This window comes from Cryptomeria japonica, chromosome 2 (genome assembly GCF_030272615.1).
Source record: "Cryptomeria japonica chromosome 2, Sugi_1.0, whole genome shotgun sequence".
Lineage (NCBI taxonomy): Eukaryota > Viridiplantae > Streptophyta > Pinopsida > Cupressales > Cupressaceae > Cryptomeria > Cryptomeria japonica.
This window is the reverse complement of record NC_081406.1, coordinates 232,453,069-232,525,157: the sequence shown is the minus strand read 5'-3', so window position 1 is coordinate 232,525,157 and position 72,089 is coordinate 232,453,069. Positions and strand designations below refer to the sequence as shown.

The window sequence follows — 72,089 nt, the reverse complement described above, 5'->3', positions numbered from 1 at the left end:
CAACTTGCTGTCAAGGTAGAAGAGAGGAACAAAAGGAAAGGGGACTCCAATAACAGGGGTAGAGGTAGAGGTAGAGACCAAGTGAATCACTGAGGTGGTTACCAAAGCAAAGCAAATGAGCAGAGAAACCAAGGAGAAGCCAAGTTGACTAAGCATGGCAGTGAAACCAATCTCAGAGGAGGACACTCTAGAGGAAGAGGTGCACAAGGTAGTCCAAATAGGGGTAGAGGTACCGGCAGAGGTAACTCCTATTTTGCAACTATGAAGTGTTACAATTATGGACAATTGGGACACCCAGCATATAGATGCCCTAACAAGCCTACCACATCAAACAGTGGAAAGAGGGTTGTTTATGCACAAGAAGACTCTTCAAGAAGCAAGACATCGGATGTGGATCAGATTGAATTAGAAGTTGGTGAGAATCTGATGTTCAATAGGATTCTGATCAGACAACCGGTTAAGGAGGAACCCAAACATAGGAGAGCATTGTTTAGGGTGAGATACAAAGTTCTTGGTAAAGTGTGCAAGGTGATAGTTGATACAGGCTCAACTAACAACATCATCTCAGAAGAGGTAGTGAGAAAGTTGAAACTCATAAGAATACTCCACACCAATCCTTACAAGGTGACTTGGTTGAACAAAGGACAGAGTGTGCTAGTCAATGAGCAGACTTGGGTAGAGTTTTCTATTGGAGGATACAAGGATAAGATCCTTTGTGATGTGTTGCCTATGGATGCATGTCATTTATTGCTAGGAAGACCTTGGCAATTTGATAGGAAGGTGATCTATGATGGAGAGGAGAACTCCATATCATTTAAGAAGGACAGCAAGACCTTCAAGATTTAGTCTTTGACAGAGGATGAAGAGGGAACTTCAAAAACACCTAGTGTTTTAATGTCTACCGGTAAAGAGTTTTTAAACTTGCTACATGAGGAGGAGATAGTGAAGTGTGCCATCTTTGTGAAACCAAAGAAGGAAGAAGACAAGTTGTAGGAAGAAATACCCAAGGAGGTGAAGCAAATGTTGCAAGAGTATAAGGATATAGTGAGTGATGGAGCACCTGCAACACTCCCACCAAGAAGGTCTATAAGTCATCAAATAGACTTCATTCCTGGTGCATCCTTACCTAACAAGGCTGCATATAAGCTCACACCTGATCAGAATAAGGAAGTAGCAAGGCAAGTGCAGGAGTTATTGGAACAAGGATTGATTAAGAAGAGCATCAGCCCATGTGCAGTCCCGGTAGTGCTAGCATCAAAAAAAGGAGGTAAGTGGAGACTATGCACTGACTCAAGAGCAATCAATAGGATTACCATAAGGTATAGGTTTCCTATTCCTAGAATGAGGATCTAATGGATTGTTTAGGAGGGGCTATGTATTTTACCAAGCTAGACCTTAAAACTGGTTATCACCAAATAAGAATTAAGGAGGGTGATGAGTGGAAGACTGCTTTTAAAACCACAGATGGATTGTATGAATGGCTTGTGATGCCATTTGGGCTTACTGATGCTCCAAGAACCTTCATGAGGTTGATGAATGAGGTGTTGAAAGATTTCACAAGCAAATTTGTGGTAGTGTACCTAGATGACATTCTCATCTATAGCAGAACCAAAGAAGAGCACCTTGAGCATTTGAGGTTAGTTTTAGAAAGGTTGCATGAGGAGAAACTATCCATCAACCTAGAGAAGTGTGACTTCTTGAAGCAAGAGCTGGTTTACTTAGGATTTGTGGTGTCCAAAGGAACCTTGAAGATGGATCCAAGCAAAGTGGAAGCAATCTTGAATTGGCCTTCACCTAAAATAGGGACTAAAGTTAGAAGTTTCCATGGATTAGCTCAATTCTATAGGAAATTTGTGAGGAATTTCAGTGGTATATGTGCACCAGTCCTTGATACCATTAAAGGAGGACTTAAAACTAAGTTTGAATAGACTGAGCAAGCAGACAAAGAATTTCAATTATTGAAGCAGGAAGTAGCCACAAAACCCATCCTTATCCTACCTATGTTTTATAAGCTATTCACTTTGGAGTGTGATGCAAGTGGAATTGTAGTAGGTGGTGTGTTGAGTCAAGAGGGAAGACCTGTGGCATTTTTCAGTGAGAAGCTTAATGAAGCAAAGAAGAAGTACTCAGCTTATGACCTAGAGTTGTATGCCTTAGTGCAGTCTCTTAAAAAATGGAGGCATTACCTACTTCCAAAAGAATTTGTAGTGTTCACAAACAATCAGGCATTGAGTTACAAAAACACTCAAGAGAAGCTAAGTAATAGGCATGTGAAATGGATGGAATACCTCCAATCCTTCACCTTCACCATTAAGCATAAGAAGGGGCAACTTAATAGGGTGGCAGATGCATTGAGCGGGAAGCTGTTGATAGTTCAAGAATTACAGTTGCAAAGAATAGGCATAGAAGGTTTCAAAGACCTCTATGAAGGAGATGAAGACTTCTCAACAGCTTACAAGGTTTGCAAAGAGTTTGAGAACCATTTCCATGGTGAGTATGCAGATTACACTCTCCAAAATGGTCTCTTGTTCAAGGGTAACCAGTTGTGTGTACCTAGAGGATCCATGAGGGAAAACCTCATCCAAGAAAAACATAATGGCAGTTTGAGTGGACACTTTGGGATTAATAAGACCCTACATTTAGTACAGAGGTACTACTATTGGCCAAAGTTTCCAAGGGATGTGAAAAGATATGTAGAACAATTTGGAGTATGCCAAAGAGCCAAAGGTGGATCAAGCAATGCTGGTTTATATCAACCATTACCGGTCCCTAACAGACCTTGGGAATGTCTAAGCATGGACTTTGTAGTAGGACTTCCCAAGACTAAAATAGGTATGGACAGCATCTATGTGGTAGTAGATAGATTTTCCAAAATGAGTCATTTTATCCCATGTAAGACCACACCTGATGCAAGCTATGTTGTACATCTCTTCTTCAAAGAGATTGTTAGGATTCATGGACTCCCTTTAAGCATTGTTTTAGATGGGGACAGCAAGTTCATGGGTCATTTTTGGCAAACATTATGGAAGAGAATAGGAACTAACTTGTCATTTAGCTCAGCTTACCATCCACAAATAGATGGTCAAACTAAAGTCATCAATAGGGTGCTAGGTAACTTGTTGAGGTGTTTAACTAAGGAGTATGGCCAAACATGGGACCTAATCATTTCTCAAGCAGAGTATGCATATAATGACAGTGTGAATAGATCCACTGGTAGAAGTCCTTTTGAGGTTGTCTGTGGCAGACATCCAAGAGGAGTATGTGAGTTGAGAGACCTTGGTAGTTTGGAAATGACGAGGTGGGCAAGAAGAAGACTTCACTCAAACCATCAAGGAAGATCAAGAACAAGTTAAGAAGGCCATCCTTGAATCCACTCAAAAACTGAAAGCCAAAGTGGATGAGAAAAGGAGAGAAGTTCAGTTTAAGGTGGGTGACTATGTGATGGTACATTTGAGCAAAGCTAGGATGCAAGGTGGGGAATCCTACCAAACTATAGATGAGAAGGGTAGGACCTTGTAGAATCCTGTCGCAATATGGTAAGAATACCTACAAGTTGACCTACCTTCAAATTAGCTATATCACCAGTCTTTAATGTAGTTGACCTAATCATGTACAAGGGTGAGATAGCAAGGCAGACTGAGAACCAAGCCAAGGTACTGCAGGACCTTGATGTTAATGTCTTACCATAGGTGAAGAAGCCTAAAGTAAAGGAGATCATGGAATCAAGGGTGAAGAAGTCAACTAGACATCAGGTCTACATGGAGCACTCAGTGAAATGGGCAGATCAACCAATATCTGAAGCTACATGGGTGGAGGAGAGCAGGTTCAAGGCACTTGGAATATACCCGACTCTCATCTCTTCTTCTATTTCTTAAGTTGTGTGTAGAGGGGGAGTATGGTGCAGGAGCACCCTTCCAAACCCTTTCTCTTTCTTTTTTTTTTGGTGTTATGCTTCTTATGAAGCCATTGTACATAAAATAATGAGCCATGTGCTCATAGGTCCTAATTAGGGTCCTAGTGGAGATCTTAGGGGTCATGAATCAAGATTATGATTTTCTTGAAAATGGAGGGTATGTGTCTCCCTAGAGGTGTTTAGGGGTCCTTCACATCATGGTGGTGTCCTTAGGTTGGCCCATTGTGGGTCTAGGAGTCATAAAAAGCAACATTGGGGAAAGTTGCTCAAAAGTTGCAAAAGTTGCATGACAACTTTTAAAAGTTGTCAAGCAACTTTTCCACCATGATGTCAAGTTCTTTAGGTTAGTGTGGAAAACCCTAGTTTTGGCACATAGACCGAGGTATAGGTAGTATAAGTACTTGCAAACCCTAAATGAAAGGGTTGGATGTCAGACTTTGTATGGCCCTAGCAAATAGATCAGACTGAGACTGTAAAACTGTTACCAATCAATTTGAATGAAGAAAACAAGCAAGTTAATGGATTGAGAAATGTCTGAATCTATGTGGTTTGTCTTTCATGTTGTAAAAATTTCATTTCAAGCAATTAGTTTAGCTTTTTACTTGCAGATTGTGTGAGTTTGTAAATAGTTTGCAAACTATCTTCTTACTGTCCAATTTTGGATAGGATTGTGTAAATGAAGTCTTAACTCCATTCCCCGTTGTGGAACCACCATGAAACCATGGAGAATGGATGTGAAAACTCTGTTCTATAGTCCCAAGCAATCAGGGCCCTTGAAAATGCAGGAAGGCCAAGCAAGGACCTACTCCTAGGTGAGACTGGACAGTGCCCGGTTAGGAGAGGTTAGATTGCAGAGGTCTTGGAGAGCAAGGTTGGATAGAGAAGAGTACATCCTTTGGAGGAAGTGCAGAGGAGTGTTTGAAGCCTCATTGGTGTGAAGGAGGAGCCTACACCAATCAAAACAAGGTGGCTAACACACAAAACCTTCACTGTGAACCAGGCAGACTACAAAACCCTCATAAAACCCTTGTAAAACCCCAAAATTCACCCTAGGCACTGTATGGCCACTTGGAGGCCCAAACCTAGAAATTCCTTGAGCCCTTTCCAATTTAATGATAGTCCATTTTTGGAGTTAGGGTTGTTTGTGCATCATTTGTGAGAGGGAGCCCTAGAAGAACCGGTTAGGAGGCCTAATTGGTCCTAATCCTTGTAGCTGTTTTTGAAGGCAAAAACCCAAATTTGTGAAATCGATAAGGGGTTAGAATCTTGAAACCTCTTGGGGGCTCATAAATGGGTGGAAAACCTTAAAATAGACCTGAAACAACCTTGCTAAGACCTTGGAAGGTGTGGAACAAGATTAGCTCTTATTAAGCCATAGTAAGGGATTTTGAGTCTCATGAGTAGGTGAGACCTTAGGAGCAGCATAGCAACTCATTGGTGGGTGGATTGGGAAAGATCAGGGGATTCCTCAAGAAAAGGAAGTCCTAGAGAGCTAGGGTGTGAGGAGAACACTATGAGATCCAAGGAAAGGATCCAAGAGCATAGACTAGGCTAGTCTATCCCAAACCCCATCCCATCACCCCCCCTCTCTCTCTCTCTCCCTCTCCCTCCTTCCCTCTCTCTCCTCTCCTCCCCCTCCCCATCCCTCCTCTCTCTCCTCTCCCTCCCTCCCCCCTACTCTCCCTCTCCCTTCCTCCATACCCCTTTTCTCTCCCACCCTCCCCTCTCTTCTCTCCCTCTATCACTCCCTCTACCTCTCTCCCTATCTCTACCTTCCCTCCCCCCTCTCTCTCTCCCTCTCTCTCCCTCTCCCTCCTTCCCTCTATCTCTCTTCCTCTCCCTACCCCCTCTCTATCTCCCTCCCTCCTCCCTACTCTCCCTCTCCCTTCCTCCATGCCCCTTCTTCTCTCCCACCCTCCCCCCTCTTCTCTCCTTCTCTCCCTCCCTCTACCTCTCTCCTTCTCTCTACCTTCCCTCCCCCTCTCTCTCTCCCTCTCTCTCCCTCTCCCACCTTCCCTCTCTCTCTCTCTTCCTCTCCCTCCCCCCTCTCTCTCCCTCTCCCTCTCCCTCCTTCCCTCTCTCTCTCTCTCTTCCTTCCCCTCCCCCTCCCTCCCCCCTCTCCTCTCTCTCCCTCCCCCTACTCTCCCTCTCCCTTCCTCCATACCCCTTCTTCTCTCTCACCCTCCCCCCTCTTCTCTCCCTCTCTCCCTCCCTCTACCTCTCTCCCTCTCTCTCTCTCTCCTCTCTCTCTCTCTCTCTCTCTCTCTCTCTCTCTCTCTCCTCTCTCTCTCTCTCTCTCTCTCTCTCTCTCTCTTCCTCTCCCTCCCCACCTCTCTCTCCCTCCCCCCCCTTCCTCCATACCTCTTCTTCTCTCCCACCATCCCCCCTCTTCTCTCCCTCTCTCCCTCCCTCTACCTCTCTCCTCTCTCTACCTTCCCTCCTCCCTCTCTCTCTCCTCTCCCTCTCTCTCCCTCTCCCTCTTTCCCTCTCTCTCTCTTCCTCTCCCTCCCCCCCCTCTCTCTCCCTCCCTCCCCCCTACTCTCCCTCTCCCTTCCTCCATACCCCTTCTTCTCTCCCACCCTTCCTCCTCTTCTCTCCCTCTCTCCCTCCCTCTACCTCTCTCCCTCTCTCTACCTTCCCTCCCCCTCTCTCTCTCTCTCTCTCCCTCTCTCTCCTTCCCTCTTTCCCTCCCTCCCACCTACTCTCCCTCTCCCTTCCTCTATACCTTTTCTTCTCTCCCACCCTCCCCCCCTCTTCTCTCCCTCTCTCCCTCCCTCCTTCCCTTCCGCCCCCTCCCTCTCTCCCTCCCCCCTACTCTCCCCTCTCTCTCTCCTCTCTCTCTCTCTCTCTCTCCTCCCTCCTCCCTTTTCATTCACATTTTTTCTACTACCAATAGCACGTATGGGGTATTGAAACTATTAGTTCACTACCCTGCCATAACTTTTTTAAAGGCGTAGGAGCATGTATGTGGGTACTTATTACTTGTAAGCATGTATGGGGTACTGAGCCCATTATTCGCTACCCTACAATAACATTTTTTAGACTTAGGAGCGTGTATGTACTACTTATTAGTACAGAATGGGAAAAAAAGAATACCGTTGGAATTGCCAACATTTTATGGACTAACAATGCATAGGCAGTTATTAATGTAACACATATGTGGTACATAGACATAGTTTTAGTTTCCCAAGAGCCTCAATGGCCTCAAAAGAAGTTTTTGAGGTCATTGAAGGCCCCACTGGAACTGTGTCTACACTTCTATCACTGTTTTATACATAGAAGTAAGTGAATTTTTTGTTTATGCATGATTTCAAATGATTGAATTGTTGTTCTTATTAGTTTTGTCAATAGTATTGTGATTGTTTAATAGTTTGATTCCAAAAAAATAGTGATAAGATGCATATTTATGGTTATTTGTTTGTTTATGAACTTTTGTTTACATATATATGTAATATGATTCTGTTTGGGACAATCGATATCAACCATGGGAAAGAATAAGCGAGGAACGATGGAACAACGAGAGGCTCAAAAGGAGAGACAAAGGCAATGTATGAAGAAATTGTGTGACATAAGAACAATGGGAGAAGAAGATATGTCATCCTCAACATCTCAATTTGATTTACCAAACAAACATAATGCACCTAATGCAATTGAAGAAGAGACATTTGATTTACCATATGAACCTAATGCAATTGAAGAAGATACTGTATTGAATAATCAATTAAATGATGAACATACACCTTCTTTATTTGATGAATTGAATGTACATAATACACCGATGTTAACACCTCCTAGAATCATTCGTAGAAAACCGAAGTATCTAATTGACATTGATGAAAATATATTGAAGCCAATGCCCAATAAAATGAATGAACGAACTTGTAGGAGAATGGTTAAAAGAATATGGCAAAACTATTTTAAAAACTTAAATCAACCACAAGATGTCAATTAATTGTTCAAATGATTAAAAATTTGAATTTTAGAGAGAGAATGAAAATTCTAGGACTAAGATCATCTGAAAGTAACAGTGAAAGAACTATTGTGAGAAAACTATTTGATGCATATCAAGCTATTGGTTCAAAATCATGTACTAAAGATTCTAATGCTACTCAATGTGTCATTACATCAACCATAATGAGCAAGAAAATAAAAAAAGATCGTTTGATAAGCAAAACAAGTAAGTCATTAAATATTAGTAGAACAACATTAAGTAAAGCATTCTTTGGTAGACTACCATGCAAAGACAAGGTTGTTGTTGATGCATTAAGAACATTAATTAAAAAAATTTGGCATTACAACACAAGAGTTTTGCCCAACCAAAGAGATGTTGTTAGAAGGCGAATTGATCTACAAATCATGAGCCACGTGCCAAACACTATCTGGATATGACTCAAACTAAATTTTATGAAAGATTCCTTCAAAAGTTTCCTCAAATAAGAATTTCTCAAAGATTTTTTGAAATGGTAAAAACCTTTTTATATTAATATTAATCATGTACGCACCACGTGTTGTTGTAGGATGCATATTGAATTTCCCATGCACTATGATATTTTTCATCATATTTGTTCTACTTTGCACACTAACGATGTTTTGCAGGAATGTAATATACAAGCACCTCCTAAGTCAGTAAGAGAATTTATTTCAGTTGTGCTATGTAATAGACATGATGGTTTCATTTATTATAAGATGCCTTGTTTGGAAGGTTCTTGTTCTATATGTGGTGGTTTGCAATGTTTACCAAGATGCGTACATTTGGAGAGCACACATGAAATTGGTACGAAACTATTTTCTTTCAAAAAATACAAGACAATCACATATGGAGTTAAAGATGGAAAAGATTTGAAGAGATGTGAGCTAGTGAAAAATGATATATGTGTAGCTGAATTTATGAAAATGTTTCAAGAGAAACTAGTTTATGAGTACATAATGCATACACATAGAGATCGATGGTTAGATGAGCAATTCAAGTTATGTAAGGACACATTTCCTCTTGCCACCATTGTCTCTATCACTGATTTCGCTGAAAATTATACACTACAACCTCAAAATGAAGTGCAATACATGTATTATCACTCTACACAAGTTTCTATTTTTGTACACATAGCATTCATGCATGCAGATGATAGCACAGAGGAGGATAGAAAGGTTGTAAGAGACTATCACTTCTACATAAGTGATGATCATACTCATTCATCGGAGTTTGTTCCTATTGATTCATATCAAATTCCCAAAGCACTACAATTGAGCCAGATGGAGGCATCAGTGGATTTTGACCATGTATCCGACCTAGTGGATTCAGGTGATTTTTTGAGTTAATTTTTTTGCAAGTATTCTTTTTGGTTCATTTTGTTGTACATCATACTTTATTTTTGGTATTAATTAACACTTTACAAAATGCAAGTCATGTGTATGCAGTTGTTGCAGAAGAGAACAATGAAGAAGGAACAAATTACTATTTGTATCATTGTGTTGAGCCAAAAAGAAAATTGACAACCACAATCATTGACAAAGAGGGTATTGAGTACCCAATAGGGTCTATTGTCATGATAGGAACATGGCTTTGAAGATACACTATCAAGAATTATGATGTTTGGTTTTTCGAGGACTTTGAAACACACAGACATATTCTTCATTTCTCTAATCTTGTTGTTGCAAGAAATATTCATTTGATGAAGTGTCGTGGTAGACCTCATAACAAGATTTTATGGAAAGTTCATGAATCTGACTACGAGGCAATACTTGACACAATATGGGTTAGAGCCGATCTTGAAGGCTCACTTGATTGATTCTACGGTTTAGAGTAGAATGATTTTGAGAAGTTTGTATAAATCATCGACAAATTATTCTATATTCATTTTTTATATATATAAATGCCCATGAGCTGATTTTTACATGTTTAGGGGCATAATTTTGTATATTTAAATGGCAATGAGCTGATTTGTACATATGTACATGCCAAATTTTGTATATTAAAATGGCGATGAGTTGAATCACACATATTGTAATGCCAAATTTTGTATAAAAGCCCATGAGATGATTTGTCTATTAAAATGACGATGAGTTGAATCACACATATTGTAATACCAAATTTTGTATTAAATCCCATGAGATGATTTGTAAGACATTTTTTTGTATAATCAAATAGCCAAGAGCTATTTTGACCATATTTAGAGGCAAATTTTTGAATAATATGTGACTATTTTGTGTGTCAATGTTTTTGTGACTATGTTTTGAGTATATGTGATGTGTCCCTGGTCAATCATGAGCATTCTTAATTCTTGTATAATCATGGAGAATTATTTGAGTCATTATCGGGTCATAGGGGTCATACATTGAGACTAGATACAATTTGAGCAAAAATTGTCATTGTTGTCAAAAAAATTGTCAAAAAAGTTATCAAAAAACTTCTACATTATGTCGGTAGGGTATGACTCTTGACATTTTGGTGCTTTGGGATGCAGGATAGGGGCATGCCTAGCGTAAACCTACCCACCTGGATGAGCTCATGACGTTGGTTTGTAAACACGATGAACCGAATCAATTCTAGCCAATCTTGCAACTTTGTATTGCATGCAACTAACGGTTTTTGCAGCAGGCGAAAAAATGCTACCAATTGAAAATGGCTCCGAGTCGTCAAAAACTGAGATAGGCCATTGTAGAGAAGCCTCACATGACCCCATGGGTTCAAATGGATTGACAATATGTGTCCTGGATTTGAAGAAACAGTCCGTCAAATTTTGACAATCTTTTGGACTCAGGGCACTTGAGAGATCGCCCCGGTACAATATGACTCTCGACGTTTTGATGCTTTGGGATGCACGATAGGGTCATGCCTAGCGTAAACATGCCCACCTGGATGCGCTCGTGACGTCGGTTTGTGCACACAATGAACTGAATCAATTTTATCCAATCTTGTAACTTTGCATTGCATGCAACAGACAGTTTTTGCAGCAGGCAAAAAAGTGCTACCAATTGAAAATGGCTCTGAGTCGTCAAAAACCGAGATAGTCCATTGTAGAGGAGCCTCACGCAACCCCATGGGTTCAAACAAATTGACCATATGTGTCTTGGATTTCAAGAAACAGTCCGTCAAATTTTGACAATTTTTTGGACTCAGGGCACTTCAGAGATCGCACCGGTACGGTATGACTCTCGACGTTCTGATGCTTTGGGATGCATGATAGGGGCATGCCTAGCGTAAACCTATCCATTCAGATGTGCTCATGGCATCCTTTTGTGCACATGACAAACTGAATCAATTCTAGCCAATCTTGCAACTTTGCATTGCATGCAATTGACGATTTTTGCAAAAGGAAAAAAAATGCTACCAATTGAAAATGGCTCCGAGTCATCAAAAACTAAGATAGGAAATTGTAGAGGAGCCTCATGTGACCCCACGAGTTCAAACGGATTGACCATATGTGCCCTAGATTTCAAGAAACAGTCCATCAAATTTTGACCTTTTTTTGGACTCAGGGCACTTGAAAGATCGCACCTGTACGGTATGACTCTCGATGTTCCAATGCTTTGGGATACACAACAAAGGCATGCCTAGCATAAACCTCTCCACCTAGATGTGCTCGTGACGTCGATTTGTGCACACAACGAACCGAATCAATTCTAGCCAATCTTGCAACTTTGCATTGCATGCAACTAACGGTTTTTGCAGCAAGCAAAAAAATGCTACCAATTGAAAATGGCTCCGAGTCATTAAAAACCGAGATAGGCCATTGTAGAGGAGCCTCACATGACCCCACAATTTCAAACGGATCAACCATATGTGTCCTAGATTTCAAGAAACAGTCCATCAAAATTTGACAATTTTTTGGACTCAAGGCACTTGAGAGATCACACCGGTACGATATGACTCTCGATGTTTTGGTGTTTTGGGATGCACAGCAAGGGCATGCCTCACGTAAACCTGCCCACCTAGACGCACTTGTGGTGTTGGTTTGTGCACATGACGAACCAAATCAATTCTAGCCAATCTTGTAACTTTGCATTGCATGCAACTGACGATTTTTGCAGCAGGCAAAAAAATGCTACCAATTGAAAATGGCTCTGATTCCTCAAAAACCTAGATAGGCCATTGTAGAGGAGCCTCATGCAACCCCATGGGTTCAAACAGATTGACCATATGTGTCATGGATTTCAAGAAACAGTCTATCAAATTTTGACAATTTTTTGGACTCAAGGCACTTGAGATATCGCACCAGTATGGTATGACTCTCGACGTTCTGGTGCTTTGGGATGCACGACAGGGGCATGCCTAGCATAAACCTTTCCACCCAGACATGCTTGTGACGTTGGTTGGTGCACGTGATGAACAAAATTCGACCATTGCGAGCGTGAGGGTGCTCTCGCACCAAACACATATTGTTGTTTATATTCATATTGTTGATTTTTGTTGTTTATATTCATATTGTTGATTACATATGTAAATATTCATTTAAATTTATAAAAGGGAAGCCACCAAATACAGCGAATACATAATAATGAACTGAATACAAGGAGTTTTGTAGGGTTAATTAAATATTTTAGAAATTTTATCAAATCATATTCCACGATTGCAATATTTTATATCATATATTTTTGTTGTTTATATTCATATTGTTGATTGCATAGGCAAATGATCAATTAAATTTATAAAAGGACAACCACAAAATACAACGAATACAAAATAATGAACTCAATACACATTTATTGGATCGAATATCGATATTTATATATATATATATATATAAAAGGCATGTCTGCCAAGTCAATACAAGTATTACAAAAATGTGGCATATGCCATGTCCAAATCGATATACAATAAAAATGTAGAATATATCTACATGTATTGGTAATTCTATGACCAAAAATAACACTATATGATCCTAAACTTGTGGTGGATCATCCAAATCAAGCCTCTTCGATGTAGTACGCGGCTCTGTAGATGGCTACAAAATCACAATTCAAAAGCCAAGTTAGAATTCTTTTGTAGAAAATAGTTCACAATTAACAATATAACTATGCATTTAACTATAATTCATTTGCAATTGAAATGCAGATCACCTCATCGGTTGATCTAGGAGCTAATGTCTTCGCTCTCCTCTCCTTGTCACTCTTAGGAGTTTTCTTGAAGACATACTTAAATGGATCCACGTTATGGCCATACCGCAAAGGGGACTATTGTAGATTAAATGTACAATTAATAAAATGTACTAACATAAATATATCAAAAACACTTAAAAGATATAATATAGAGAACAATGATGTACCTGTGCCTGAGATGCTTCTCCAATGGACTGAGGATGGCTCACCATCAATGTAGAAACTGTCACTATTACCTATACAAAAAATGTTCAAATATTAAATACAATTAATATAATGATAAGTATTGAAGGTTAAAAACAATTAATTTTACATATCAAACAAAAGTGTACCGGATCCTGAGATGCTTCTCCAGTGCACGGAGGAGGGTTCGCCATTGATGAAATAGGTATGGATATTTCCTGTATGAAAAAATTATAAGATTATAATATATCACAAGTTCACATGTATGCGTGCATATAATCATGAAATCAAGAAGATAAAGTAGAGATGCATACCTCTGCCCTCTCTTGATCCACGGGCAAATCAGGTGCATTCAACAAATCCACATAGCTCAATGGTCGTTGTACATGTAAAATAGACAAAAAACACTAATCGATCTACAAACCCCAACTAATACTTGATTTCAACATTTTCAAACAATTGTATAGCTAAAAATATGTTCAATTACCTTCTTCCCACGTTTTGGCGTCTTCGAGGAATTCTTTTTCTTAGGATGAGCCCTAGACGCGGAGGGGGTACCCTAAAAAAATAAAATTAACATGAGATATTAGTACAGATAATAAATTAAACATAATTTTAAAAATATAAAATGAAATGACTTGCTTATTCCATCAAAACAATACATAAAATGGGTTATACAAAATATGATATTGTATAGCCTTGTAGGACAAAATCGATTGCTGAGAGAGTGATGTCATCAATCTGGGACATTTTGTCCCCTTTCAACACCTACAAACCAAAAATTGGACCAAGCATTAAAGATAGTTTGTATATCTTGTTTTTTTTTTAATTCAAAGTTTACTATTCTATTTTAACATGTTACAAAATTTATACATCAGGCAGTGAAGTTGCAGCTATAGGAACTAGGGGAGGAGTATGGGATACCGTTGCTGCATCCTGAAATTCATATTATTTGTCTCAATTTAAATCGATGTATAAAATGAAAATTCATTTATGTAATTACAAATTTAAAGTGACTGATAAATAAAATTCTATGAGTTCAAATCAACACACATGTGTCTGTCGCTCATGGGAAAGCACCATGTCCATCAACTCATCTGTCAGTGCGAAATCCTCAGTCATGCAGGCCTGACATCTACTCCTACAAATCATGCACAGATGAGATGAGGATCCATCTACACCGGCTGCATCATCTATCCTTGAGCATATCCCCGAGCAACTAACACACATATGTTGGATGGGCTCTCTGTCACCACCTAATGGCTCATCATCCAATACAATAGGGTGTGCTAATGACGTCCCATGTTGGATGATGGCACCAATCAACGTTGTGGCTGCCTGAAGAGTCTGTAGCTCCATCGACTCTTTCAACTCTACTGGGATAGCCTAATGCACCTTGGGTTTGGGTGCTAGGGGGCAGCAACTCTCTGTGAGTAATCGCCTATGGGCTCCAGGTCTATCTTGGGTAGAGCCACCACATCTACCATGGAACTCTCTCATGTCAAAATAGTTTGGGGTGCACATTGAGCACAAACTCACAATATACTTTTCTCAAAAAATATAATGGCACCTCATAATTATTACAAGGTGGATCATCAAAGACCATCCACCACCTCTGCCAAAAAAGATTCTTCATCTACACAGTGGTACACCAATGTATGGGAAACCTCTTTGCATTAAGAGGTAATGACTGACTAGTTTTCGGATCAACAAAAAGGGCACATATTTGTTGTTTAGTAATTTTATTTTTTTTAACTCCATCGTATGATAGCCCATCGGCATAGAATTGACAACACCTATCCCTAAAGCTTCTCCATTTGGTAATTTGTGTGGAAACAACTATGGCACCACTGGATAATATTTCTAGGCTAGTGGTGAGGGATTGATGATGCTCAAGTTTAGGTGTTTTCAATTTAACAATCAGTTTATTGATTTTAGACGTATTTTGTCCTAACTGAGTAATTAATTGCTCCTATGTTTTGGGTGTGCGGTCAAAAGGAGGAATTGGGGGTTGTTCTTGTGGGTTTTCAGGAGGTGCATTTGGTTGTTCTTGTTGTGGATTAGAAGAATCTGGTTTTTGAAACAAAAAATGAAAAAACCTAATCAAAATTAATAAAATTAAATTCAAAATGTAAAAAAAATTGAACAAACGGGAAAGAAAGACAAAAATAAACAAAAACTAACCTTGATCCATAGCCTAGAGGAGAAATTTAGCACCCTATTCATGGTTTAGGAGAGGAAATGAAAAAAAAAGGAAGTAAAAATGCGCTATTCACGGGTAAATGAGACCCAGTTTTTTTTTTTTAACTTTTTTTAATAGGCACCGCGTACGCGGTTATCTTTGGATTATTAGTGCGTACGCACTTATTTTACTATGAGTAGTGTGTACACGCTCATTTTCCTAAAAGCAGCGCGTACGCGCTACCTTCTCTAGGCTCGGGAATAACAAACCTAAGCGTGTACGCAGTGAATTAAAATTTTAGAACTGTGTACGCGCTGCTTGTTTTTCCATATTTTTTTTGGGCGGTGTCCACTTTTCTAACCACCATCTTTGTGCACTCACCCCCAACTGCGATTTCTCAACAAACCCAGGATAAGAAGGTAATCTCGTTTTCTCGTATTCGTGTTGAGGTGGATTTGAATAACCCTTTGCCAGATTCTATGGAGATTTGTTTAGGTTCATCATCTTGGGTTCAATAGCTAGATTATGAACCCCTTCCATTTAGATGCCATGTCTGTCATGAATATGGGTATCTTTAGCCTCACTATCCTCGTGTTAATAAACCTGTTGCAGGTAATACTTCCTCTAAAACTCCGCAGGTTTCGGGGGATAAGGGAGACAAAGGAAAAGTTCCTGTATCGGAGGGGGTTTTTGGAGGGGATGGATTTGAGTTGGTTAAGTCATGCACTAAAGGACGAGGGAAAAAGAAGTCCCTTAAGCATAAGAAAAATGAGGAGGAGTTCAATCATTTTGAGGTTTTGGAAATCGAGGAAGGTGTTCCCACTGATATGTTTTCTAGAGAAGCGGGTTTCGATGCCTTGACAGGGGTTCATTGTGATGTCCCAACATCTCAGAGGCCTTAGGCACATCAGGTTATTACTTCAAATCAGGAGGAGCAAAATCCAATGAATTTTGAGATCATGCAGGAGGATATTTTTGTGGCAGACTTGGCCATGAAGGCTATGAGATTTGCCAAGAGTAGGGGTCCTTCTTAGGCTTTGGGTTTGTTTCAGTAGCCTCACAAGAAGAGTTCTTTGGATATTTCCAAGTGGGACCGAAAACATAATCAGGAGAAGTTGCATGCAACCGGAGATTTGTTGGTGGAGTCAAGGTTGGTGAGGCCTATTGACTCTCACTTTTCACAATCCTTGAAATGATTATTCTCTCTTGGAATGTGCGAGGATTCAATAGCCCCTCTCAGAAAAAATATATTCGGGATTTGGTTGGTTTTCATCTTCCAAATATATTTTGTGTTCAAGAGACCAATCTTTCAGTTGATTTCATGTTTCAGTGTGCTCAGGTGGTGTGGCCCAATGGCCAATGTCAGTGTATTGATTCCTTGGGGTGCTTAGGTGGACTGACTCTTCTTTGGGACCCAAGAAAGATTGCTCCTCTTGGTGGATCTCTAGTCAGTCTTCTATTTCTCTAGTTGCCTCTAGTCTACAATCAAATGAAGTTATTCTAGTTACTATGTTTATGATTCTATTGATATCCAAGGTAAAGCTCAACTCTGGTCCCATCTTAGGTATGTCTAGTCTTGTGCCCCTTATCTTCCTTGGATCCTTGCTAGAGACTTTAACTCTATTCTTAGTCTGGTTGAAAAGGAGGGGCTTGCTAGATTGGGCCCTTCTTCTATTCTCTTTCAGGAGAATGTTGATTTTCTTGGCTTATTTGATATCTAGCCTTCTAATTGGGTGTTTACTTGGAATAATTGGAAATATGGGGAGGAGGCTATTTTAGAGAGATTGGATATATTTTTGGTATCTTGTTTTTGGATTGGTGATAGGGTGCTTTCCTCTTCATAAATTATGGACTGGCAGGGTTCTGATCATTGGCCTATTAAGTTTTCTACTAGTTTTGTTAGTGGCTCTAAGAATCCTCCTTTTAAGTTTCAGCTCATGTGGCTCAAGGATGAGTCTCTTCATGACCTCATGGTTCAGTGGTGGCATGAGGGGAGAACAGTCTATGGAACAGCTATGTATACTTTTGTTAAGAATTTACAGTTTGTGAAATACCATCTTAAAATATGTAATAGGAGGTGTTTTGGCAATCTTTCTCGTAGGAAAAGAGAAGCTCAAGTGTGCCTTAATTTCATAACTTGACAAATCTGAGACCTTGGTTTTACTATTGAGTTGGGTATGGCAAAGTATCAAGCTTTGAAGGACTTGGAGGAGTGGGAGATTAGGGAGGAGATCTTCTAGAAATAGAAGGCTAGGGTTGACTGGCTTTAGGAAGGTGATCATAATACTGCCTTTTTTCACAAGTCTATTCAGGCTCATCAGCAGAGGAGTGTTATTTCTTCCCTAATTAATTCTTAGAGCATCCATCTTACTTGTCTTCAGGCAATGTCTCGTGAAACCTTTCAGTATTATTCTTCCCTTTTCTTTGATGATGTGCCCCTAACTCTGGTGGAGGAAACTTTGATTCTTTCTTGTATTCCTTTAGTGGTTACTGACATGATGAATGAGTCTCTTATCCACCAGGTGTCTTTATCAAAATTAGAGAAAGTTTTTTTGGGGATTGCTATAGGTAAAGATCCTAGACCTGATGGCTTTCCTATTGAATTCTTTCAAGAATTTTGGGACATCATAAAGTTGGATCTGTTGGCAGTTGTCCAAGAGTCTCATGATAGTAATTAGATGCTTTGGGCTATGAATTCTACTTTCTTAGTTCTTATCCCTAAAAAGGATGGTGCTTCTTAGCTTGATTTTTTTCATCCTATTGCTTTATGCAATGTCGTTTATAATATCATCACCAAATTTATTGCAGAAGGGCTCAATATATGGCTTCCTTCTTTTATTTCTAATGAATAGGGAGGTTTTATGGCTAGGCGGCAAATTCTGGATGGGGTTGTTATTGCTTTTGAAGTCCTTCACTCCATGTCTGTGTCTAAGGAGAAAGATATGTTTATCAAACTTGGTATGGCAAAAGCTTATGATAGGGTGAAATGGAGCTTCTTGTGCAAGGTTATTCTAGCCTTTGGTTTCAACTCGGAGTGGACCAGCTGGGTTATAAGCTATGTGACCTTTAAAATCTTTTTTTGTTCTTATTAATGGGGATCCATCTCAATTATTTGGAGCTTCTAGAGGTTTGCGGAAAGGTGACCCTCTTTCACCATACCTTTTTATCATCATGGCTAAGGGCCTTGAACGTTTCCCAAGGTTTGATTTGGGGGTGGGATCGGGGTGTTGGTCTTCCCAAGCTTTCACACCTCTAGTTTGTGGATGCCACAACTCTTATTTGACTAGCCCGTATTCAAGAGGCTGAGTCTATTAGAAACTTATTGGATATTTATTTAGTTGTGTCGGGGAAGTGAGAAAATGACTATAAGTCTTCTATATCCTTTTTTAATACTCCTATTCCTATTCAACGAAGAATAGTGATGTAGAGTGGATTGACTCTTAATCTATTTGTGCTACCTTGTCTAGGTATCTCTTCCAAGCTACACAAGAACCATCCAATGATTCTACACCTCACACCCTCCAAGGGTCTACAATACTTACCCTTTGTGACCTTCCCAAGGTCCTTAGGCTAGGATAAGAACTTGTTGTTTTGTGAGTTCCATTTTCTTGGTTAGGAGACCTTGTTTTCCCACTCCCTTTCATACTCAACCTGAGAGTTCAACCCCTCTACCACAGGATCTTCATTCCTCACACTACACACATAAGGATGGGTGATTTTGGATGGATTTCCAACCCTACTCCTTTCTCAAGTGCTTTAGACATTTACTAGTTTGGTGTTTTATCCACACACTGCACTTTTAGGCCTAATAGGAGACCTAATTCTAGTAGCCTTGTCAGTGAGGAATTCTTCATTTATCTGCTAAACTTCATTAACAACCTTATGAACTCTTTTACACTCTAGACAACCTTTTGGGGTTCACATACAATATCTCAAAGCCAGAGGTGGGTATTGTCATTAACATATCTAACCCTTACCAGTTGAATTAGGCCTAATTGCCCCTTTCTAGGCCTAAAAGGTAGGGATTGGTCAAAACTCCTTCACCGGTCTGATTTCCCTTGTGAACTAATCTTGATTTAATGTCTGTACCTCCATATTTAATTTCAAACTAATCATTCTTCACCTCCACCCACTGGATCCACCCAATTAAGGCCGCTATCCATGATTCCTAATGCTTGCCAACTCAACCTGCCAAGCTTAGGGTATGGTGGAAAATATTTGATTTGGATTCCCCTATCTCAAAACAAAAAATAAAACATAGTATACAATGCAACCCAACATTCCACAAGGTTTCAGAGTGGGCATCCACCTTGGAACGCTAGGTTGGAGCCATTTTTCTCTCAAAACCCTAGTTTTTAGGGCTCTTAAACCTGCCTACAACAAAATAAAGTTTATTCACAAACTACAACACTTCAAGACTCAAAATAAAAAACAAAATGAAGTTAATACACCATTATAACAATCCATGACCCTATTTTGGATGTGTCAATCCATACAGGCCATACAAACCTGTAAAGAACGGGCAGTAACTCAGAAAAACACACCAAATGGGAAAGCAAATTAGTTTATTTCCTTCAAATCTTCAATAATCAATTATCATCAATCTTTCCATGCTTTATACTAGCCTTGGATTAGTTACACACACTCACAACTGCTTGTGTCAACCAACTAGCCATTGATGTATGAAAATGTTGCAAAGTTGCTATGAGCAACTTTTGCAACTTTGGCAATTTGTTGCATAGGCGAGCAACTTTGCTCAAACCCAAACTCGGTCACCTTCAAATGACTCATATGACCTTAACAACCTAAAAACAACATCAACCAACCTACATTAACCTAAAAACAACTTATCCTATTAAATGCTCTACCTGGTTCCCTTAAGAGCTCACATGCCAACATTGGCCAAACAAAGACTCTTAGGGCCCTTACAATCATTTGAGCACACACCCAATGGCCTCTTGGCCTTATTAAAAAACTAAAAACATGATTCCAACATCCTGGAAACAAAGTTAACAAAAATTGTTAAGTGCCCCTACACCAAATAGCTACTATCCTAAGGTTTTAGATTAAATCTCTCCCTTTCATCTATTTGGGGATTCCTTTGGTGGTTGGTCATCAGCCTAGACCCTTTTGGTAGGATCTTATGGATAAGTTTCACCGGAAGGTCAATCATTGGACTCACCATTGGCTTTCTACTATGGCTCATGTTTCACTTCTTCAATTTGTGATTCAGGCTCTTCCTGTTTATGGGGGTTTTGTGTAGGCTACTCCAATGTATTTCCTCAAGGAATTTGATGCTCTATCTTGTTAATTCCTCTGGGGAGGTAATTTACAGTCTTCAAAGTGGAGTTTGGTGAAGTGGGATTCTTTTTGTCGACCTAAGTATGAGGATGGCCTTGGTCTTTGCTTTGCAGTTTTGCACAACAAGGTTCTAGCTGCTAAGTTATACTAGTGGTGGTGTATGAATCAGCATCAGGTGTGGGCTCGTATCCTTACCTATAAGTACTTGGGTCCCATTCACAGCTGGGATGTTCCTTGTTGCCAGTTGGAGAGTAGGGGTTCTCTGATATGGCATACTCTGAAGACTGGGGCTCAACTTATTAAGAATGGGCTCTTTTGGATTTGTAATAAAGGATCTGAGGCTCTTTCTGGGTTGGACTCTTGGGATGGAAATCCCCCCATTCTTTCTGTGTATCCTCATCTTCAACCTCTTTATGATATCTTTGTGGTTGCTGGTTGGACTACGGTTGGACATTACAAGACTATTCAACATTTTGGGTTGGCCATTGGTTATAGATGGAAGCGTCATGATGAGTGGCTACCTGGCAGCTCTAAAGATGCTTGGAAAGAGTTAGCTAAAATTTTATCCTCACGTGATTCTAATTCTTTATCCGATTCAGATATTTTAGCTTGTGGTAGTGATTCTTCGGGGAAATATTATTTTGCTATAGGTTATAAGCAGTTTATTTGTCAAATTTATGTTGGGGAGGAGGTTCCTTGGTGAAACCATGTGTGGAATAATTTTTGCTGGCCCAAATGTAACTTTTTTCTATGGTTGGTGGTTTAGAAAAGGTGTCTTACTTGGGACAATTTGTGTAAGAGAGGTGTGCCTTTTATGTGTGTTATGTGATGTAATAGTGAGGAGACACTCTCCCATCTTTTCTTTCATTGATCTTTTTCTCAGTGGATTTGGCACTCCTGGTGGGACTATTGGAAATACAATTGTTGGCATGCTTCTTCCCTTGCCGAATTTTGGAAGCGTTGGGGCCAAGCTCTAGTTCAAACCCCTTTTCTTAATTTTTTTTGGTCTTTAGGGCCCTCTTTTATTATTTGGCACATTTGGGTCGAGAGGAATCATCGGATTTTTCAGGATGCTTGGTTAGCTATTCAGCATGTATGGTGGAAAATTATCCATTCTCTTCGAGAGACTGTTATGGCTAAATGTGATTTGTCTGAAGGCATTGCTTCTAGGGAGATTGATATATGTAACGATTTTAATCTTCCTCTTTAGAGGGATATTCAGGATTATGGTATGTAGAGGACTAGATAGCTCTTTAGAAATCGATGTCGTCACCCTCTGTGGAAGATCTCTAGAGTTGGTAACTGGAGCCCCCCTCCTCCTAGTATCCTCAAGGTCAACACAGATGGGTCGTCAAGAGGCAATCCTAGTCATGTTGGTATTTATGGTGTGGCACGAGATAGTTTGAGGAAAGTTCAATTTCTTTTTTCTATATATAAGGGTTTTCATACGGACAATTATATGGAGGCTCTGGCTATCTTGGTTTCTTTAGAGTTGTTGTTCTCTTGGTTGGAAACACATTGTGTTTGAGTCTAATTCCCAAGTTGTGGTGACTTTATTGAATCAGCATAGCTGTGATGGTCTTAGTTGGTATCTTTAGATGATTATCTGTCAGATTCTCTTGCTTTGTGAGTTTTTTGTGTCTGTCACCTTCCGACATATTCCCAGGGAATGGAATAGGGTGGCTGACTGTTTGGCCAAGTGGGCCAATGAGTTTGGGGAGGTTTGGTCTATTGAAGATAGGGGACAACTCTCTCCTGAGATATCCCAGGAGTTGGATCAGCTTGTTAGTCATGATAGGTCTATGATGTAGTTGTTCTGTGTTGGGCCGTTTGCCCTCTTTTGTTGTTGTTCTTTCTTTGATTTCATTTAATTTTTACCCCTCTTTTATTGTCTATTAGAAGGAAATGGAAAACAGCAGAAAAGAGGAAATGGATGTAGCAATGAATGAATATGGGAAATCACCAAAAGTGGGAAACAAAGAGGTTGTAATTGATATGATGAAATTTGAGAATACTAAGTATGATGAGTTGATTGGTGCAGGTGGATAAGCTCTCCTACTAAAAGAGAAGGTAAAGAAGACAACATAATTGTTTGTAGGAGAAGATTGTGTGGTAGTTGTTGTAGATGAAGATGTTGTAGTGATAGAGTTTGAGGAGGTTGAAACAAATAAAGAGGATAAAGAGGGATTATTGTCAATATAAGAAGAATTTCTTGGAAATATTACTAATGGAGATGAGAAGATGAGCATTGTAGCAAGGGATGAGAAGATGATAATTATAATTGATGGTGATGAGGGAAAATTTTCAGAAATGAAAGAAGACATAAAGTTTATTATATTTTGTGATGAAATTAATTTTACTTAAATTTAAATATTGAGGGTTGACGTCTGTCAAGAAGAGAATATGAAATATTTAAATCTCTCTAGAGTTGAAGGTATGTAGTTTTATGAAAATATTATAGTTTTTTATGTCGATGATGTGAGACTTTCATGGATGGGGATAGATAATGGTGGGTTGTATCAAACGAAGGAGGAGATGAGAGAATAAATTCTTTGTAAGAGGAGTATGGTTCATGGTGAATGCAAGTTTAGGAAAGAAAATCAGACGAATGTGCAAACTTGGTGGAGGATGGCCAGTATACAACAAAGATGTTGGAAGAAGAAAAAGAAATAAAGATAAATCGTGGTATGTATTCCCACATAGGAGTATGCTCCAAGTTGTTTTAACTTGAAAGGATAGTATTACTACTCAACTTAATTTGTGAGCTATATTTCAAAAACTTCTTACCTAGTGTGTCTGATGTAGGTGCATATGAGCTCACTAGTAATCCTACATCACCAAAAAAAAATCTATTCATGTTAATGTTTGGAATTTTTGGTATAGGTAGTAGCTTCAAGAGTATATTTTTTAGTGTTCAAGGATTAAATATTAATTTTATTAAGACTTGGCTTTCATTTTTTAAATCAATGGCAAACATGGTGTTTATTGTGATTTTAAAAGTATTATATTAAATAATTTGAAGGTTTCAAAGGTTAAAGGGATTAATTGGCATATTATTATGTAAAAATTAATTAATTTACTCAATTTCTATTCTTTAGTAATATTTCATAAGGAAAGTTTTCATTTGCATTCCATTCTTGTTTTATTATTTCATTTTAGGTGCCTAAAATGGAGGGAAAAGCCAATGATTTTAGAAATAAATTAAAAACAAGTTTCAATTACCAAATAACATGAATTGGTTATTTTTTAATTCATTTTTCAAATGGATTTACAACATCAATTCATTTTATATAGTTTATCAAGCTTGTGTGTCACATTAGGAAGCATTTGCTGAAGAATTTTAATCACATACATAGTAAGTTTAAAAGACAATTGTAGAAAAATGAAAGGGTAGATTTGGGTACCTTTTTTTTATTCCTCTCAAGGGTTCTAATATCTATCAAATGAATCCTTAAATGGTTTTAAGAAGTAGCAATTAGAAAGAGAAAGGTTGGTCAAAGAACTTGTAGGTTGTTTCACATAATTGCATAGAAAAAAGTGTAGACAAATAGCTTACCAAGAGGAAAAATATAAAAGAAGATAAAGAAGAATTTTTTGGGTCTTTTTGTGGTGTTTAAGGTAGCCATGAGAGTTGTAGGATGAGTAAAAATATCAAGTTTTAAAAGAGGAGTGAAGCCAAGAAAGTGTGAAGGCTTGAAGATTTGAAGAGTTTTAGGCATGAAGTTCCTAGAAACTTTGTAAAAAATTTAATTTTTTCTCTTGTTGAAATCCTCCATATATATAATTTTTCTTGAAGAATTTTGCAATAAAGATATATTTTAAGATTTGTTTCAAATTTGTTAATATGGATTGGATAATATGTTAAGGATGCAATATTGGGGAGTTTGATAAGACCCCCCAATCTTGACTTCTCAATTTGCAACATATTTCATATTATCTTTCTCATTTTTTTAGAATTTTATATTAACATGGCATATCATCATCATAATATATTATTTAATAATGCATAACGCTAGTCTTAGAGAAAATAATAAGTTTATATTTGCATGTGAAGTTACTTTGATAGTATGCATCCTTCATCCATTTATATTTTTATAATCATATCATCATTCATCCATCTTCTTTCCACCAAAGTCATATCAATTTAGTTGGGTTATACATCGGTGTGTGATAATCATCATTAGTCATGTACAACCATGCAATCTAGATTCTGATCATCCAATCATCTTAACAACATCGATTAGTATGTTAATTTTTCATCCATCATCAAATCTATATCCATGGTATGGACATGTTCACAACATAATTTTTCTCAAATATTATTTTATCCATCATGACACGCCTTTTTATCATCATTTGTCTTTTCAAGAAACCTCTTGGGCTCCATTTTTGCCAATAGTTGTCCTAAGGGATCACAACTCACTTCCATCATTATCCTTGAGTGACTAGAGCAATATACCATCAAAGATCCATTCCATCCTACTAAATATTCTTCTTTGACAGATTTCCATTTAGTCATTACATTGTATTAAAGAGGGAGAAAATATAGACACCTTAATATGTTTCTAGCATACTTTTGTTTTAATCAATCAAATACATCACATATATAAATCTACTTTACCTTATTTTTTCATATAATTAATTATTTTATTATTTTATTAGTTCCATTTCCATCTCACCTCATATTATTACATAATTTTATTATTATTTATAATTATTTTCTACTTAACACATGGCTAAAATAATTTAATAGTATTATTATTTAATCTTAACTATATTATCTCCAATTAGAAAAATCAGCGACACCTAACAACACTTATCCTAATAGTTTGAATATTCTCTCTATTGAAACTCCAAGAACAAAATAGTCATAAGTTCACTTGTCCCTTGTGTCTCTCATAGTTGTAACAACTTGAACTAATTTTAGTAAATGCATTCTGGCCTTTCACATTCCAACAAATTATATCTCAACCTTTCATTATATCCTTAATCCTAGGGAAATCTTATTATTCATTCTCTATCATTGACATCCATTGCATCTCAACCATCAATTGTCTCTCCTAGAAAAAATATAAATTGAGACACACTCTTAATCATTTAATCATCACATGTTGAGCTAATACATGTTGTCAAAATAGAATCCTTCACACAAAGAGAATCCTCAATCTGACTATCATAAAAGAAAATCAAATTCCATTGGAGCTTCTATGGTAACATGGTGTTGTTGCATTATTTTGGACTTCATTGGGGGCTCTACTTGATATTTTGTTTGATTTGAATAGAAACTTTTATTCTTGTTTGTTTCCATTCTACATTTCAAATTATAGCATTACACAATTAGCCGATAAATAATTTTAGAAATCAAAAGCAAAAACATATGGCCATCGAATACTCCACACTCTTAGAAGAAAGGCACTTTGACATTTTCCATACTCACATACCTTTCGTTCTCATTTGTTGAAAGATATTCAACTTCTAACTATAATATATTAACAAAATTAGAATAAAATAACATATTATCTATCCAAACCTCACAGTACATTTTCTATTATAATTATTAACTGATTAAAAATCAAAATACAACATATTTTTAATTTTCATTTAATTAACAATTATCAAACATGCATCATGATGTCTCAGTAGACGTCGCCATAATAGGAGTCTATTTTCACTGGCGAAGGCAAGGAAATGGTTCCATAGAGATAGATACCAGGTGGAGTAAAGCTGCATTGACTAAGGCAAAGGTGTGATTTATCAACGAATGATAATCATTACTCTACTTCGCCTTCAATGGAATGTGCTTTCGTCCCGACCACGGCACGTCTACTCTATCCTATTCACCCAAAACAAACAAAAGAGAAAGTTCAGACTTGGGTCATTCATTGCTTCACTCCTATTATACTTCGATCCAATCTGATTTTCTACATTGAATAACGTTTCGCCCAAGATACATCATAGTGAGTAGTTGGCATCTACCATTCTTCCATTGTGGGAGAAACAAGATCATTTATGTTCTAATTGCCATTCTTTTATCTTTGAATAGGAGTTAATTTTGACTGAAGGTTTGATAGATTAATCATCAACAGATCCACATAACTTGTGAGTTCAGTAAGCTGCATGTGACGATGTATAATTGGATAATGAAGAATGTTGCTCGATAAGCTTTGTAAGGACACAAGCATTTCAAGAGGATGTGAAAGTGCCAGCTAACAACTTTATTTAAGGAACTGGTTTTCTGTTTGAATGCATTGTTGTCAACGGTTCCTATCTATATCATACGAAATATTTCTGGCATCACAGAAAAACAACAAAATTTTGAAAACGATTTATATATACATGTCGAGTGACATGAAAGATGAGGCTAAACTTGTATAATGTTTTTAATGGTTTACGTACAAGAAAGGAAAAACTGTAACTGTCTTGAAAAACAAATAAATCGCACAGAGAATTAAAATAGTTTTAAATAAAATGTCAAGCTTGAAAGTTCAGACTACGTTCACGAGCTCAAAAGTGATTTCTATGAAGATAAAATTCTCAAAACGTAAAAAAGTCTTTTATTAAATTATATAATTTAATATTTAAGAATAATCAACAATTTTGTAATTTAAATTTCTTAATTAAAGAATCAAATAAAATTATATAATGATTTTCAAATAACAATAAATATCATTAAAGTTTAAAGAGTAATAATTCAAGGAGGGTTTTAATAAACCCACCACCTCCAAAAATTAAAAGAAATAATGAAATAAATAAAACGTTACATATCAAGAAGAAACAAACCAAATTATTATGAAGGAGTTGAAGAAACTATGAACATTGAGTAGAAGAAAAGGATGTTCAACTAGTGACTTTCTAAGTGTGATTGAAATCAAAGGTTCATTTAGCTTAACAATCCATGATAGCATTACATTCTCTAGGGATTTGAATAAAGGAGATAGGCTCAAAATTTTGTGAAAAATGAATTTTTTCAACATAAGAAACCAACCACCAAGAAGACTCTTGAAACATTTCATTATCTAAAAGGAAGACCAAAAACATAGAATCCATCTCACAAATTATCTTTTTCCAACCCAACTCACAATATTTTTTAAGAGCCATAATTAGTGCCCAAATCTCCATCTAATTATTGATTTTGATCCCCATAATAGAAGAAAGAAATAAACTAACCAGATCAACACTATCCAATCTAACTTAGCCTATTCCTACAAAACTTGGTTTGCCACAAAAAAAAAACTACCAATAATAATTTTGAAAAAACTCAAAGGATAAGGAGAGCATTTACCATCTATATTTACCTTATTAGAATATTTGATCATATAACTAGGAGTAGATTTAATAAAATGACCCAAATCAAGTTTCCTCATAATATTACTATTGTATGGTGTTCATCATTCATCCATAGACACTAGCCCCTAAAGTTTCTCTTATTGAAGATAAGATCTTCTCTCAAACGTAGCTAATAAGTCTCTAAAGACCTTAGAAGACTTAGAAATTACTTTCAAACCAAATTTATCAAAGATATAAGATAGGATGAATATCCTAGATCACCAAAAGAATATAATAAAAAGAAAGTGGACATATTAAAATAACTCAAAAGTCAAATAGAGAAATGCCATGAACAAGAGGTTTTCTAGATGTGTCAAAACTATCTCCAAATAACCACAAAAAATGAAATTGAAAGAAGAGATGAGTGATACACTCATCATTGATACTACAAAGGACACGTTTGGAAAAAAATTATAATATTCTCTTTCTTATTGTAGCATCGTAAATTGTACAACCTTATTTAGGGTTGTCCAATTTCACATACAGGGTTAGCACCCGCCTTAGTGTGTTACATTTTGCATTTTAGAAATCTTTTAATCATTTGATTAATTAATTTAATTAAATCTAAGGTCCTCTCTTATCATTCCACACATTATAAAATTGGGCCCTTAACCCTAAGTGTGGCCCTTTTTATTTCATCTTCTTTAATTAATAAATTGAATTAAATCTTAATAAAGGCCTATTTTGACCTTCAAGGCTCATTTTCGCATATCTAAACATCTTGGATTGATGCATCAAGATGGATTTGACTTTGTAATTACGATATTTTGCATCCTTATAAATTTTTAAAACAATTGGTTGGACTAGTGTGATGCCACAACATTAGTCCTGACTTTTTCTCCCCAAATTTTGAGATCTTAATTTGGTGGTATTATAATGTTCAAATCCCAATTTGTGTGAAATTTTGTAGTGTTCAAGGATAAAATATTATTTTTATCAAGACTTGTCTTCCATTTTTAAAATAAGAGCAAACATGGTGTTTAATGTGATTTTAAAAGTATTAATAAATAATTTGAAGGTTTCAAAGGTTGAAGGGATTAAATGGCATATTATAAGGTGAAAATGAATTAATTTACTCAATTTGGATTCTTAAGGAAGTGTTCATAAGTAAAGTGTCCATTGGCATTCCATTCATGTTTTATTATTTCATTTTAGGTGCCTAAAATGGAGGGAAAAGCTAGTGATAACTTAGAAACTAATTAAAAACACTTCAATTTAAAATAATATTAAAATACCCCAAAAGTCAAATAGATAAATGCCACAAACAAGAGGTTTTCTAGATGTGTCAAAACTATCTCCAAATGGATTTGACTTTGTAATTATGATATTTTTCATCCTTGGAAATTTTCAAAACAATTGGTTGGACTAGTGTGATGCCACAACATCAGTCCTGACTTTTTCTCCCCAAATTTTGAGATCTTATTTTGGTGGTATTATAATGTTCAACTCCCAATTTGTGTGAAATTTTATCAATTCTAGGTCGGCCTATGATCAAAATTAAAGTTAGGTCTTCATATATATAACATTTTCTTTCCTCTTTTGAAGGATCTCCTTTCACTAGCAATTGAAGGAACCTCTTATGAAGTGAAAGTGATTTTTTTATGTGGAGCCTATAATCAGCAATTTCATCATTCATCAAGTATTCATCAACATTTTTCAACATCCATTGAAGCTTAGGAGACGTTGAATAATAATAAGGAGATCACCGATTGTCGATTGGCTTGTGCCTCTCCCTTAGGGTTTGGTATGATTTCAACTTATTTTCATATCTTTATGTGATTTTTTAGATCTACATGTCATTCATTTTCAGATTTGCATTATTTCTTTAGATCCATATTGCATTTGTGATTTGAAGCATTTACAATATGTTCATTGAGGGTTTTTACTCCAAACATAGGGTAGAACTCTAGTTTTGCATTTTAGTTCGTTAGGATCTTGCAAACTCATGATTATAGGGCACACACACTTTTCAATACTTTATTGGCTATTTGTGGATGTGTAAATCACCAAAACAAGGGGTTTGACCAAAGCAAAACCCTATATAGTCGCCTACACACCATTTTTTAGATTGCAGGAGTAGGTACAGGCTTTCAAAAAAGTTGCGAACTTTTGGGAAGTCAGAATCAACAGGCACATATCTAGATCCAGAAGTAAGACCAGACCTCTGGGACTGGAACACCCAACGCTCTGGTCCTGGACCAAAGCATTGAGTGCCCTGGTCCTCTACATTCAATGACAAATTTTGATAGTTCAAACTTCTATGACTTCAATTTGTAGATTCCAAGTTCTCATCTAAGTTTTGTAACATGTACTAGAGTGCCCAATGCCCTGGTCCTACTCAATTAGGCCTAATTTCCAATACCAAGTGCACATCAAAATTCCATGGTTAGATTTGTAGTTTGTGTCTTAGTTTAATCTATGTATCTTTTTGTTATTATAGTTAATATAGTGGCCTTCATACATCTCACTAGCTTAGCCTACCATTACTCTACATTTGACTCATTTCCCTTTCATAGCAATAAAGGAATAGAAACCCTAAAATTATTCCTTGACTCTCTTTCATAAGAGGGAGTCAAAGTGAATCACTTCCTTAGGCTCTTTCGTATTCCATTATGTGAACAGGAGTGGGATTAGGTCTTGGTCTACCCAATTCTATTTTCACCATCACTCTTATGTCCCAAGTAGGACATTTATTTTGAAAAATTAACGAAAGAATCAAATTACATGTAAGCTATCACAATTTATTTTAAAATTTGTTCCATCAAGAGATGACACTATACTTAGTTTTTCATAGTTTAATATTGTATTCACATGAGAGACTAAATAAAATCCATTTATATAATATGCCCCGGCAATAGAATTAGCCTCATCTAAAGAAAAACACGATCACTTTGCAAAAATATATGATAGTTTTTTGAGATTCTAGATTTTCTCTTCAAGGTTAGTAACTGTAATTCTTCCACAAATATATGCTATATTCTCCCAACTATAATGAAGCCTAAAATTGTAATTATTTTGACAGATTGGCATGCACAAAATAGTATACTAAAAGGAAGAATGTGAGAAAATAATTGGGGAATAGGAATCCCATTATTCTAATGAATGAAGAGCATTATTACTAGAGTTTAAAATAAAAAAAGGGTCCCACTTAACAAGTAAAGAATAATTATTTAGAAATTTCTAAATCATAGAGCTCTTCCTTAAAAAAACCATTGAACGATCCAATGAGAAACTCACATTGTAAACATTAAAAATCATTTACTAGTAAATATGATTAGGATTACCAAATGAAAAAGGAATAACAAGATAATCCAAGAAAATCTATCATATATAAATCTATAAATAAGACTATTTTTTTGTTGAATGGGAAAACATGTATTAAGAAATAAATATATAACTTTTCTTCATTAATCTAATGACCAAATGACACCAAAAACACATATAAAGGACTCCTAAAATCGACAGCTTCCTAGCTTTTATAATTCCTCATTAAGGTCATATCATTCAAAAATTGAATATGAGTAAAATAATCATGATCCCTAATGATAATTCAACCCTAAATATTCCAATTAATCTCTAGTGAATACTTCCATCACCTTGTCACAATCCTTTAGTAGCTAAAAAGAAGATGGGATTCCATTAATAAAAATGGAAAAGGAATGGTACACCACAATACTAATGCTACACTCAAGTCATCCTAAAAAACAAGAAGAAAATAAATCATTTATGAGAGACAACCATGTTAGACATTATTATAAATCTTGGACATGTCTAACTTAATTAACATGTGTTTCTCCTTAGAACAACTCATGGATTTTTTTAAGAAATAACAATACTATCAAGAATATAATGCCCTTTCACAAATTCCCCCAATTTAAATGATATCAAATAATCCAAAATCTATTTTAAAAAATCAACAATTAGTTTCATGATGATCTTGTAAAATGCATTGCACATAGCGATAAGATAAAATTGATCAAAAAAGTTTTTCTCCAATTTCTTTGGAATCAAATCCATTAAAGTATAATTAGTTACTCTAAGTGTATACTCAATAATTTGAGATTCATGGACAACATCCAACATATAATCCTCCAAGATGTCCCAAAATCCTTCAAAAGAAAGTCAATATGGAAACCATTATGGCCACGATACTTATCTTTATTCATATGAAAAATAATATTTTATATTCCTACAAGAGTGATGGGCCCCATAAGAAAAACATTCATTCATGATGCAACCAAAGATAATTGTCTCCTCCTTCACCATTATATAACAATTTTCTTCAATAAAGAATGTAAATGAAAAATATTTTTCCTATCAATTTATTGAAATGAAAGTACCTAAAATTACTAAAAGTAAATAATAAATGAAATAATATTCCTCCCTAATTGAAATCACTATTGCATTAAAAAAATAGAGGGCAAACTTTAGAGGATTTTCTCCACAATCCTCTATTCTTCCATGGCTTCAACATTAGTCCTCAACTTGTTTATCAAACTAGAGACTCTTGTACGAAAATCTAAAATTGACTCACTATCTTTCATTTGGATAGTCTCAAAATCTCTTCAAAGCATCTTTAGATTCATCAATATGAATTTTATTAGTCCCCTTGTTTGGAAGATTTCTCAAGCTTCCTTTGCGTAGTTAGCTATTGTTGTTCTTTGAAAGATTATATCTGTGAAGGCTGCCTCTATCAAACTGAGGGCTTTTGCGTATTTTATGCTCGTCTCCTTCAATTGAGTCTTCGAGTTATTTGTGAGGGCTACATACTAAGTTGGGTCAGTCATATCTATGAACCCCTTGACCACAAACTCTCACAAATCATTTGTAACCATAATAATCTTCATTTTATTTTCTCAAAAATCATAGATTTGTCCATTAAATGATGATGGTTGCTGCAACTTTTACTATCTTCTGCAACCATGTTCCCAACTCAATAAATATTCAACACCCACAAAACAAATGCCCAAATCACTTAAGACTTGGGGCTTTCTAGCTTTAATACCCATTCAATGGAAATAAACTCCCAAAAGAAACAAAGACTAATCCCTGATACCAATTGATGGAAATAAACTCCCCCAACCAAAAAAACAGAGACTAAACTCTGATACCAAATGTAGGATTAAATTCTAAAACATGGAAAACAATTTATCTGCAGTGATCTAGAGCTGCTTGGAACTCCCTACTCATGCACTCGTCTAGAGCTATAGACTGAATTCTTCTTTTGTTTGGACCTATTTGTTGCTCTACTACACACTCTTCACAAACACAGCTGCTGTTGCAACATTCCTCTACTCAAATCAGAACCATTGTTCACAAAACATTCTCCCAACTATCCGTTGCATTCAACCTTCTTCCTATTTGCCTCATTCAATCCTTCACAAAATTTTCCACTTAAGTTCAAAATTCAAACTCACCTACTTTCAATTATTTCACTACCGAACATTAAACTGCTGTTGCTGTGCATGCGGAGCAAGAGGGATCAGGATCCCAAGGAAATCTCCAACAGACTGTTCCTGACAGGTCGGTGGCTGACGGGAGTACTTAAAGGCAATAAAATTCTAATATATCTTTATCATATGGGTATCGGCCCAGTCATGTAAATATTAATGCATCTGAAATGGGAATGAATTCAATGATGTAAATACCAATGCATCTTTGTTTTATAAAACAAATTAAGTTTTTTGTATGAATATAAAGAAAAAGCAAAAAACGTAAGCTCTTAAAACACTGCTGATTGCCATTTCAAATTTGAGTAAACAGCATTACAGGATCCTGTTTTTCGTCTCTACAATCTTCAAAAGCAATCTCAGGGTGACAAGAGTAACATCTTACTATAAGAGTCAGCTTGCCTCTCGACCCTTCTATTAGTACGCTCAATCTAATTACCAATTGTTTTTTACAGCTCATTGGAAGGGGTGGATCATAACGCTTCGGTAAGTGGCCTGATTACTTTCGCTTCGAGAAATGTAAATACGAATAATAAAAGTTTCATTTGATTTCTAAGGGAGCCATGCAAGATAGCTTTATTGAAAAACTGATGGCTTCCTTTGGTTGAAAACTTCTTGTATTGAACTGTATAATAATAAATTTCATTACATTCGTACCATCTTACGTTCAGAATAAACTTTTTCTGTGTATCTTTAATAAGGTTTTCAGATGAGACAAGGTATTATAAGTCAATATATATTCCTGTAAGAAAACAAGCTTTTAGGAGTGAATTAATTTGAAAGAATCTGATGTCATGTCATTGAGAAAATATTATAGTAGCCAAATCATTTAGAAAGCTTGAACGGAACGAGATGGTTTGGCTAAAACAAACAAGTGTGTGCAACACTAGTGCCCTGAAATCAGGAAAGACCTAACTTTTGCACCCCACATAGGACGGAAAATAGGGAAGCCATACTTGAAACTTTTTATTATCAAATAGCATTGAAAATGCTGACTTTCACATCTTGTGCAGCTCTCTCCATGTCTGTCTCGCTGGAATCCAATAAACCAACATACAAGACAAAGAACAGCACATCCTACACGGATCTCAATGAATGTAAGCCTCACACATTCTAAAGCTGCCTAATCTTTGCCGTGTAAAGAGAAACAGATCCAAGTATATAAAATGACAGATATGCTTGTTTCTTTCTTTGACATTTATATATAGTTTGATACATCATCTCGTTTCCTTAGCCTGTTTCCCATTTGTAGAACCCCAAGTTATTTTTAAATTATATTTCAAACATCATTATTGCGTGTGTTTAAATTGATCTCAAAATCTATGAGTGCGCTGCTAGGTACTGCAAGAGGGTCCTACAAATAAAAGTCAATTTGGGGACCCATGATTAGCTTAATATCTTTTCTTCCTAGCTTTCCAACTTGCCACCACTTGGTCAAGTGCTTTGACTAAGGAAAAGGCAATGCTTCATCAAAGCAACATGATGATAAAGGTAGGTACCTGGCCTAGAAGGAATGTATGTTCATCCTATGCCGCCACTTATCCAAATGCACAAAAAACAAAACTGAATTTCTAACGCTGGATCACAAAAAGGAGATTTGAGAATTGTAGTAACTCGATTTTTGATCTGACATTTAATCTATTCGAAAAGAGTCTGATCAGATGGCTATTTTACAATAGCTGTGATAATTAAAACTCTTTACTGGTTGAATAATAGAATGTCACCTCTTGTACCGGGACACAATGAGCAATCTGGCGAAGAAATCTGCAACTTCACGGGTCCCTTTCCAATCTAAAGTACTGAGAATATTAAAAATGTCTTTATAAGATTGATTACACGTAGCAGGTAGTTGGTAATCTGCCCTTCCCTTCTTGCAATGTGCGAAACTAGGTCAATGAAAGTTGGAAAGCTTTTTCTCTTTGAATTAGAGTTACTTTTGCAAAATATGTACGAATCAAATCAATAGAGCCAAAACACCATCAATGAGACACTCTTTCACTAAGCCGAAGCTAGGCCGAAGCTATTTTGGCTTCAAAACAGATTTTTCATACAGTGTGATAGTGATGTGTTAATCAATCGCAGTCGTTTATTGCAAAATCGACGGTGTAAAACGCGCGACTAACACGCATGTTAGTCAATCCGTACTGCCATTTTGAAGCCAAAATAGACCCGTCCCTCTCACTAGACCTAAACAAAAGAAATTAGACAAAAACTCAATTCAAACAATCTGGTGTCTTGTAATTACTTCTGCAATTTGTGTATAACAGTTTGTAATGTACAGAGATATAATTGTATCGAGAGAATAGAAAAGCTCATTATTAAATAATAGAAGATCAAATCTTCACACAAAGTTAAACTAAAAGAATCTACTGTCTGCTAGAATATCTTTGACATTATATATGTTTCTTGATTATACAAAATAATCCTCAAATACACAACAAAAAAAAATTACAGATTGTATAGTACTGCTAGATTATCTTTAATATTATAGATGTTTCTTGATTATACAAGAATAGTCCTCAAAAACACAACAGCAAAATTAAAAGCAAACTCAATTCAAACAGTCTGTTTCTTCCATGTAACGGTGGGTAATGTATGAAGATGTGGTTTAATTTGAGAGAATTGAAAAGTTCATTTTCAAGTTAAATATGAGAAATCAGCTTTTCACAAAACAAAAATTACAAAATCTCCTGTCTTATAAATAATCTTAAACATCAATATCATAGATGTTTTTAATGGTTCTTTGATTATGCAAGCTAATCCTCAAATACACAACAGAAAAGACATAAGAACGTATATGATTAATGTCGTGTATTGCCCGCAGCAGATAAGATTCGTGAGGCAGAATTTTAACACTTTCAGATGAGAATGCATTCTATGGTTTTTCGAGAATGTCAATACAGGCATGTTATTTTGCCGATTTTTGGAAGCTTACTGTTAGGAATGGTGAAAACCATAATATAAGTGATATAAAATTGTGATAAAATCAACTGCCTTCAGAATAGATTGACTCAAATTGTATAAACCCTTTGACAAAACTAATTGACTTACCGATTGAGTACACTGTTTTTAAAGGTTATTATGTATTGAATTTATTGCCAATCTAAAAAACTGCTATATGTGACATTTGAACTTTAAAAGGAAAAAAAACACCAAAACATCTGGCGAGTTTCTACTATTTGCTCAATAACTTCACCAGGAAGAATTGAAATGATAAAAGTCTCAACGTTCTACCTGCACATTACATATTCGTTAATTTGAATAATGTTTGAAATGGTAAAATGATTATGATTTAAACTGGCATATATTTCTCTACCAATCTCTCTACTATTTTCTGTAAACATAAAAGATTATAAATATGTGTTCTGTAAAAATAAAATAATAACAATATATTGAGTTTTAAAATTTTCAAAATAAAGTTTAAGATGGAATTTTATATGGACGCTTGATTTTCCACTATATAACTTCAAATGATAGTTTCTTAATTACTAAAAACTAGGTATTATATTGTTTATGAAAAACTATTATTAACACCAATTAACTCAGATGCTAACAATAACTATTTTTGTAAACTATAAATGAACAAGTAAAACCAAAAAAAATCATCTGACCATTAGACCACAGTGGGATCTCAATAGTCACAGAATCAATTTGCTATAAGTAATGCTCCAAAATTACTAATTATCTCTATATTTTTTTAATTTCAAATGAATGTGCTACATGTACATTGGAATTACACATTGAAGAGACACCCTCAGTGATACCGCTTGGGTGCATTTATATTCATTAGATCTGCAATAAAATGGCCTAACAGAAGTAGAATATCGTTTTGGAATTCACCCATCATCGTATCACGATCCTGCACTGGTTGGATTTAACTACTACATATATTTAGAACCCTTATACATACAATTCTACCCTCTGCTGATAATTTGCCATTATTAATGTGGCAAATTTATTATTACAAATGAAAAAACCCAGCTAAATCTATCAAACAAAATTCTTTTTGTTATTGAATGTAAGAAAAAATGTTTATTAAGCTAAAATGTCGATTCAAAAACATATACAATTATAGAAACCATAAAACTCTGAAACTCCCTTTAAAAATCTATTAGCCAATGGCACAATCAACAAAGAACACTATATACATTTTGTGCGAACCAGACTTTATACTTTCATGTATTATAACTCTAAAATAAGCCATGACTAGAAAATGGAACAAGAATAACAATTAACCTTTTTTATTTCATCTGCTGTACATGAATCATGCAGTCTAAGAGAAAGTTTAGTCTTTACCTTGCCGTTGCGATACCAAATAATCTCATCCCTTACTTAGCCTGTTCATAGCCTACTTTTCCAATCTGATAGAAGATTACGAAAGCCCAGTTCCATGAAACGGCAAAGGGTATTCCATAGTGGGGAAGAATGGCACATGCGATTTTTTCTTTCTCGCACGTGCCCTGCTTCTCCACCATGTATTCCCAGCCTTATCACCTATGAAAACCCCAATGAAAAGCTCTCCAGGCTGCAGAAAAATGTCGGCAGGATGAAGCGGGGGACGAAGAACCAGAATGCTTTTGTTAATTGCAGAACACAGCTTTATAATATTAAAGCCAACAGCTTTCTGATGATAAAATGATTTCATTTTTAATGTTGGGGCCCGTTGACAATAATACTTCTAACAGCAGTCTTATGCAGTCTAACAGACAGACATCCACTCACCTCGATTTTAATATCTGTTTGGTACAAATAGCAATGGGTTCCTTGCAATGCAGGGCGCCTAAACCTAAACACATTGCTTGGTCCCGCAATTTCTTCCCTATGTAGAATTTCATGGCCATTCCCCACGACAGAATCCCAGATTTTACTACAAAAATTACACAACACGGAGACGAAGCCTTTACGGTCTTTTCAGAAGAGTGACTGATCTTTATTACATGATGTGAAACAGGCTTTATGCAATACGCTGTAATGACATGGACAAGGCATCTGCTTTCGACGGCATAAAAAGAAATCTTTGAAAACATAAATAAAATTGACGGAGGATTCTATATCATAAAAGAGTTCATTTTGTTATCTCATGCACTGAGTCAATGCGATAATTTGTCAGTTAAGAGCTAAAGACTGATAGGTATCCATTCCGTCAAAGTCATTAGGTGTATGATCTTGACCTCATTCCTTGTATCATATTTCTTGGAATTTTGAATATTAATAGATGACAGTAACATATAATAACATATAATAGTAGATCAATTGAACTACATCCTTTCTAATTAATGAAGAGACCATCACCCTCACTAATTGTACGCAATCAATTGAACTTTAACTTTTTTTCCACTCCACTCAAAATAAAATAAAATAGAGTAGCTTTTATGACCTTACGGTTAAGGCCACATCCAATACCATGACGGAAGCGGAAAACATCTAAGGGGAATTTTAAAAAAGACAATGTTCACTGTTCAAGTCTTGGCCATGAAAGCGATGTTAGTTATCATAGCCGTAAATCTACAACAGCTGGTCTTCAACAACTTCGTTGAACGTAAAGTCATTCTATCGTAGTGATTTCGTAATCCGAAATGTAGATTAAGATAAGGTTGGATTGTTTCCACTAAGAATATAGTTCACCAACGTGATTAAACGACCAAAACCCAAAAGGTTTATGACAAACTTTGTCTCCACGTCTATATTATTTTAAAAGAAACATTCAACCATACAGAAATCTCTTCATTATTTTGTGACCCAGATCCGGTTTTCATGATTAGGGTATATTTTGAATCCCGTGTATATTATTGTGAGTAGCTAGGCACTCGGACAGACCAAGTGGGGCATACGAATTGACAACAATAAATTCTTCTTGACCTACCTAAAGAACGCCTTGCGTTCACACCAAACTGAATTTTCCAGGCTATATAAATCGTTTTCTATCCACGTCGTGAAAACTCAATGGCAACGACCTTTTTCATCTTTTCCTTTCTTTACCTAGCATCGTGTAGAATCAAAATTCACATCGGCTGTAGAAAACAATAATTACAGAATCAAAATTCAACACGAAAGATCTTTCTGATGTTTCTCCTGTGCCATGATTGGACAAGTTTTTAACTTGATAAGATAGAACAGAGAAAGAGAAAGATGTCTTTAGCCTAACTAAGATGTCAATCATACACACATTAGAAGTCACTTGCATTGGTATATCTTTCCATATCATTCATAACTTTGTTCACTAAAGGAGCTCAAACAACCCAACTGTCTAACATGTAGATTCATTCCCGACAGCTTGGGATCCCTTTCAGAGAGCTTGGAGTTCATGTATGCAGAGAGTCTCCCATAAGACTTATTTGATCTATCATAAGGGAAGAGGGGAAGAGTACCAGTCATAGCTAACTTCGCGCACCCACAAATCTTAAAGGGTATATCGGATTTTGATTTTTTTTTTTAGTTGTCTTCATACGCAACTTAACTGCTTATAGCTATTGATCTGGCTTCTGGATAGTAACGATGCATGCTGTTGAATCAATTATGCGCACAAAGGTCAAAAAGTACACATTTCAAAGTGTCTCTTCATACCTAACTAAAGATGTTCTAGTAAAGGTCAACTCAAAATCGCTAGTCCTTGTTGACAAATGTCTCAATAGTGGTGAACAAATGTTCCAATAGTGGTACACAAATGGGACAAATGTTACAATAGTTGTGCACAAATGGGCCAATTAATTACAAAAAATGATCGACTATTGATACAAAACAAATTTATTAATGATGTTTTCACTATGACAGCTATTGGGGGTCAAAACTATGTTATCTATTGATGCTCTTCCCCTAGATTATTCTTATCATTCTTATCATAATTAGCAGTTGCACTGTTCAAAAAGTGTATTGGATTTGTCGAAAAAGAATATAGATGCATGTTTATAGATATGTGAAAAATTGAAAAAAAGTGTAACAAACTTGTCAATAAAAAATATAAATAGAATTAATTAAAATATTTGATTAAATTAGAATCATTTAGTGCACTTAAAAGTCACCACAAAGCTAAACAATTGTGAGACGACATTGTCAATATAAAACAATATCATGAAGACGATAAAAAGCTAAAGGGTTATGAAGATATAATTATATTAACATTTTACTGACTGTTGCATACATGTGGCAAACCAATATCGATCATAATTTTTAAGTACGGGACTCTCGAAAGAAACTGAACTCAATGCACTGTGAACCAATATTAATAACAATTTTTAAGTACGGATGTCTTAAAAGAAACTGAAATCAATGCACTGTTAAAATAATGATAAAGAACTGTTCAATCAAATTATGAATGCTTAAACTATCAAGCTTCTACATATGTCATGACGTGTAAAAGTAATTATTGTGAAGAGCTCCTAAATGATATGATTAGAATAAGATTGATGATTGATACGAAATTAAACTACCTACCTCTCAACCTCCATTCTTACCTGGCCTTGAACATGCACGTGCAATTTCCATCAATATTTTTTTGTTAAATTTTCATTGAATTTTAATTTATAATATACTACATGGATAAGCTCTATCCTACTATAATAAATGTTATTTGAATAAATATAAGCAATGAATTTGCGTGTTAATTTAGATTAAATAAGTGCTATCTTTATCTTAGAAATAAGAATAAGTATTAATGTTATTTTGGTAAAGTGAATGTGTGAGAATTATATAGTTTTAAAATTAATATGAAGGAATGAATTACGTGTAAATAATGATTTTGATAATTTGATGTTTGAAAATTATTAGTTTAGATGTGTTCTTTATATAAAATTCTACGTTATTATATTATCATTTCCTAGCCAAATTTATGAATTTGATTATTTTTCGTAAGTGTAAATCTTTTCTACATACTATTTATATGATACAACTAGTTTCATACCTCTAGTCTCTAATTCACCTAATAGCTTGTGCTTCATTCAATGTTAAGGACTAGTGGTATTCTATATACTCAAAGGGTATCATGTGATTACAAGCGTTGGTTTCTCCTAAATTGACCACCTTGATAGGATGAACTTTATAGTCATGCTAATGATTAGTAGGTAGCAAGAAAGCATCTATCTTATAATGGTTATGTAGATTTGAACTCTTTATAGTGCAACAACTAAAGAATTATAATATATGCTTTTTATTAAGGGTCAAATAGGTTTTAAGGGGACTTGAAACCCCATACAATAGGTTTTGAAGGGATCTGAAACCCTTTGGACTTGGTGGGAATCCAGAACCCAAAAATAGAACGTTACACAAAGATACACCAAATACTACCAGTAATCGACCAACAACCAACCCTCGACAACTAGGCATCAAAGATTAGGCTAAGACACCCACAAGGCCTAAGCCATCAAGCAAGAGACATCGAATGCACATTAACAAAGGGTTTTCCAAGGCTCCCATAATCTAAAACATGGGTTTTGGCAAGGCTCCCATTCTAATATATGTTATTTTATGTGAATGATCAATTAATAAATGTTCTATGTCCTTGATGTCTAAAATGGATGCAATTAAATACTTTCAAATATAAGAATATAACAATAATCACATGAAATGTGTAACAAAGATGAATTGAAACATGAAAGAACATGTAAAGCATCTATTCTATGATGGTTATGTAGATATGAATTCTTTTAGTACACCAAATTAAGTGTTCTAATAAATTCTCTTTTACGCAATTATCAATTAAGAGATTTACTATTTCATTGATGCATGAAATGTAAGTGTAAAAAGTAAAGCACTTTGATGGCATGCCAAACATTTTGGTGCTTGTTTATACAAAAGAAAAGTGATGGCTTGACTAAGACACTTTTCTCTAGTATGTTTTCTAATATATTAAAATAAATGTTACTATCATTTTTGTCAAGAAAATCAATGTTGACTATTTGAAAAATGACTCACTTGTAATCAAAATTAAAAATAACAATATAATATTTTTATTGTTTTTTGATAAAAGTGGATGAGACCACTAAAATTATATTGATTATATATATTTTTTACATGTGTCTGGTTCAAAGAGCACTGAAGGGAAAGAACCAGTAAGAAAACCCTTAAGTATTGCTCAAAAGAACATAAGCCTATCTACCTATTACAAAAAGCCCATAGGCATGCCAAACCGCCCAGAAACAATATAATATATTATTAAAATATCATAAATTTATATTTTTAGAATTTACACAATGATATCTATGAAATGAGATTTCTCATTTTCCCACAAAATCATTTACGCATAAAAAGAAACCAAAATGATGGAAAACACAATCTAAAATAAAGCTAAAAAAATAAATGAAATTATTTAATGCAGGTCTACACTTTCTGTGTCTTATTAGACAAAGAGAGATTTAGCAGCCACAAACAACAATCAGACACCATCAAAAAAATTTGCAAACACAAATGATTCCTCTTCAAATTTTATTTAAGCTAGGTTTGTTACAGTTTGGAATAGGTTCCAATTACTAGAGATCATACTGAACCAATTTACAAACAAGTGCACTATTTTTAAATAATCAATCACCAAGTTTGTTCTCTTAACACAATCTTCTATTTGAACCCGTTCACTCGTAGCTTCCTTCTATTATCCAATGTCTAGTCATTGTCTCTATTTCTATCTTTTCACTTGTATTTCAACACACCTTAATTACTCTCTTGCTGCTCTAACTTCAAACTAGCCCCTTAATGACCCTCTTATGTTGATCTGTCCAATGCTTGTACAAGGGTTAGTTCCTCTAATTACTGCCCTTTGGATTTCTCTTCTTTTATTTACTTTTCTACCCCAGTTGCTTCGCAACTTTTTTATTTTCTACGCTGCCTTCCCCACACCTTAATGTGTAGCTACTAGCTCTATTTTCTAACACACTTACTTTCTTGGCCTCCCTTTTATAATCATTCCTACGCAGTTGTCTCTTTGTTTTCCTCTAAAGCCTATCTCCTCTTGGTCAAGTTCTCGTAGAGGGTTTTCATAAGCATTTGTGCTGCCATTTGTCTTCATTATAGCCTTTTTCACATTCTTAAGCACAGCCAAAGATTTCTCAAAAATGTCCTCTTTTCATCATCAAGTGAAGGTATCATTTTTCCTGTCAATAATTATGTTCAAAAGTAAATGCCAATGTTTCATATACATAGAGGTAGTTCTAGGTGTTTTTATTGTTGTTGGTGAGATGTAGATTCTTACCACATTATCAATCGAGGAGCACTAAATGTCAATGTTTCATATACATAGATGTAGTTCTTGGTGTTTTTAGTATTGTTGGTGAGCTATAGATTCTTACAATGTTATCAACTAAAGAGCATCTCATTATAAACAATTTTGGTGTAAAGAGAAATTATCAAAGGTGAGCATTGAACTTCAAACAAATTGACAAATGTTAACATTACCTAACAAAAGACACTAAAAAAAATGAGAAAGCCAAAACCAAATCAAAATTAACAACTCAAAATTTAAGCGAGATCTTTTTGGTTGATGTAGATTGTTCATGAGCCTAAGTCCTCCTGCATCAAGCACCATGGGTATGGAATTGTTTCATGAGTGTGGAACTAATGAACATTTTGGCAATACTAGAACTGAGATTCTAAACTTCACTACATCTGAAGTGCATGCATGAATAAGTGATATATTCAATGCACTCATTTCCCTTCTTTGACAACTAATACACCCATTTTGGTGCATCTTGAAAACCTAAAAATTTATTCTATTGTCCACTTGATTTATCCTCATCAAATTCATATAAATATACGACATTGAATATTGAAGAGATATCAATTCTAACTAGAAGCTTAATCTCATATGCATTTGATGAGAACTTCCACAAAATCTTGCACGGGCCAATCTTCTTCCACTTCAGTTTGTTGTAGGTTCCTTATGGAAACCTTTTTTTTCTCAAATGCATAATCACCAAATCACCAACCTAAAACTCCTACACTCTTCAATGAAAATTAGCACAGATTCGCCCATGCCCTGGTCCTAAAAATTAGCGCTCCAGAATGAAGGGAGAAATGGCCAAGTGATGAAAAAGTGAGTTTAGAATGAGGTGTGAGCAGAATCAATACTCTAATAAGGCATCAAAAGTTGGAAAACCAAAGTGAGGCCTAGGTGAGGACGAAATTATAAGCAAGTACAATTTACAATGCTACATTTAGCCCCCATTTTAGCAGGAGTATGAGAGTAAGCACACTCGTGGTAAAGTGCAAAGTTGTATTGAAAAAATTTCACCAAGATATCAAAGAGACAAGATGCACTAAGCCCCCAAGGACTTTAGGATCTTACTACTCTTATACCAGGATAAAAAGGACAACATAAGAAACAAGAAGAGAGAGAACATGATTGTACTAGCCTAGTAATATTTTCTTACTATGAGTCATGAAAAATAAAAATTACAAATTACAAAGCAAAAGACTCATCTTGTAAAGTAACTTGAGTATCGAAAACATATCATGGTGTGTGCAAAAAGTGTAACATTGAGTAAAGTGTATATGCCCACATTAAAGCAATTGCAGATGCCTTATCAAGAGAAAATTCTTTAAGGTAGCATGCATCCAAAAGACAACAATGTTACCACAATGAGATGCCCCCAAGAAGGGAAAAATCAAAGGATAATGGTCAAAAAACATATAGAAAAAAGCACATAAGGGATCCACTAACTCTAGGGTCAGTATGCTCTTATGATAAATAATATATATTAATAATATTTTTATTGAATTGACCTCATCCCCCAAAGGTAGTGGAACTAAAAACACAATGGAAGAAGAGCACACGTGTCTTTTTTAGTCAACATGGAAGAGACCAAAAAGAGACCTCAACGCTTTGCATTGTCCCCGAGTAGACAACACAAGGCACAACATATAGAAGAAAAGAGATACAAATAGAAGAATGTCACAACAGATTCGACCTCTTTATTACCTTGCACCAATAGAGTAAAAAGGGTCATCCAAAGAGAACCTAACATAACACAAAAACATATCAAGTAGCACACCACAAGAGAAGCACATTATAAACAAGCAAACACACAAAATAAAATCCATAGCACAAATGAAGCTAGTAAATAAAATCATTTGCCTCTCAATCTTGTTGAACATCATTTTAGGATAGTGGACAAGATTTAAGAAGAGCCACTTCGAGCATGGCAAATGGAGATACTACAAGTTCCAAACAAGTACCATGCTCTAATGATGTTCATCACTTTGTTTGTCACTAGGAGCTAAGGTTAATGCTTTTGAAAAAATGTGTTCAGATAAATCACGGTTAACATCAATAATCTCATACATTTCATCAAAATCAGTAGAATCAACATTGTTATTATGAACAACATCATCATCCATATCATCATCTAGACTATTAAAAATAGGATCTATAATACGAAAAGAACTTGAACCATCATTTTTCTTAAGCATTTAGTTGAACTTTCTCTCTATGGTTAGGCGAAGGCTAGACAAATGGGATCAAGTCAACATTTGGTGTGTTTAGGGAGGAAATGGTTTGGGAAGCAAGCTCACGAGCCTTGGCATGATGTCTTCATCAGAATTCTCTTGCACAATAGTTCCTTTTCGTTTTAGTCGAGGGTTGCAAAGGTTGAGGATCAATGAACATATGCTTCTTTTCTTCCCTTAAATGGGGAAGAATGAAAGAAACTCTGCTAGGTAAAGATATACAATATGTAGGAGGCAAAACTAAAGCATATACAAGAGGAATAGAAGCAATAGGAAGAATGCTAACTCCATTATAAGGAGGAGGAATATCCATGGGTATAGGATTTGGACATGATCATCTCATTTTTCCACTTTTGATAAGATAAGAAAAGGATGTCAATTTGAAGCTTAAGAGGTTCACGTTGTGTTGGGACCTCCAAAATTTGTCTAAACTTTGAGGACCCACTTGAAAAATTTCTCATAGCACTCAGAAAAGCAACTGAAAAATCTTACCCAAGTAGATCACTTTGGAGAGCTACAAATCAAAGCCCGATGAATCTTATGTAAAATTCTTTTGAGGATGTGTTCACTCTTATCAGTAATCATATTGATCATGTTGCAGCATCCACAATCAGATTGGATGCATTTTTAAATCACTTGATTTGAGGGGTCATCAAGGGTTCAATGTGTGCACATTTTTAGAAAAGACTGAGTAGCTTACTTTGGAGGCTCGCATTTTGCACTCAATTGGTTCTCATGACAAAAAACATGTTCACCTGTGTTTCCTGCAATTTTGTGTTCCTATCTACCCATTTGTAGATCCCCATGAGCTCGTTTGACATATTTGCCAAGCCCAAATCTTTTGCAATTTGTTATTGTTATAAATTAGGATCTTAGGATACTAATCATTATAAACAATAAAATGAGAATCATACATAAATAATTGTACACATTACACAAGATATACATGGTGAAAAACCTTTTAGGTAAAAAACCCCATAAAGCATCATTTAATTAAAACACTTACAAATATTGTCTATCATAAAATAGACATGAACCTGGGGATACTCCTCCAATACTTCCACGTGGCCAATAATACCTCTTGTGCATAGTGATACAACTCACCATAAAAGCTCCAAATTCACATACCTCTCAAATGAGAGAGAACCTCCTAAAATAGAGGAGGAAGGGTGGCTTCACTAGTCACACCTTTTCAATAACCCCCACTCCTAAATAATTAATAATCTAATAATTATTAGATTATAATTATTTCAAATGGGATTTGCTTATATATAAAGCATATAATTTATAAGGTTTTATAACCTTATATTAGAACATTATATATAAATGTTATAAGGATGTGATCCCTAATAACATTATGTTCTAACACTCCCCCTTAACGTTAATAGGGGATCACACGTCAATTTTTATAAAAGAAAAAATGAATTACCCCGATAACGTAGGTCTTCTTTGACAGTGATAAATAGGGACACAAATATATGCCAACATGAAGATCATGCATTCCGAACTACATGAAAGTCATCTTGTCATAATTTATAATCCCAGTGTTTTAAAAATGATGCTATGAGGTCTTAAAAAATTATATTGGAGCCACGGTCTCCTCAAATTAGCCTCTCCCTAGGTTCATTACATAGCGCTCGTAGGACTTAATACAATGCTTTTACAAGTGGAAGATTTACAAGGAGAATAATTTACAAATGCCCATAGGACCTAAGCACAAATGTGCCTATAGGACTTACTAATGTCTACCTGCAGTAATTAAAACAAAAAAAGGACTTACATATGCCTATTTGCAGGCTTAAATGACTTACTAATTCCTATATAGGTCTTATTCATACCTATTAGGACATATGCCTACCTGTAGGATTTAAAACTAGGATTTAGCCACTAGGTGGTGTCATTGACATGCACACTCCCCCTCAATGGTATCACCTAAGGCCAAGCATTATTTGAATTTGGAGCATATAATGCCTAAAGGTCTTATGCCTATTAGGTCTTGAATATAGGATTTAGCCACTAGGTGGTGTCATGTACACTCCCCCTTAATGGCATCACCTAAAACCAATCACTGCATAGAGGATTTCAAAGTGATGGCTAAAATTCCAATATGTAGCATGTGCCCATGATCTTCAAAGTGTCTTTATTATGGAATGATTTCACTTGAGTGAGGTTCCCATGATCTTCAAGGTTCAATTTGAACTTTAGAAATGATTTTCTTTGGAAATAGTAAAATAACTTCAAGTAAGATGGTACTTTTACATGTATCCAAATGGAACTCTTCCATAAATCTTCAAGGTCATATTGATTCTTTAGGAGCTACACTCATATTTTGCCCATTTGATTCAAAGACAGATAGAAGATAGTCTTCTTATTAAAGTATTTCATCATCCATGTAATAACACTTGCATCATATGTTTTGAAGGCATAACCTCGCCATAAAAGAAACAATATAGTTAGTAACGTAGTAATCAATTAAACTTGATTTTTGGTGCAAAGAAAGAACACAATATTATGCATTTTTCATTTGTCAAAGATCATATAATATTCCTCATAAATGTAAAATATAGTCCAATAGTTTGTAGCAAGGAGATCAAAATATAATTTCATGAGAATAAGATTGAATAATTAGCTATCTTGTTTAAAATACAAAATAGTCATTCTACTACATATAGTAATGATCCAAAAAAATTAGGCAATGGGTGAGCTATCCTTTCTAGGTTTTCTCCCCAGATAGTTTTTAAGGGTGATAGCCACCCATTATAATGTGATGAGCTAGATTTGTAATAAATTTATATGATACATGAAGCTTATAATAATTCAAATTTTATTATATTTATCAATAAGCCTCTTTACAACTAAATAAACCCTTTCAAATGATGGGGTAATTAATGAAACAAATATCTTCCATAGGTCATTCATTGACTACATTTCATAGTGTACACAAATGAGATACATTTATTAAGTGAGATATGGAAAGAAACATTTGAATCATATAAAATAAATGTTACAAATCTTAAGCTTAAAAGCCTAAAATAAATATCAAGTGGTCTTTAAAAATGAATTTATGTTACAACATTGTCTTTGACAATAAGGGAAGAGAGTATTAGGAGTACTGCCTAGGTTTTGATATATCTAACATATAGATACTTCATCATACCAAACTTAAAAAGTGTAATGCATTACCTTTTGATGTATATACCATGACATATAACTCTCTACAATTAATTCAAAGCATTAATTCAAAACATTTGTTCCAATTTCTATGACATAGACTATTTCAAGTCTTGCAAAGAAAAGACCATAATTTTTTATTTTAGTTTGATTTGAAATTGCAAAATATAAATCTCTTACATGTGACTTCTTTGTGAGACATTCTCAATATATAAAAGGATCCATGTTTGGGTGGTAAAAGTTTACCAAAAGGAAATATTATAATCCACATCTAACAAGCCATTGTCTAGAGGCAAAGACAATGATTTGCATTACAACTCTTCTTAGTTTGTTTCTTCATCCTATTGTAGTCGTGTAATAGTGCAAGGCACACCCAATTTGGCTATCTATGAGTTCCATGCATATTTTTCAGTATTGATAAGAAAAGAATATAAGTGATTCTTCAATTTCGTAAAGTAAAAGTGAAAAAAAAAAAAAAACTCCAAAAGGTAAATATAATTATGATCCTAAGTTTTTCCTTGGAATTTAATCAAGTAAAACATTATACATTATAATCTATTTTATCTACTGTAGTTTTCCAGACATTTTAAAGCTTAATGAGCTTAAGCTACTAATATTATTGCTTTAATGTAGATCGTTTTGATTTTGATGTCCACATTTGCCATGTAAAGCAGCATGTCAATCAGTTATTTCAACATCTCATGATGGTCGACAAAAAATTAGTTTTCGTCGATTATTTGCTGGAAGCATAACTGAAATAGATTGAGGAATGTAATTATTTTATTGGCAATAAAATAAACAAGAGTATACTAACTGTTTATGGTGAAAATGGATAACAACAATGACGATATTGAAAGGCTAAATGAATTCAACCACAAAACCCTAGCCTAACAACAACAAAGATCCACAATAACATAGAAGATTACCTAAGACAATGCAAATCAAACGAAATCACAAAGATTATACCATCACATGTCCAATAGGGTTTGGATCTCCATTCTCCCTATCTCCATTGATCTTTCTTGATATATTTGCTCTCAAATTTTATGTGCACAAGAGCTCAACAAAGAACGGAATGTGGTTGAAAGTAGGATCGCATATGCTCAAAAGCGTAGTGTAGTCAAGTGCATAAAATTGATTAGCCAGGGTTTGATAATGAAGGAAGTATCTCCTTATATAGAAGACACTATATGAAATGGAGGGATAAGATTGAGAGGTGTAAAAGGAGGTCGGCTATGATTAGAGGGTAGGTAAAAGAAATAATAAAATAATGAAAGGGGTAGGTAGTGTATGAATTAAGAGATGAATGACATGTGTCATGGGTAGAAAAGGTTAATGAATTAATTAAATAAATAAAGATTTATTTAATTAATAGAAGAAGTGAGATCAATTAAATAAATAAGATATTTATTTAATCCAGGAAAAGGATAATTTAAATAAATAAATGTATTTATTTAAATGAGAAATAAGGCTAGAAGAGGATAAATGAATTAATTAAATAAATAAAGATTTATTTAATTAATAGAAGAATTAGGCTAAAATAACTAAATAAATAAAAATATATATTTAATTAGACATGACAATTTTAGGTGTCTACATTTTGCCCCTCTTTGAGACAATGCGGTTTGTCGCGTTGTTTCAAAGAAGATAAGATGAACTGATACAAAGTTGCCCCAAGATGGGAATGATATGCCCCCTCAAGAGATTGGATGAAAATGTCTGAAAAGATTGCAGACAATCTCTCGATAAGAAAGAAAGGCTAGAATGGACTGACCGGATAAAGTGACAGAGTCACGGGATAATGAAGACTGACTCGGGAAATGAGGGTTAGGGCAGTCTATAAGATAGACCATGAGGGAAATACATCCTCATTGTCATCCACACATCCAAGAGATTAGAGTGTAGAGCGAGATAGAGCAGCAGCAGTTAGCAGCGATGGCCTTTGTTCACAGATTCGACCGCGTTCGCCGATTCCAGAGGCCAGCAGAGGCAGAAGAGCCGGTAAGTACCATAAAACCTCCTTATACTTTGTTGCATTTATTGTTGTCATTAATGCATGCTAGATAGGGTAATAAATGCGCTTTAGGTTAGGGTCCAAAAAATGTCAAAAACGTCCAGGCGTGTCTACGTTGGTGCCAGGCGCGTCTATGCTCGCTAGGCACGTCTGTGTTTGTGTCAGGCACGTCTGTGATGAAAAACGCATCTGTGCAAAATGCGGCTGCGTCTGTGCTGTGTAGGCACGTCTATGTCAAAAAGGCACGTCTATGTCGCCCAGGTGCATCTATGCAGAGTATAGGCATGTCTGTGTGTTTCAGGCACGTCTGTGTAAAACAGGCGTGTTTATGCAGTCTTCAAGCGCGTTTATGTCAGGAAAGCGCGTTTGTGTCCAAAAATGTGAATTTGTGTCTTCTAGGTCAAATCATCAGTTCTGTGATGAACATACTCTATCGATTGGATAAGTTGTTGAGAGGATTCACTCAAGCAGGTCCTCTAGGGAAGACTAGGATTGCAAATAGGGCTAGGATTGACAATTTTGTGATAGAACATACGTTGCCAATTAGGAAACTACTCAAGAGGATTCACTCAAGCAGAGGCCCTAGGATAAGATAGATCAAGGCACTTTGTGATGAACAGTGAGTACCAAGATATAGTACTTTGTGATGAACAGGGAGTACTAAAATATGAGCAGCACTTTGTGATGAACAGTGAGTGCAAATGTGAGCAGCACTTTGTGATGAACAGGGAGTGCCAAACACGTAGTACTTTGTGATGAATAGGGAGTACCACTAAGATAAATAGCAACACTTTGTGATGAACAGTGAGTGTCACTAGGATAGAATGCCATATGTACTTAGATAAAAAGTAGCATTTTGTGATGAACAGTGAATGCCATGATGACTGACATGATTGATTTGCTTGACTGTAGGAGTATTTGCCTATGTTGGAGTCACGGGAGAGATTCCCGTCGACGCAGAGATTGCGACCTGAGTTGACCTTTGAGGACCGAGCTGCGATTGAGGCTATGGGTCTGAGACATATTTTGTATGTGTCTGAGTTTCGGATGAACATGGGATTGCTGACTGCACTGGCGGAGAGGTGGCACTCTGAGACTTGCACTTTTCATTTGCCAATGGGGGAGATGATAGTCACCCTCGAGGATATATACAGGATTCTGAGGATACCGATCGATGGAGAGTTGATTCCCTAAGATTGAGATGGAGACAGGGAGGCCCTGAGACGAGTGTTCCAGGATCCAGGACCAGAGAGGAGGGTAGGGCATGTGGCTTGGGACACCATGATAGCTACAGGATTAGTGTTGCCAGTAGTGATAGGAGGAGCGATCAGTGGGTTCTTGTGTCCTGATAGAGCGACATGAGGGTTGGCTATGGGATGGGGAGGTGCATTGGAGACACTGGTGACATAGCACACCAGATATGCCTGGGGACCGTGTGTGCTGGCACACCTGTATTACGAGCTGCATCAGTTTGTGTACCATGGGTCAGTGGGATTGGGCTGCGGGGTCACATTGTTACAGGTGTGGGCCTATGAGCATCTGCCAGTGACGAGACCGATACATTTCAGGGGCAGAGGTCACAAATGCATTTTTGTACACTTGTACGACATGATCACTTCGTAGCCATGGATTGGCAGGTTAGAGCATTGGCGGCGAGTGATTGATGACATTGATATGGTTATATGGAGGCCATACCTGGGATGCAAACAGTGGGAGGATGATGCGGTAGAGCTGCCCTACACCTTCTGGAGTAGGTATTTGATTGGGCGGACACCCTATGTACTAGAGAGGCAGCTAGTGGACAGGATGGGCAGGCAATTCGGCAGGATTCAGTGGATGCCACGGGGTTCAGGCATGTATGCACGGACTGTCAGGGATCAGGCGCAGTTTGGGCCCTTATTATCATATGATCAGGCTGTTACACAGCTAGTAGAGATGATGCCCCTACCCTGGGACATGTGGCCAGAGATCGAGGATGCCAGCATGGATGCCGAGTACACAGCATACTGGGTTGAGCATCCATTCCCACGCCTGACGGATCCAAGAGAGCTACTAGATGGAGATGGTGGTGGGGATGGGGATGATGATGGAGATGATGGTGGTAGAAGCTGACGGAGGAGAAGGGGGGCAGTTGGAGAGAGGAGGGTGGCGCCGTAGAGGGAGGGTGGAGAGGATAGGTAGGCTCGGGTAGTGAGAGGTCGCGGTGGATTACCGCTACAGGTGCCAGCAGTATAGGGTCCCAGACAGGTGTAGGTACAGGGACAGGTACAGGGACAGATACAGGGACAGGCACCAGTACAGGCATAGGCACAGGGGCAGGCACCTGTACAGGGGGAGCCATAGGCAGAGCCACAGGGGGCTGAGGCAGAGGAGGATGAGCTGATGGAGCTGAGGGAGATCTGTCAGGGATAGGCAGATGAGATCCAGAACCTGGAGAGGGAGAGGGATATGCTCAGGAGGCGGCTCAGAGATACTGAGCGAGAGCGGGATCGGGCCATTCAGCGCTACACAGAGGCTGAGACAGCACTGAGGGTTGGGAGGCAGGCGGCAGAGGACACAAGGGCTGGATATGCCTACGTCCTGCGGGCAGGGGAGGAGATTGCCTACTAGCGGGATCTGTATTATGGTGCAGTCCTACTTGATCAGCAGGCGAGGAGCTTCCATAGACCATCACGGATAGCGACAGCTACAGGAGGGAGCCAGAGGAGACAGGCATCTATTGGTGGGGTTATGGGTCCTCCACCACCACTAGATAGAGGGGACAGGAGGGATGATCTTGGGGCGGGTCCTTCAGGGGCTTAGATTCTGTCGAGGCCAGGCGGCTCCGAGGGAGGGAGTTCATCATAGCCGTAGAGGGCTCCCTATATATCAGTATTGTATCATTTTTGTATGATGATGTAGACACCTTCGAGTGATTGTAGCCATATGATTTTGACATCATTGTATCATGACACTTTATATATATATATATATATGAGATGATTCATCTTTGTGGCAGCTATATGCATGTGTACCTATGTGATGTATGTTTCATGATGTATGCCTCTATGCAGTATTTTATGATATGGATGCAAATATGTATATGATGCAATGCAATATTTTTGTGTTATTTTATGTTTTATATGTGTATGCAAATGCAATTGTGAATGTATGTAATGCAGATGAATATGATGATGCAAAAGATTATTGACATGATGAAAATGCAAAATGTGCTAACATGTGTTGTATACAGGATGTGATGCAATTGTGATATCTATATGTATGTATGGAATGCTAACATGTGATAATGTAGGTGAAACTACATGAAATGCAAATGTTTTTGGTGTGTCATTATACTCAGTCATGTGATAGCAGGCTACGCGGACTCGAGAAGGGCGATAGAAGTCAATCAAGAAAGGGGGATGAAAGACAGAAGATATGAAAGTGAAAGAGCTTCTTGTGTGTTATCATCATTGAGCTTTATTATGGCAAGTAGGTTATGACAATCGAGGCATATGTTCAACCCAGAAAGTCATTGTACCTGTTTGCATGGAGATAAGACAGTCACAAACAAGGAATGCCCCAATTCATACTAGATTCACAGTGTCCTCATATCCTTGGACAGGTCATAGCATTACTAAGAGACAATCCACAGACAACAAATAGAGATAGGTGACGATACCCCATCCTCGCCTTTCTAGTCAAAGACATCCTGGAGATAGAATCTCTAGTCAGAGACATCCTGGAAAAGCTAAAAGACATGTCACCAAAAAAGATGAAATCAAAAAAAAATCAAGACTCGACACCAACATCCACTGTAGCCCTCAAGTTTAGTGTCTCTTGTCACTTGTATAAGTCTTATTTGATTGTGGTCACAATGTTTACTTTCATAGAAAGGATAGATAACACTGAACCATAATGTTGTCTGAGTCTGTTGAAAGATTTGATTTGTTGAAGCCCATTGTTGCTGTTGTGTCTCATCTGAAACTAACTAAATCCATGAAACTGATACTTTATTGCAGAGAAGATGAAACTTTATTACGGATCTATGATGCAAATGTTGCTTTATTGCGGATTGTGCACGGATAGACTGAAGAAAGCTGGAAGAAACTGTATTCCTCGAAACATGTGATGTTCTCAGTTCCACACCCATCACTAGACGTAGGATTTGCCTTAGCCACAGATAGGATCTGATTTATTATGGATGGAAAGGGAGTGAAAAGGGAGGTTTATTATGAATGGTGAACCAATCTTAGGTAGATCAATAACAAGCCATGATGGGAATGTGTAAGTTTATTATGAATGAATAGGTTGTGAATGTGTGCAAAGTGAAGGATGAAATGGAATCCTGAAGAAGGGAAGAGCAATGTCTCTACACATGGCGTTGGTGACCCAATTTTCACCATGGTACTTGCCCAAGGCGCCACCGAAGTGGTTTTCACCATTGGACGAAATTATTTCTCTTTACTTTTTTCGATTTTTCAATGTTTTTTGTGTCACAAGGCGCCTGTTTGCCAGGTTTTCACCAAGTAACAATTTTTTTTGTTTTATAATTTTTTTTTTTGTATTTGTATTTTTGAATTTTTTGAATTTTTTTGTATTTTTTGAATTAGGATACTCTGAAGAGCTATGTGAAAAACCTGCAAAGGTGCATGTTGTTGATAGGATCCTCCAAAGGTTCACCTTCTCTAGTTGAGAGCTGATATGCCCTAGATCCATATGTTGTTGTACTGATGTAAGGACCAAGCCAATTTGGTTCGAACTTGCCCTTCTTCTCTCTATCTTGCTGATTTTTGGGATTTTCTCTGAGAACTAAATCCCCTACCTCAAATGTGTGAGGCTTGACCTTGTGATTGTAGCTGCGACTCATTCGTTGTTGGTAAGCCTTGAGATGATTAAAAGTAGTTTGTCTTCATTCATCTAGTAGTTCAAGTTCTTGTAAGCGAGAGACCCTATAGTCTTCATCACTGATAATGTTTTGCAAAGAGACCCGTAAAGAGGGTAGCTCGACCTCAATAGGCAAGATGGCTTCAGTGCCGTAGACAAGTGAATAGGGTGTGGCTCCTGTGGGTGTGCGAACACTTGTGCGGTATGCCCAAAGTGCAGGATTAAGTTGGATATGCCAATTACGGCCAGCGTCGTCGACTGTCTTTTTGAGGATTTTAAGGATTGTCTTATTAGACGCCTCAGCTTGACCATTACCTTGGGGGTAATACGGCGTGGAGAAATGATGGGAAATATGGAAGCGGTCACAGAGTTCACGAACATCCTGATTTTTGAAGGGACGCCCGTTATCAGTGATAATGGAAACAGGAATACCGTATCGACAAATGATATAGTTGAGAATGAATGTAGCAATCTATTTTTCAGTGACTTGTGTGAGAGGCACAGCTTCAATCTATTTTGTGAAATACTCTGTGGCAATGATAATGAATTTATGACCATTGGAAGAAGGAGGGTGAATCTTGCCTATGAGATCGAGTCCCCACTGACAAAAGGGCCAAGGAGATGCAATTGGTTGAAGTTCTTGCACTGGTGCATGTATGAGGTCTCCATGAATTTGACATTGCTTACATTTCTTGACAAACTGATATGAGTCTTTTTTCATATTGGGCCAGTAATATCCAGTCCTGATGAGTTTCTTGGCTAAGGTAGGACCACTAGCATGTGGACCACATATCCCTTCATGTACTTCATGTAACGCAATCTGAGCTTCGTCACTTTCTAAACATCTAAGAAGAGTGCCATCTAGACCTCGCCGGTATAGGATATTAGCTAAAATGACATATCGAGAGGATTGGCGAATGAAAGTGCGACGTTGGTTATTTGATAGATCAGGAGGTAGGGTATTGTCACGAAGGTATGTGAAAATGGAACCATATAACTGGGACTTGGGACCGACAACACATATCATCTTAGTAGGAATGATTTCATATGAAGGAACCAAAAGGTTATCTACCAAGAACTCATAGCGGGTCTCATTTGGAGGTAGATCGATCAGTGAAGCAATTATAGCCATGGCATCTGTGGCTTGATTCTGCTCTCTTGGTATCTACTCAAAATCTATCTTTGTGAAGTGTTGTTTTAGGTCATCCACCATTTGTTTGTAAGGCATTAATTTTTCATCTTTTGTTTAGTAATCATCAGTTGCTTGACGGATTACAAGTTGAGAATCCCTAAAAACACAAAAGTCCTGGATCTTCCACTGAACTGCAATCTGTAATCTAGTTGTTAATGCCTCATATTCCGCTATATTGTTAGTGCAAGGAAATGATAAGCGGTATGACTTTGGTATAGAATCCCCTTGAGGAGTTATAAAGAGGATGCCAGCTCTTGCCCCATGCTGTGTGTATGAGCCATCGAAGTACAGTTGCCATGGCTTTGCATGTGACATTGTTAAAATGGATTCATCTGGAAATTCTAAACTTAGAGGAACATCATCTATCATGGGAGCATCTGCTAATTGATCTGCGATGGCTTGTCCTTTTATTGCTTTTCTATCCACATACTCGATGTCGAATTCACTCAGGATCATTATCCATTTGGCTAGTCGCCCAGTAAGTGTTGCTTTATTGAGAAGGTATTTCAATGGATCGATTCTTGCAACCAACTTAGTCTTATGAGTGAGCATGTAATGTTGTAATTTCTGTGAAGCAAAGACCACGGTGAGACATGCACGCTCAATTGGTGTGTAGTTTAGCTCATATCCCACCAATGTGCAACTGATATAGTATACTGCTTTTTCTTTGCCCTCAGCAATTTGTTGTGCTAAGCGTGCCCCCAGTGCTGTTGGAGTAGCTAATATGTATAGTAACAGAGGCTGATCTGGAACTGGTGGCATCAAAATTGGTAGATTCAAAAGATAATCTTTGAGTGTCTGGAAAGCCTGTTGACAGTTATCATCCCATTTGAATTTGATGTTTTTATGTAGCAAGTGCTGAAAAGGATTACACTTATCTGCAAGTTACGCTATGAATCTTCGTATGGATTGGAGTCTTCCTTGTAAAGACCGAAGTTGACTGATATTTCTTGGTGGTTGCATCTCCAAGATGGCCTTGACTTTTGCTGGATCAACTTCGATTCCTCTTTTTGATACAATGAATCCTAGGAGCTTCCCGGAGGTTACTCCAAAAACACATTTCTTGGGGTTTAATCTTACTTTGTATTTTTCCAACCAATCAAAGATGACTGAAAGTATGTCCAAGTGTGTATTTATGTCTATTGATTTTCCCAAGAGGTCGTCGACATAATCTTCCACAATTACGTGCATGAGATCATGAAAGATAGTAGTCATGGCTCTTTGATATGTAGCACCTGCATTTTTTAGCCTGAAGGGCATGACATTCCAGCAGAAAGCTCTCCAAGGACAAGTGACTGATTTTTTGTGTTGATCCTCGGGCGCGATCTTTATTTGATTATAACCAGAGAATCCATCCATCAACGATAACATTTCATGACTTACTGTGAGATCAACAATCAAGTCAATATTTGGTAATGGGAAGTCATCCTTTGGGCAAGCTTTGTTGATGTCTCTGAAATCTGTACATATTCTGATGTTGTGATCTAGTTTACTAACAAGCACTAAGTTGGAGATTCATTCAGGATAATCAATTGGGCGTATGAATCCAACATCCAATAATTTCTCAAGTTCTGCTTTGACTAGTAATGCCACTTGTGGATGCATCTTTCTTAATTTCTGTTTCACTGGTTTTGCCCCCAGTTTAACTGTCAAATGATGCATTACCAAATCCAGATCTAATCCAGGCATATCAGCATATGACCAGGCAAAGTTGATTTGTTGTTCTTTGAAGAAACTTATGAATTTTGACCTTTCTGACTCTGTCAATGATTGTGCCAGGAATATGTTGTGTGGAACCTCTTCTGTACCAATGTTTTTTTTGATAGTCTCCTCTACCAACATGGATGACTTTTCCTCATATGATGCTGGGAGAATGTCGAGCCTTCCATCTTCAGGTGCCTCAGAGAGGTTTTTGCCCTCAGATACGTCCTTTCTTTTTACTTTTTTGGGGTCAGACAGTGCCACAGTGTGGTTTTCGCCATAAGACCCTTGGTTTGTTCTTATTTTCACATTTTTGCGACTGGAAGGTCCGACACCCTCACCAAAATATGCCACGCTATTGAGTTCTATAGTGTATCCCACTTTATGGTCCCCAGGGGGAAGATCATCTCATATGCCAAGATAGTCAATAAAAGCTTCATCATTTTGGAATGTGTCAAACTGTGCAGGTCCTTCATGATCCCAGTCAATGAGTTGGTGGTGAACAAGGGGAAGGCCTTTAATGTCTTCAAAGTTAGCGGGGCTAAGAGTGAAGATGCAGTTATATTCAGGTATGTCAAGGTAATTATCGAGGTCATCGATGGCACTCTCCTCATCAGTCTCGATTGCGAGTGAATCCAAATTATCATCACTAGTAGCGCGTTCTGGGACAGGTGTTCTCATCCTATGTGATTTCAACCTAGGACCTTGAGACAAGGACTGTGTGGAATCCTCATGGGTTGTTTCTTGACCAACTTTGAACTTTTTATAAAATTCCTCCTCTTTTGTGGGTTCATCTGGCTCTCTGAATGTCTCGGTGAGCTCATAGTCACTGGAAGATTTGTCTAAACCCCATTCCCATTCATTGGAGTCTGTGGAATAGCGACCCTCTTGTTGAATTTTGGCAGCTTTGATTTGTAAGGCTTCTTCTGTCCTTTGAGTGTGGACCTTGGAAGTCAAGAAACCAAGTCCTTTCGAGCGTTCCTTTTTTAAAGTCAATTCAGGTTGTAAAGGTTCAATGATGCCTTCCTTTTGTAACCCAAGAGGGATTTTGCCATCATACCCGAATTTTTGTAGGATCTTGAAACCTTTGCCATATTTCTCACATGGTAGACTGATGTGATCTTGTGTATCATCTTCAATGTCTTTGTAAAGCATTTTGTATAAGTCTTCCTCTTCCAGTTCACCCCATCTTTGAAAGGTAGTATGGTCCCATATAAGTATCATGATGGATACTCGCTTGTTAGGATGTGGTCTTCCATATTCTTTTGGTGAACTCATGACTTGTCATAAGTACATGGTCTGATTTAAAGTGTATTCCCCCATGCCCTTGTCCTGAAATTTGCCTTTAAGCTCACCTTGTTTTGATGTCGAAGGTTTTAATGACTCAGGATCAATGTATGTCGAAGAAGGAATAGCTTCGCGATTACTGGGAATGATGGTCTCAGTTTTTTATCTCAGGTTATTGCAGTATATGAACGGATTGGGATCATCATTAACTGTTAGCTCCACTCCATTGTGAGGAAACTTAATGCATTGGTGATATGTAGACGGGACTGCCCTCATTTCATGAATCCAAGGACGCCCTAGCAATATGTTGTAAGTGAGATCTAGATCTAGGACTTGACAAACCACATCCTTCATAACTGGCCCAGCTCTGAGAGGTAAGGTGACTGTGCCCTTGGATGAACGCTCTTCATCATCATATGCCTTGATGGTGATTTGATTTGTAGAATTCATAGCTTTATCAGAATATCCCAATTGTTTAATTGTGCTCAATGTACAAATGTTTAGACCAGCTCCTCCATCTATCAGGACTCATTTTATTCGATGTTTCTGTATGAAGGCTTCAATGTGTAAAGGTTCATTATGTGGCTGACTCACGGAGGCATCATCGGCTTCTGTGAATGTAAGAGAGTGTGGAATGGAAAGGTATCCCACCATGACTTGAAACTGGTCCACGTTCAGATCAGTAGGGACAGCAGTGTCTCTCAAGATTTTATCAAGAATGGCTTTATGTGTGGGGGATATGCGTAAAAGCTCAAGGATGGAGATGAGCGCGGGTGTTTTCCCTAATTGTTCTATAAGGTCATACTCAGGCTTGGTTGATGAATATGGGGTATTTTTGGCTGGAGCACCTTGCAAAGTAAATTTACCTCGACGAGTTGTAACATGACATTCAGAGGTAGGTTCGGAAGAAGATCCAACACCTTTTAGGACAATCTTGGGTCTCCAGGTAGAATTATCAGGGTTTTTGTCCTTGATGATAATGGTAGAAACGTAATTGTCCATCGAAATGTGATTGATAGTTGAATCATAGTTATAGGTTGCTCTGGTATAGTTGGTTTGGTCATCTGTGGCTTTAGCTTTTCCCTTTTCATGCTTTGGGAATGGTTCCTTAAACATCTCATGTTCTTGATTGGATGAGTATCCCTCAATCTCAATGTCACCTCTATCAATGAGATCTTGTATGATGTTTTTCAGTCGATGACAATTTCCTGTCTTATGACCCTTGCTCTTATGAAATTCACAATATTTGTCATCATTCCACCAATTTGGTTTAACCTTTGGTTCATATGGAGGAAAATCTGGAACTGTGATTACCTTATTTGCCACTAGCTTTTTGAAAACTGACTCAAGTGGTTCTCCCAATGGAGTGTACTTCCTTCATGATCTAGAAGTTGTTTGAGTATTCACTTGATTATTTGTAGAACTTGATCCGGAAAAAATGAATTTGGGTCGCACCGTATTGGCATCCACCACACCATCATTGACTGTGTTCTTGTTTTTATTCCAAATCTTGGCTTGTCTTTTCCTTTAAAGTCATCTTTGTTTTCCTTGAATATCTTAATGACTCCTTGTTCAATTAGGACCTTTTCTGTCGCTAAGCCTTTTTCAATAATGTCCTTGAAGGTGGACAAACAAGCTTTCCTTAGATCATAACCAATTTCTTTGTTAACATTTTGGGTGAATATTTCTACCATTTATTTTTGTGGAATTTCACAAGAGCATCTGCTGGCTAGATTTCTCCATATTTGTAAAAATGATGCAAAAGACTCTCCCTCTTTTTGCTTGGTGTTGCACAAAGTAGTGACTGATATGTCTATCTTTATGTTGTAGGAGAAATGTTGAATAAATGCCTCTGCTAAGTCACCCCATGACTTAATTTCAGGTGGAAGTTGGGAGAACCATTCCATAGCTTGATCGCCTAGGCTCTGGGGGAATAATCTCATCAAATATGTCTCTTCTGCTGCTACCTCAATGCAAGCTGTGAAAAACTATCTTATGTGTGCCTTAGGATCCCCTTTTCCTCTATACTTATCAAACTTAGGTGTCACAAAGTGTGTAGGAAATGGAGGCATTGGAATGCTCTTGTCAAATGGATAAGGACATATGTCTCTCATTGTGTATGTTGGCTTTGGTGTATTTATGTCCTCCATTTTCTTTTGTAAGTCCCTGATTTGTTGCTCCAAATTGCTCTTAGGTGGAGATCGACTTCTTGGACCATACCCTATGCTTGAGGCGCCAATTGGAGGAGGAGCATGTTGCATTTATGGATGATATTGATCATACACATGTTCATATGGAGGAGGTCTATAGTGATGCTATGTATATGGACCACTTGGTATAGATTCATGTTGAGGAACGCCATATCTATTTTGTCCATGTATACCATACTCTACAGGCATGTCATGTTCTAATGTGTTGCCCCCAAATTTGACACGGAGTTTCCTTGTGTCCAAATTTTGAGCATGCCTTTGAATATCCAATTGCTTTGGTGGTTGATCCTTAGCATTATTATGTGATTAAGCATATTTCTCTGCATAAGACTTCCATAATGGTCTGCAAAGGTAAGTATCATATGCTTGACCATGTGTATGTGGGACCTCTGGTTTTTGAAACAAAGATGATGGTGATTCAGGCACAAGATGTGGTCCTCTATTGCCTCCACTATTAGGCCTCCTTTGATCCATGTTGGATTGAGGTTGTTGCAAAGGTCGATGTTCCATTATTTGAGACATGTCAAAATCATGAGGTATCTTGGTTCCACTTTGTGCCATCACTTGTAGAAAGTATTGTCTATCTCTCCTCATTATTTCCTCAACCAATCGATTAAAATGAGGATTCATAATGGTGTCTTCCACTTCTGCTGAATGTACAGAAAAGTTGTCCATATTGTCATTGTGTGTATCATTGTTGTTTGTAGTGTCCATGTTCTCAACATTTGGAATGTTTCTATAGGCATCCATGTTAGGTAATGTGTTACGATCAGTATTGAAAAAGACATCATTGTCATACTCATAGACACTCATGTTTGTGGACTCTTGAGCCTCTTTAGTTTCTCTCCTAGATTTTTGAAGACGGGTTTCAACTATGAACTAGGTATTGACCAAGATGTGTGAGACTAGATGAAAATGGAAAAAGTATGGAAGACCAAGAGTTGGATGGAATGTAAATGAATCTGAGGTGTACTTGCAATGTCCAAAGTGTAAGACCAAGTATGTATGTAGTAGAGTAGGTGTGACTTCCAAAGAGAGGATAGTTTCTCTTGATGAGGTAAGTTGACCTTGACTCTAAGTAAGACCAAAAGAGACCCAAAGGTGATAGACCTTGATGAGGGACCACTTAGCAAAGTGTTGTTGTATGTAGTGTGTTGACAAAGTATGATGAGAACAAGCAAGTGAACTTTTGACTCAAGTTTAGACAAATGTGAATGTAATGTGAGATGTAAAGCAATGATGGACTTTGTGAGACCCAAAGACAAGTTGAATGCTAAATGAACCCTGGAGAAATGACCTAGGAAGCTCAAGAATTCCAAAACTAACTATGTTTGTTTGTTGGACTGTAACAGTTTTTTTTTTTTTTGTCAATTCTGAACACAGACGCACCTGTATACTTCACAAACGCGATTTCCTGACACAGACGTGGTTCTGTTTAACACAGACGTGCTTCTGAGATTTTTGTAAAATGCACTGTTGATTCTGGAAACACAGATGCATTTTTGCCCTTCACAGATGCGGTTATACAACATAGACACTATTATGTCAGACACAGACGCGTTTCTGCAAAATTTGTGCAATTTTTTCCAATCTGTGAAGTCATTTTGTTGTGACCAAATCTGACTGTTTGACTATTTTTCGTGACAAGAGGACACAGTGTTGATGAAGACCCAATGTTTGCAAGTGTCTAGACTCAAAATGACTCCAAGCAAGGTGTGTTGTTTGATGTAAAAAAATGTTTTGCATACACTTGAAGACACAAAAGACACAATGTTTTGCTGTTTGGTCTTGAATGGTTTTGAATGTTTAAAATATGTCAAGTACAATTCTTATGGCTGGCCAAGACAATAGTTGTTGATCCCACATGGGGTTTTACCCCCGAGGCTACGCTATTCAGAGCGGATACTTAGATGCTTGACCTCACTAGCTCCACCCTTGGCACTCACTTCTCGAGTCAGCCAAGCATTAGTCCCCATGAAAACTCCCCATGGCGAACTTTGTATCTCTACTAAGAACCGTATGTGTGTGGGTTGCTACCAGAGGTCTGACCTCCTGCCTCAACAACTAGAAGGATTTTGGCTTCTAAAACAAAAAGGTGCTAGTAAGGGCATCCGCTCGTGTGGCCATACATGCGACTCTTTCAGCTCTGTAAATACATAAGGCTCCCAGACGGTAGGGGTTACGCCCTACAAATGATCAAATAAATTTGATCAAATGGGTTTATGGGGAGACATAGTGTCGGTATGAACTAATCAGCACACGTTATTCATAGTTTTCACCATGAATACAGTTATTTATAGTGGTTTGGAAGAAGATGGATTTTCTTTTGCTACCACTTGGGTCGTTCTCTTCTCACTAGTAGTCCTAATGACCACACGGGAAGACAGGCCCTCTAAAGATTAAACAAAAAGAGCCTATTGCTCAAGACACAAAAGACAATGATTCAATTTTAGTGCACCAATTGAAGTGTTTGCTAGTCTATGAAAACAAAGCACACAATAAAAATCTAAAAACCCTTGCCAAGGACCTGCAACAAAGAGTTGTTAGTAGTTTGGATTGTTTGAAATAATCACCCCTTCCTGCAAGCACACAAGTTAGGTAAATTTTAAATCCAAAAGACTTTGTGAAAATAGGGGCCTTCAATCAAACTATTTTGCTTTCAAGACAAGATGCACCAATTTCGTTAGCTAGATCTGAAAATGTTAGCTCAAAATAAACCGGATCTGAAACCTTAAATGCAAAACCCAAAACCAAATCAATAAACCCAAAAAAAATTGAAACCGATGCGCACAGATGCGATTACCTTCGACACAGACGCGACTTCGTGACGCAGACGCGGTTCTATGAGACACAGACGCGGCTCCATAACCCAGACACGACTTCTGGACATAGACACGTCTAAAAACATCTCAGACGCGACTGAGGAACACAAACGCGGTTTCTGAAATCATCAAAATAAAATACTGTCGACAACATAGACGCGATTCCAGATGTCGCAGATGCACTAGAAAATCAAAAACGCGATCCGAAAGTACGCAGATGCAAAAATATCAAAATGCTATCGAAAATGTCAGATCTGCAACTTCGAAACACAAAATCTACAACAAGGATGTTAAATGCAAAAAGGGACAAGGGTCCCACCGGGCGTGCCAAAATGTTTATGGTGAAAATGGATAACAACAATGATGATATTGAAAGGCTAAATGAATTCAACCACAAAACCCTAGCCTAACAACAACAAAGATCCACCATAACATATGAAGATTACCTAAGACAATGCAAATCAAATGAAATCACAAAGATTATACCATCACATGTCCAATAGGGTTTGGATCTCCATTCTTCCTATCTCCATTGATCTTGCTTGATATATTTGCTCTCAGATTTTATGTGCACAAGAGCTCAACAAAGAATGGAATGTGGTTGCAAGTAGGATCGCATATGCTCAAAAGCGTAGTGTAGTCAAGTGCATAAAATTGATTAGCCAGGGTTTGATAATGAAGGAAGTATCTCCTTATATAGAAGACACTATATGAAATGGAGGGATAAGATTGAGAGGTGTAAAAGGAGGTTGGCTATGATTAGAGGGTAGGTAAAAGAAATAATAAAATACTGAAAGGGGTAGGTAGTGTATGAATTAAGAGATGAATGACATGTGTCATGGGTAGAAAAGGTTAATGAATTAATTAAATAAATAAAGATTTATTTAATTAATAGAAGAAGTGAGATCAATTAAATAAATAAGATATTTATTTAATTTAGGAAAAGGATAATTTAAATAAATAAATGTATTTATTTAAATGAGAAATAAGGCTAGAAGAGGATAAATGAATTAATTAAATAAATAAATATTTATTTAATTAATAGAAGAATTAGGCTAAAATAATTAAATAAATAAAAATATTTATTTAATTAGACACGACAATTTTAGGTGTCTACACTAACTATTTAATATTTGGGTAATGGATGAAGGCGATATTTGACATAATGGCTAATAGTTTTTGATGAACAAATGTTGACTCTAGAATGGGTGAGCAACACCCAAGCTGCAAAATTCCCTTCCAAGGCATAAAAAATTTATTCATATTAAAACATTGTCAAGCTAGTGACAAAATGCGCTTTTCAATTAGAAGACAACTTGCTCTATTATATTGTGTCAAAGATAGTGGGTATATGAGTTATGTTTAAAATTTGTGAAAGCTTATTCAAATTTTTAGAGATGTAAATATAGGTTTGTTGAGAATGCAACTATGGAGATACTCTTAACTCTTTCAAGATTAGAAGAATTTGAAGTTGGTCATCGATTAAGAGCAGAAAAAATATTGTTCATCCACATGTTCTTAGTCACTAAGTATCTTCTCAAGTTCCTTATTATAACCTAAAATTGTGTTCTCATGTTTTTATTATGGCTCTCAAAGGACTCGTGATGTTCATAAAATACTCAGCTTTTTGCTAAAAGAATGAGCTTCAACCCATATTGAATTTATATCCATTCCTAAACAATGGAACGTTGAGTTGGGCATGCATGATAGTATTAGAAAACAACATTCCAACTACGATAACACATTTATTGCATTTTGGGAATATTTCAAGCACACTGCCAATGGCCTTACAAAGGAAGTTGCACATTGAGCACAAAGATCTTTTCATAAAAGAATGATTGAATATATCATATAACATTCCCTAGAGATAACAAGTTTACTTTAAATATTCGTGCAAATTAGGAAAAGAGAGATGTCGGTTGGAGAAGATTGTCGACACTCCACTCATTAATAGCTAAAGATTAAAAACTAATGAAAGCAAATGAACAAGGTCGTGAATTTAAGATACTTTACCTTCTTCGACTTTTATAAGTACATAAGACCTTTTGTTAAGTGTGGGGTCTTGGGATCTTCACATTGTAGACAACTATTAGAGGGTAATCATAGATGAAGCCACAAAGCATAGCAATATCACAAAAAAAGGACCCATAGTGAATAGAGGTTGATATTTTAAGGAAATGAAAATTGTAATTATTGAATGATAATAATGATATTAATATTTTCATATATGTTTTCTTTTAAGTTAAGTCTCGTGGATGTTTTTATACGTTATTATGAAATAGGTTTTGTTTTTTATGGTTATAAAATTATATTTATTTTTGTACATCTAAAGGCTAGTTTTATATGGAAAAAAAATTGTCATATAAGGATCAAGGCATGTAAATGTTCAATGATCTATTTAAATTGGGACAATGATCTATTGATATCAGCATATAATCTATATTTATCACCTAATAATCAAATAGTTGCAAATCAAAATCCTATGCTATTTGAATATTTTAGAAAAAAAATATGGAAATTTTAAAAGATATCACCAAATATATTGCACAAATTGTATTTTGCAAGAGCATAAAGAGGTTTCCCTTCAAGTTCAACATGTCTTCTAGTATATCCTGTAAAAATGATTAGCATAGCCTAAAAGGCACTGATACCATGTTAGAAATTAGGATCTTAGGATACTAATCATTATAAACAATAAAATAAGAATCATACATGCATAAATGTACACATTACACAAGATATACATGGGGAAAAACCTTTCAGGTAAAAAACCCCATAAAGCATCATTTAATTAAAACACTTACAAATATTGTCTATCATAAAATAGACATGAACCTGGGGATACTCCTCCAATACTTCCACATGGCCAATAATACCTCTTGTGCATAGTGATACAACTCAACATAAAAGCTCCAAATTCACATACCTATCAAATGAGAGAGAACCTCCTTAAATATAGGAGGAAGGGTGGCTTCACTAGTCACACCTTTTCAATAACCCCCACTCATTAATAATTAATAATCTAATCATTATTAGATTATAATTATTTCAAATGGGATATGCTTATAAAGAATATAATATATAAGGTTTTATAACCTTATATTAGAACATTATATATAAATATTATAAGGATGTGATCCCTAATAACATTATGTTCTAATAGTTATGTTTTGCAGATTGCTCAGTGCAAAGTGTTTCAGGAGAGCTCACTTTGAGCATTTATATCTCACTCCGAGGTGATTTTTTTATCAAACCAATTAGTTTCTATGATTCCACACATCTAAATGAGCTTGTATGCAGGTTTCCATACCCTCATGATGTCATTAGCTATTTTTTCAAAATGGATTTGAAACAAGGTTTGAAGAGGTTTTGACAGGTTTTAATGCAGAAATAGCTAAGTTGTCATCTTTGGCGATAAAAATATTGCACTCCATGAAGCGTCAAGAGAATTTGTTTTGCAGGATGATCCTCCGCATATAAATCTACATGTTTGCCAATTTTCAGAGTCTTATGATGTATTTTGGTCAGTTTTTAAGGGGAGTTTTTGAGGTTACTTGGACTGTTTTGATCATTGTGAAGAAGTGACAGAGGACAAAAAGAGGAGATGAGCCAGTTGAACTTTTGGTATCAAAAGCACATTGGTATGGTTCAAACTCCAATATGATGTGGTTTTAGGTCTAGTGGCTCAAAAAGAAAAAAAAATAGTCGAACCCACAAGTGGAGCCGGCTTACATTCTCACAATATAAGGATTGATTAAGATTGTTTTGAAAATATTTTATTAAATCATCTTATGATTTAAACAATGAATAATAGAAATGTCAAACATGAATTTTTTTTAAAACAACTTGCTTCATGTTTCACCCTAGTTGTGTTCAAATGTGGTTTCAGAATTCAATTGCATTAATGGTGGGGCCCATTATGAATTCATGTAAAGGGTATGATGATAAAATATTGCTTTAATATAACTTTATGAGCATGAGTGGAATATTTATTCAACAAATAAGGTAAAAATAAATTCATTGGTGAATCTGCGTCCCCGTATGAAAATCAAATCAAAGATAAAAGTATTGCGAGGTAGCGGGGTAATCCCGCACCCCCGCGTTGGCATTGAATTTTTTTCATCCCAGTGTGTGGGTCTTCGGTGTGAAGGTATGCATTCGGGTTTTGCTCTTATTGTTTCATGGACGCCATGAGTGTAGGAAATGCGCAGAGTATTGGTTGCGGAAGCTTTAGAAATTTCAAAGAAAATGCAATTTGTAGGTGCAATGCCACAACATCTTTCATTCCTCGGTCAACAAAGGGAGTCGTGGGCCAAGATGTGGAAACCTATCAAGGTATGGAGGATCGATAGCTTTGTTGTACTAGACTATATGCATGGTGTTAACTGTTTTAAAATGCCTCACAGAGATGTCATATCAAGAATACAATGACTCTGGAGCAAAATATGAATATATGTTGAAAAGGCTTTTGAAGCTTAATCAAATATACTTGGCAAATATATCGCCAAATTTCATGCTCATCCTTGTGCGTCCCCACCAGTGACTGAGAGGTGGGGGAATCAATCACCTATTGGTTTTATAGAATTAAAACCCTTTTACTCAAGTCTGCATTAACTTAGCATTTATCAACACAAATAGTTATTACAGGAGAACATGCATGCATGAAAAGATACTCAATAACACCAAGAATTAACTCATGGGAACCCAAATGGGAGAAAACCATGGTGTGAGTTTATGCTCACAAAATTTGTACTCTTCTGGAGCATGCCCTATAAGGAGCCATCCCTATTAGGAGATTTATAGAGACACTGTTAAGTGCCACCCGGTTAAAGGATTTGAATCTAGGCCTTTTAAAGCCTTTACCCTGTTAAAGGTAGCTTGATTAAAGGACTTAAATCATCAATCAAGATGACACTAGATTAAGGGATTTAAACAACATGACCTATTAGAGTCCACCCGGTTAAGGGATTTTGAGTTGCAATGGTTAGAAAGCAACAAGAAGTTGATCTGCTGGAATAGATACTGATAGCTTGATTAGATCACAATGAATCTCATACTCTATCTACACTGGTTGTGTCTGCTCTGCACTACACCGGTTCTCTGCTCATACCCTCAGCGCTACACTCTGTCAGTCTACTTCACACACACTCTGCTCTGCTAAATTACTTAGCACTTCCTCACTCTTCACTTTGCACGTTGGATCACCTCTCACGAGATTTACACTTTGTAAATTTTTCGATCAAAAATATTTTGAATGAACTCAAAACACTTTATACTCCCTCTATCATCACCTTCAGGTGTTTCCTTAATCAATGCAATCATGAATCTTGGTAGATTTCAAATTAAAATATTCTCGCTCTTTCTCTGCACACCTTGCAACAATTCCACCAACTATTCATCCCAATTTGCCACTGCATCCCCCAAAAATAGCAACTTCTGGGTCGAGTTCAATCTTTTAAATGCGAACAAGAAAATCCACAAGAAATCATGGCTTAACTGCATGATGACTGAAGTTGACTTCACTAACCTTTAGTTTAGTGTTATCACAAACTAACCAACTCACATTTTGCCATCGCAACTTTGTAACTGATAACCGCTCCTAGATTTAAGGACCACCTATCTTCCTTCTTCTTCACTGGCCTACCAGTATACCACTGCACTCTTCACTACTGGTTCATCCTTTGCTACCAGTTTGCAGTACTTCCATCAAACCTCTTTTCATGTTTGCTAATGAGGTTCCGATTTGCATAGGACCTCAAGCCTTCTTGCCTAAGTCACCTTCTATGACTACATCATCATCAGAATAGCCAACTTGAAGATTTGACCTTAACACCGATCTTCTTGAATGACAGACTGGTTGGCTTATTTTGCCTTCCCTTGAACTGATTGAACCTTGATCATCTATCTCTGATGTTGCTTCCATGTTGTTTGCAAGCCATCACCTTTTCTACTGAGATACACCACTCCACTAGTTAGTGTTAGTCATCAATGACAAATCTCAGCTAATATACTGGTTCATTGGATTAATAGGTTTTGTCAATATTAATAATGCTAATAAACCCCCCCTTTAGCATTGATGGCAACACTTCAGAATATGTCTTATCAGTTACTCCTACACGTAATTTCTTCATTTCTTTCTTTATTTTTGTATCGGTCATTACTTCTGCTCTGAATAATTAGTATCTCCCCCTAACACTGGCAATACTTTGTTCCCAACACACCACTCTAACCACTTCTAGCAACCCTCATCTCAACACTATTGCACCTTCAGCAACCCGCTACTCAACACTATTGCACACATTCTTCCCACTACTCAACAATTTTCAAACACTATAATAATCTCTCCCTTTGACAGCAATGCCAAAGATGTATTTCAATACACTGACAAGACTGCTCCCCCTAACCGGAGTAGTCCACACTTATCAATCTAGTCTTATAAATTTTTCATAAAGAAAGCATACCAGATTGATGTAGAGCCCTTCTTCTCTTACTTTAATGCAAGTAGGGGTATCACCCCTAGCTTACCTCTGAGATATTCAAAGGTGTCCTTCGGTAGTGGCTTGGTAAAGATATCAGCCACTTGTTCTTTTGTTGGTATATACTCCAATCTTACTTCTTTGTCTTGAACCTGTTCCCTGAGGTAGTGGTATTTGATAGCTATATGCTTTGTCTTGGAATGCATCACCGGATTCTTGGATATGTTGATAGCACTGGTGTTGTCACAGTGAATCACCACCGGTTCAGATACTATTCCCTGTATTCCTTCCATAATTTGTTTAATCCAGACCACTTGTGTGCAATTGATAGCTACAGGTACATATTTTTCCTTTGTTGTGGACTGAGATATACAATTGTGTTTCTTGCTTGTTCATGACACTAACTTGTCACCAAGAAAGAATGCACCTCCACTTGTGCTCTTTCTGTCATCAATATTCCCTACCCAATC

General features: G+C 36.7%; 1 long non-coding RNA gene across 1 annotated transcript; it reads right to left on the bottom strand.

The window, feature by feature from the left end:
• Positions 1-37,115: 37,115 nt before the first annotated feature.
• Positions 37,116-38,396, bottom strand: LOC131048197 (uncharacterized). Its single transcript, XR_009106378.2, has 2 exons — positions 37,748-38,396; positions 37,116-37,315 (listed from the first exon to the last, which is right to left on the bottom strand). It is a non-coding gene; the product is annotated as an uncharacterized LOC131048197 (long non-coding RNA).
• Between the last annotated feature and the right edge of the window lie 33,693 nt (positions 38,397-72,089).